Source organism: Nicotiana tabacum, chromosome 17 (assembly GCF_000715075.1).
Source record: "Nicotiana tabacum cultivar K326 chromosome 17, ASM71507v2, whole genome shotgun sequence".
NCBI lineage: Eukaryota > Viridiplantae > Streptophyta > Magnoliopsida > Solanales > Solanaceae > Nicotiana > Nicotiana tabacum.
The window spans coordinates 27,284,339-27,356,427 of record NC_134096.1 but is presented as its reverse complement, the minus strand read 5'-3'; the positions used below and the strand labels follow the sequence as shown (position 1 = coordinate 27,356,427).

Here is a 72,089-nt window from a genome sequence, read left to right as displayed (position 1 = left end):
GGGTTGGTTATTATTTGCTCAATGGTCGAAGGCAGAAAAGGCCCAGGGTCCAAACTCCTTGGACTAGAGACAACAATAGGGACTGGAAAGCGAGAATCAACATTATCTACCAGGTCCATCTCACCCAAAGTGCTTGGGTTTCTTCTACGGTCGGGTTTTGAAGCTTTCCCGGCTGTGCATTTGGTGGAGCTGATGAAGATATTTCTCTCCTTTGATGGGAATCCTCTTCATCACTGTTTCCCCATCATCAACGAGGACCACTATGGTCGGCTTGCATAGTGTTTTCTTTTTTGCTTTCTTCCCTTAAGCCCCAGTCGAGGAGGAGCATTTTCTCTTCGATTTCTTGGGTTGGGGACTCTGAGAAGGGGCACCCTTACCTGAAGCAGATCTGCGAGCTCCGCTCCGAGCAAGGGCACTTTGCAACATCCTCCTGGCCTCTTTGGGGTCAACTAAGATGTCGACCTCGGGGCAGATGACAGAGCCTTGCGTAAGTCATGTATCAAGCAAATAAGGGAGTTAACAACATTTTCATGAAATTAGCTGTGTTCGTACAAAGATAAAAAGGACTCAATTTACCATGATTTTTGGCCTTCCACCCGTATTTGGGGCCATTTCTTTCCATAAGTGAAATTCTAGTGTCGTGATTTCTAGAATATTTTAAACCCGCTGGCCCAAGCCATGAACCCGTGGTGGTTCCTAGCGAGTTGGTGGAACAAAAGAAACAAGAATATCAGCAACAACGGAAAACAATTTTTTTAACGAAGGAAGGAAATGAATAATCAAAAACTTACGAAAATGATTCCACGATTCTAGAAAAGACAGATTTGTGGCCGAGATGATGTCTCTAATAGAAATGATCACGAATTTTTACATCCACCCGCGATCGTTGTCATCATCCACGCTGGTGAAAAGTGCATGGTGGCCATGTTTGCTGAAGTTTATTACACCCCCACAGAAACATTTGGAAGAATAAAGATTCATCATGTGTGCAAGGGTTAGGGTTTCTCTGGTCTCCATGCACAGATGGCGAAGGCAAGCCACCATTTGCCATATAGATGGGCCTACTTGTGCTAAGATAACCTAGTACCGGTGGTAAAACTCCAAAATTATGGAGTCGAACCCTTAATTCGATCCGAGAGAGAATTGACCCAAGGTAAAGGGATATGTATAGACATACGTAAAACCCTCCTTGGTTAAGGTAACCCTATCTATCATATCTGGGGCAAGGATTCCAAGATTGGGAAAGTTACTGTCCTCCTTCACAGTTGGGATATTAGAAGGGAGAATGGAGGAGGGATACCTACTAACAGGCCAAGTCCGTGAAGATGCAGAAGTGTCCTTCTCTTGAAAGTCGTTAGCAGTTTTGAGATGTTATGGTATGATGGTGCTTACAGTGGGGGGTTTAGAATCGACATCGGCTTCCTTTTCCTTGTTTTTCTTTAGGTCTCCACCAAATAGAAGACCAGTGTTTCCAAAAAGTGCAGTGAAAGAAGCCATGGTAATAAAGGGTCAGTAAAACTTTTGCTAAGAGAGTTGAAGAAGATGGAAAATTTTCTAAGCAGTTGCAACGGGAAAGAAAGGCTTTTGAAAGTTGTAAAGTGAAGAAGTAAAAATGTTGAGTAGCAAGGAAGTTATAGATGGAAACAATCGTGGTCATGATTATCTCAAAAACCGGCAAAAATATTTGCTGAATCGTGGGGCAACACGTGTTTGGGGTATTCAATGCGAGAAGACGTGTGTCCTTTCAAGCATCGAGATTGTTCAGAAATTTTCACGCCAAAGAAAAAAATCTTCACCAACTTTCCGGTAACATTAAGATATGTCAGTGGAAAGCAGAAGGACTATCTGTTGGTTTATAACAAATGGTCGAATGGTAACATGACACGTGGAACCGAAGATAGGCAAAAGGCAAGTCAAGTAACGACCAATACCGGATACAACAAATGCAACCGACATTGGGTAATTCTCAAAGGGAGCATAGACAACGGGAGAAAATCAATTATTTGCCATCGGATAGCATTCAATGAGGGAATATTCTCTAACATTAAATGACTGACCGTTATAGAGAATATTTGCATTCATCGTCTGCCGTTACATTCTCATCAATGGCTCTTTTATTATCATTTAAGAGGAGCTTGATCATAAGATCTTGTTTCCCTAGGTAAAATAAATAGCAGGCTTAGCAGCCATTGTAAAGAGACGAAATGTTCTGCATACAAAAGCTTTATATTGTTACTTTTGCTCTCATATAAGTAGCTTTACTTGCACTTTGTCGTTACTTTAACTTTTGTCCTCGGAGGCATCACATTAGGAGCCAGGCTTGTCATTCTCTTTAATTTCAATTGTTAATGTTAATTTTAATCTTATTTTCTTATCATTTTTTGATCAAATCAGTTCGCTTGTCTATAAACTACGTAAAAAATTTAACTGTATTGTTTTACGGGTAAACAATAAGTACTCAATTTTCGATGGTGTTTGTTCATTTTAACATATTTTGAGTCGTAGAACTCGGATTAGGCAATTTTGGAGGGGATTTTCACGATTTGAATTGGGGTAAGAATGTTTTACTCGAATTTGTTTATATTCCATGATTCTATCCTTATTTTTAGAATTTAATTGGTGAATTGAAGTGAAGAAATTGGGAATTTTAGTAAAACCTTTTCTAAATTGTAAATTGAGGATTTGAAGGTCTATTTGAAGTCATAATTAGATGAAAATCATATGGATGGATTCGTAATCGAATGGGTTATCAAAATTTGTAAGTTTGGTCGGGTTTTGAGGTGCGATCCCGGGGTTGACTTTTTGATTTTGGTTAAAACTCTTAGATTTGTCATTTGAAATAAATCCCTATGACTTTAATTGATTATATTAATTTATTCGGCTTGATTCGGGTCATTCAGAGGTTGATTCACACTAGAATGGCTTGTTAGAGGAGTGATTTGCCTTGCTTATGGTAAGTATCTTACTTAAGCTTGGTTGAGTCATTGGTTGCCTGAGTTATTTGTGATAGTTGCATGCTATGAGTGGCGCATATGTGTGGGGCTGAGCTCATATGTATGCACTGGGGTACTACTTCATGCTCGGGATAGTGCTTAGATTATGATATTCCTAGATTTGATTGCTAAGATTCATGCTTTGATGTTCCTTATAATTTTACCCATTATGTGAACTATTTGTACCATATTTGAGGTTACGTTGATGTTATTCTCTTGATTCAACCTGATAAACTGCAATTTCATGATGAAATTGACTGATTGAGCTGTGATAGCACACACTGCACATGCCTACACCATAGCATGTCATTTATACTAGTCCAAGAGTATGAAACCTAAAATTCATTGATCAGGTACATGGATTCTTGTGTATCTACTTTTGTGTGATATTATCTGGACAGGTAGCCTATGACCACGCCGGGAAAATTGTGATTATTGGAATGTGAGTTGTTCGTGAGGATCCATATATTGATATTATTGGCATGTGAGTTGTTCGTAGAGAACGAGTTGTCTATGCAGTTGTTATTATTAGCACGTGAGTTATTCGTGTAGAACGTGAGTTGTACGTGCAGCATGTGGATATAGATCCATCCCCCTAGGGTCACTCTCTCATATATCTCTCTTGATGGTGTGCATGCAGATTGAGAAAAATTGATCAGTGGTTTGGTATTATATTGGAAAGTCGAAGGAAAATCTGGTCAATGTCGTTTGGCTATTGCATTTTATCTTTACTTGCAATTTCCATTATTATTTATCTGATTTACTTGCATATCATCTTTATATGCCGGATCATTGACTAATCAGAGTACTTGAGTAATTATGGGAACCAAGGTAGTTTTATCCGTAATTTCATGATTTGATCATATTACTATTTTGTACTTGTTAAATTTATGAACTGTATAGGTTATAGCTAGTATCATTTATAAGTCTTGCTGATTTTATCTCGCAGAGTTTAGTTATGGTACTTGCTGAGTACATGGGATTGGTTGTACTCATGCTACACTCTACACTTAATTGTGCAAATCCAGGTGTCGGGCCCAGTCACCGGTAGTGGAGTTTACTAACTGAGTTGATCATCGAGAGACGAGGTAGAGTTGTTCTCGACCGTAGTCTTAGTGTCTCTTTCCTTATTGTATTTTTGTCTTTATTTTAGACAGTATTGCTATTTAGCTTTCAAGCTTGTATTTTCCGTTTTAGAGCTCATGACTCTGTATTTACACTATGAGGAATTTATCATGTATTGGTATTATTATGATATGTTAAGGTTTTAGACTGATGTTAGTTTTGTCATTTATGCTATTTTGGTTAATTATTGTTATGTCCAGCTTGCGTAGCATGTGTGTTAGGAACCATCATGACTGGTTGGGATTTTGGGTCGTGACAAGGTCGTATCAAAGCCCTAGGTTCATAGGTTTTACGGGTCATGAGCTAGTTTAGTAGAGTCTTACGAATCAGTACGGAGATGTCTGTACTTATCTTCGAGAGGTTGCCGAACTGTTAGGAAAACATCACATTCTTGCATTCTTGTCGTGCGGATTTGTTTTTTCCAAAGTTTGAAGCTTGGCTCTTCTATTCACTTACAGATGGTGAGGAGAGGTATAGCCAAATCAGGCCAACGGGCACCAGTACCACCAGTTAGGGCCGTGAGAGGATGGGGTCATGGTAGAGGCCGAGGTGGGGCTCGCACTACAACCAGAGCAGCACCTATGGATCCACTAGTCGCTCCAGCTGAGGGACCAGCTTAGGCATCGACAATACCTATTGTTATTCCTGATCTTCAGGAGGCTTTAGCTCAGATTCTGATTGTATACACGAGCCTGGCCCAGGCGGTTTCGATTCCAGTTTCAATAGCTACCTTACAGGCTAGGGGAGGTACCCAGATTGCTGTTGCCCGTGCTCCAGAGCAGCTAGCTCACGGTCACCAAACACCAAGGGTGTTACCAATTCAGTCGGTTATTGCTGCTCGGGCCGAGGTTGGTCCACCTATGATTGATGAGGAGTAGAAGAGGTTGGCGGGGTTTGGAAAGCGTATATTTCTAGAGTTCATTGGAGGGGAGTTAGAGGATGCTTAGGATTTTCTATATCGGTGTCAGCGGATTCTTCCCACAACGGGAATTTTGGACAACAGTGGGTTTGCATTTACTACTTTTTAGCTGACAAGGGCTGCTTACAGGTGGTGACAGACTTATGAGTTAGGCAGGGCAACGACGACTCCGAAATGGAGTTTTGATGGTTCCAATAGTTTCATATGGTGATTTTGGACTTAGGAATATGTCAGAATTTGGATTTGGAGGTCTGTAGTTTAGTTTGGTGCTTTTGGCGAAAGTTGAAAAGTTGAAGGTTTGGAAGGTTGATAGGTTTGACCGAGAGTTGACTTTGTTGATATCGGGTTCTGATTTTTTTTTCTGGAGTTGGGATAGGTATGTTGTGTCATTTGTGACTTGCATTCAAAATTTGAGGTCATTCGGAGTTGATTTAATATGGCTCAACATGACTTTTGGAAGTTGAAAGTTTATTACTTCATTAGGCTTGAATAGGGGAGTGATTTGTGGTTTTAATGTTGTTTTGAGTGATTTGAGGCCTTGAGTAGGTTCGTGTTGTGTTTTGCTATTGGTTGGTGTAATTGGACGGGGTCCCAGGGGCCTCGGGTGTGTTTCAGATGGGTTTCGGACCATTTCTCTATGTGTTGGAATGATTATCTGATGTATGGTATGTTATTCATTGTCATCGCGACATAGTGGTCGCATTCGTAGAGGGCTTCTTGGTTGGCAGGTGAAATGTTCTTCGTGTTCGCGAGTTTGTGATCACATTCGCGAAGCTTTGGAGGGCAGTGGCCTTCGCAATCACGTGAAGAACGATGTGTTCGCGTAGAAGGGAGGCCGGTTGGGGGCATTAGTCCTTAAGCCTTCGCGTTCGTGTAGGCATGGGGTCGTTTGGTCACCTCATTCGCGACCAGGACGTTGATGACGTCCAAATCCACTACTAAAAAGTAAATGGACACGGCCGCATGCAATATAATATACCCAACTATGAGTTGGGGTCATATCCCACAGAGAACAAAACGTAGGCGATTAGGCGTGTAAGAGAATTATCACTTGTTATGCTAAGCCAAACACTTAAATGGTTTTGAGAATATTTATGTCTAAATGCGAAAATATAAACTAACCTAGAAAGAAAGTAAAATGATCAATGGCTACAAGCATGGATGCAATGGGAATTACACTCAAGTAACGATCTAATGTATTTCCCGATATTACAAATATAAGCTAGTTTATTTTAATTAGCCTCGGGTAACAATGCTATATTAGCTTCTTCTGAAGACTAACAAGACTTCCTAATTAAATTATCCCTAAAATAATTAAAAGATTAAACACAACCGAATATGGCTACAAGTAGTTCAATCCTATCCCTTCGTAGAATCTATAAAGTGAGGGTTAACGCCGCAAGTTCTTGTTAATTAATCTTTCCCAACCCTAAATTATCTTTCCCAAAATTAATTCAAAGTACATGGGTGAGTCCTAGGGTTAGCTAATCCCTTTGGAAACATTAAAGAACAATAATAATTAAAGAAACAATAACACACTTCATAATAAATAAAAATCGTTCAATACATAAGCACAACAAGATATTTAATCCACACTTTAAATATGAATATTTCCATACACAAGATTCAAGTGTTGCAAAAAGTACTACACACTTAGATATATAATACAAAGAAAGGAATGAACAAATGAACATAAATGGGTAAGAAATTCTCAACCAAAAGCTTCAAATCTTCAAGACGCAAGTGTGTGTGCAAGAACCCTAGATTCAAAACTTGTGTTCTCTTCTCAAGATATGTCAAAGATGTTTAGAGACTGGACAAAGATATGCCGAACGATGTGTTTCCAATAAGCTAGGTCATGTATTAAATGGTTTGGGATACTGAAAATGTAAAATTCCAAGTCTATCCAGAGCTGGAGGCCGTTGGCCGCACCTGCGGAAGGATCATCGCAGATGCAGCTCCGCAGATGCGGAATTATGCACGTAGATGCGATAATGAGTGGAAACTGGCTATTACACCGAAGCGGACCACGAGGCACAGAAGCGCACACACAGGTGGGGACCCTTTGCGCAGAAGCGCCTTCGCAGACGCGGATGACCAATCGCACATGCAATTCCAGCGAAGGATGCCTAGTTTTGCAGATGCGGCCTTCTTCTCGCAGATGCGAGGTCGCATAAGCGCACAGTGTTCCGCATATGCAAAATCACTGAAGGAATTTGTAGTTTTTAACTCTTTTTTCTCAATTCAACTTCAATTGAATTCAACTCTCTTTATGGAATAATTTACCTAAAACTCTCGCAATACACACCATAAACAACCTCATATTATAATTAACGTATACAAAAACTAAAGAAAAGAGACTAAAATAAATGGTAAAATCACCACTTATCAACACCCTCAACTTAAAGCTTTTGCCTGTCCTCAAGCAAATCAAAACCAAAAATTCAATGAGGTTCTACTATTTAAAGCACAAGTAGCATCGCTATCATTCACAAGTCACATTCTCCAATTAAGAACCATACTTATGGTTTTGGTTGGTACTAATAATTAGGCTCAAGCATGTGAAACTCAACCAAATGACTCTCTCATTTAAAAACAACTTCAAGAATGCAATGGAGTTTCAAAATAATCAAGTGACCACAACCAAGCCTCAAGAAGTGACTCAAAAGCATTAGTCTACTACATATGCTTAATTTACACAATTTGGAATCTATCAATGTCACCAATCTATCATAATCCATGTGCCCTCACAAGAAAGAAAGTCCCAAAATTACCATATTTACAATAACAACACAAGGGACAAATGTATAAAGACACTCACTGTCAACAAAGAATTTCAGGTGTTAGAAAATATCATGCCATAAGCTTGTCCTTATTTTAGTTCGTTATCTATTCAAGAACGTTTGGTTGGAGATCCCATAAGGACTTTTTAAGCTTGTAATATAGGTTTAGGGAAGGGTAGGATAAGCATTTGGGATACAAATGACTACACCCTCCTTGAACACTACTCCCATTTGTCTTTTGTTTTGCACTTTGCTTCTTTTTAAACCACATAGCCCTTATTGACCTCTAGTTACCAGCATAGAACCACCTTAAAGCACCTCTCTAATTTTCTCAAGACTACACATAATTGAATTTTTATATACAACTATTTTCTTTTGGAGCTTGAGTTTATTCATATAAACAACTTTGAGGTATATGTTTCTACACACAATGTACATCTTCACCATTTCCCAATTAATACCAACACCCCCAACTTAGGCTTTTTGCCTCATTCTTAACATTCAAGGAGGCAGGCGTTCAAAAGAGGGAATTATTTCACAAAAGGGTAAAGGTTTGTAATAAGGTAGCCAAAGAAAAGGTTAAATGCTAAAATGGGGTAAACTAGTGATAATATTTATGTAATGGTAGGCTCGAAAGGCTAAAGATACTTTTTCAAAGATCACAAAGAATGCCTAAGGTCATCCCTCCAACCAAACATAATTAACATTATCATTGAAAGACCAACCGGGCAAGTTCTGCATGATAAAAGTAAGCACAAGAATTATTTTTAACAAAAACTAATACACATAGCACATGAACTAATCAAGACGGATCAATTTCACTTCTTAATAAGAATAATTAGAGCAATATCATTCCAACTAGTGGGCAAAGAGTCACAAAATGAGCCAAAAAGTTATCACAAAATTATTCTTCCCCATGCAATTTACTTTTTCAATTTACAACCAAAATTCGGAGGGGTATTCTTAATTCACACTTCACATACAATAGACTAATTTTATTAATACCAAACAATCCAAAGGTCTCCACATAACAAAACAAGACTAATTCCCTTAAGAAAGTCATCACGGCATCCATCATAGGGAAAAGTCACCCGGTTCAACACAAAAATATTCTTCGGGAAAGAATCGTAGCATAAAGAAAACCCAAGAAAATTTATTGAAAAGTATATTACTACTAAAGAGATAAAAATAAAATAACTAAAATCTACTAAAGAAAATAAAATAAACAATAAAGGAATAAAAATAAAATAACTAAAAACTACTAAAGAAAATAAAATAACAAAAGCAACTAATACTAAAGGAATAAAAATAACATAAACTAAAAACTACTAAAGAATATAAATAAAAAAATAAAATAAAAAATAGAATAACAAAAGCGACTAATCCGCAAATATATCACCAATCACAAACTACGCACGGCAAAGGCACATGATAAACAATAGTAAGACAAGCCCGGCAAGGGCACACAATATCCATAAAAAAGCATAAGTCCTGCAAGGGCACAAGTTAAGCATCAATGTACAAATAAAGTATACTCCCTAAAGCCACCCCCAACTAAAAACATTGCAGTGTCCTCCCTACACAGTATCAGAATAAAATAAGAGTAGTTTGAGGGTCTCCCTAAGGTCTGCATCAGACTAGCTGACTGGGGGGAAAGGCTCATCACTGCAGTGTAGAGATCTCGGCATCATCATCATCGGTATCATCAGTATGAGCATCAGCAGTATCATCTTTGTCCTCGACCGGTATCTTCCTGTTCGGCTGCCCCCATTTGAAGATGGCCTTAATGCCTCTCCACATATTTATCATGAACTTGCCCTTCTTCTTATTTCTCTCTTTCTCCTTTTTGAAATCCTCCTGAAGATCTACATGTGCCTTGGCCATATTGCCATATGCTGCCTCGAGCCTGCCAACAGAAGCTACCAACTTCTTGTGAGACTCTACCTGCTTTTTCTGGACCTCCATGTAGGTCTTCATTTCTTCCCTGGTAAAATACTCGGGCATAGGCTGGGAGTGTAAGGTCCCACTAGGGAGATGTGACACTAAGTCACGAATGGAGGCAAGCTGGGAATTTAGCATCCCAAATGGTCCCTCGGACTGAGTAGCTTGTGAGGAGGACCCCTCACCAACAGTAATCTCCATTTTCCTCTTCTTGATCTTTAGCACACTGCTTTCTCCTATCACTCTCAATGGGTGAAAGGGCTTGTGCACCGGTATCAAATGATCTCCATCCCATATATCAACCTGTGCACGCCGGCACAACTCTGTAATCAATGATGAAAATATCAATGTCGATCCACCTTGAAGCACATACTCCTTCAGCTCCTGAACTATGTAGTGACCGACATTCACAGGAATGTCATCAAGGATGAAAGCAATTATCAAGGCCCTGGTATATGTGACATCAGATACGTTCCCACAATAATACACTCTGCTCGCAATGATATACAACAACATTTTTGCTTCGGCTGTGAAATCACCACATTTGATGCCTTTTTTTCTTTTTAGCCCAAGTCACTCTTTGACTTGTAGGACAAAGCTTTGAGACTAGCCAATCACCATTGTAGCATGTATCTCTTTCTTGCATTGGCTCGAGCGGATGATTTGGGAGCCCATAGACATCATTTATCTCTTCAACTCCAAATTTCACAATCTTTCCCCTTTTTGTAAGTTCATGGTTTTGGAAATGTGTACGCTTTAAGTTAAAATTCTCGTACCCATTCCTCCTTGGCCTTGCATGCAGTGGGGATGAAGTAGGTCCAACCGCTTGAAACTAGCCGGCAATGGAAATCCGGAAGAAGCATGGCCACTTTGTCATCGGCAATTCCTTTCTCAAGTTTAAGCTTCGTCATGAGGAGATTATCATAATACCGACTTTGACAGTCGGCCGATATGAATCTGTTGGTATCATAGTTCAAATCCTCAGCTACTTCTTCATTCATGATCGGGTCCATTTTAAGCTCAAAGTACCTTAAAATCAAAATAAATTTAATCGGGCATTAGATTTATCTTAAGCAATTAAAAGCACATAAACTAGGCCAAAGAACCGAGCCAAACGGGCTCCGGAAGCTCCAGTTACAAAGCTACTGGAATTGCAAATTTTTGACAGTCATTGCACCTGCAGAAGGTTTGTCGTAGGTGCAAGTACGCATCTGCGAAAGGTGTTTCGCTTCTACGAATCTCCACTTCTTAACAGAAATTGCACCTGCGAAAGAGGCATCGCAGGTGCGAGGCCGCATGTGCGGTGCTCATCAGAGGGTTCAAAAGCCTAGCAACTGTCGATTTTATTTCAATTTAAATCACCTTTTTGGCACAAAATTTATAATCACGGCTTCTAAATTTGTGCTCTACAAGTTTGCATGACTTGATTAAACATGATTTTAAGGTACTTAGCAACAAAATTTCTTTCGGACAATTTGTTGAACACATTATAATCATAGATAATGTTATGCCTTTTTGAACAAATTAGGTACTCAGATGTTACAACCCATGTTTTCGGACGTACGAGTACGTCGTAAGTCAATTGATGTAAGCTCAGAAATGAAATCATATTTTAAAAGTATATAAAGTAAGATAATCATGTTACCTCTGAGGTTACAAATATTTAAGATCATGAACAACAAGTACAAAGAGGGTTGGACGGTTCAGAAGCTAAAGCAATTGAAGAAAACAATGTTTCGTCGAAAGTCGACAAGTTGGGAATGTTATAACATGTACCTTTGGGGTGATACTGGGGTGCTTAACATGATAAGGAGATTATGTTATGATTTATATTAGTCGTATGACATCCGTGTGTTATGTTTTGAAGTCAAGCGAGTTGTGGAACAAAAGTCGATGAAAGTCATCACAAGTTACATTCATAAGTTTTACTAAAACTTTGGGTCCAATGTAATTGCAATTTTCTCCCAATATACTTAGAGTTATGGGGTGTTATACACATCAAATTAAATATCTATGAGTCTCTTTTCCAACTAATTAAACCGTTTGTCAATACGACATTGGGGTAGAGAGATATGGTCATTGTTGCGATACTGCGCAAGCTGCTAGGTGACAAGTAGGTGTGTCACCTACTTGCTTAAATGAGAGCCCAAAAATGGGACATTTCGGGTCGTCCAAAGAGGCATTTTAAAGGCCTATTTTCTTCATATATTAGACTTAAAATAGAGCATAATAACCACACATAATCTCTACAAAATTCCTCCCAAAACTTTCTCACAAACCCTAATTGATTTTCTCTCCATTTCAAGTTCTAATTGGAGGTAAAACCTAGAGTTTGAAGAACCAAGATAGGAGCTGAGTTATCCAACAAATAAGGTGAGTTTACTGCTCTCTTTCATCCATTTTGTCTGCTGTAAATTCATGGCAAGTCGTTCTATACTTGTAAGAACTCACGGGACGGTGATCGGAAGCCGTGAGTTCGAGTTATTCACTTGTAGCGGACTGTTTTGTGAACTGTTTTGTGTTGCTGTTGGGATGCATGTTTTACTACTATTTTGTGGAGTTTTGGAGGAGTAACCACGATATAAATGTAGGGTGTTAGGCTGTTCGTTCGTCATAATATTTCCGGGTCGTTTGACACTACTACGGTGGTCGTTTTGTGTATGAAGATATTGGGGTGTGTTGGGCTGTTTTGTAGTATTTGATGGCATATATAGAGATGGAAAATGATGTGTATATGTTGTTATTGTTCTGTTCTTGTATTGTTGGTGTTATCTTGAATTTGGAGGAAGTAAGGATTATAGGGGAGATGCTGCCCGTTTTAATACAAAATAAGCTTGCCTTTCGTTGTGCGATAGTTGTACCTTTCGTAACTTAACGATAGCATTAGTATCATTCTTGTAGATTAAGGTGCAAAGAGGTGAGTTCAACTTGGTGATTGGAAAGATTGTGATAAGGTATGTTAAGGCTAAACCTTTCTTCATTTTGGCATGATCTCGTAACTACATGAGTTTGATAACGAAGCATAAAGAGAAGTTTGTATTCCTGAATTTATTCACATTATCCTAGTCTCAGAAGTTATAGTATTCTCCCTTATCGGGACTTCATATTCAGTTTAGTATTGGCTTATTTCAGCCAATAGAGCATAGAGTGTATATATATACAGTGTTACAGTATTTTTACCACCATCGAGCTATAATCGGTGGGCAGGCCCCTATTGGGCAACCTCTGATCAGATGGTAAGTTATATACAGAGCCTACTGTGGCTGAGCGCCTATGAGCGAGCCCAGAATGGCCGAGATACAGAGCCTAGTATGGCCGAGCGCCTACGAGCGAGCCTACTACGGCAGGGCAGTTACACATACCGAGCCTTATAGGGCCGGACAACTATTTTACATACTATATGGAGAGAGTTGAGTCAGTATCAACAGGTAAGCATATCTTCATATTATTTTTGAGTCCCAATTACATTCAGTTATTATATCATCAGTTCAGTTTTAGCTTTCAGTTATTCTGTTGCCTTACATACTCAGTACATTATTTGTACTGACGTCCCTTTGCTGGGGACGCTGCATTTCATGCCTGCAGGTCCTGATAGACAGCTAGATAGACCTTCCTAGTAGACAGAGCTAAATGACAGCTTGGTTGGTAAGCTCCATTTCCCCGGAGTTACCAGGTCTAGACCTTGGAGTCTGTTTTATATATACAGGTTTGATGGGTAGGTCGAGGCCCTGTCCCGACCATGATACAGTTCAACTATCTCTAGAGGCTTGTAGACAAGTCCTGTATAGTTTGTATATCAGTAGATATTCATGGCGGCCTTGTCAGCCTGCACATTTATATATATTTAAATATATATGAGTTTTTGGGTATGTTTACCCCTCAGATGAGAGAGACGATATTTTCAGATGATTCAGAATATGGCATCATCGACCTAGGTTGAGGGTTACCCCTCTAGAGTTCATAGTTACAGAGTGGTACGCTCGGGTCGAGTATGGTACCGGGTGCCGGCCACGTCTCTTCAGGTTTGGGGCGTGACATCAGATTTCACCAAATATTTTTCAACAACACACATGACTACACTCAACCAATTTCCTCACCCCTAATATTAACACTAATCAAAAAATGGGGTTGTGGGAATTCTGCCATGGAGAAGAGATGAAGAAGAAGAAAAGAAAAGCAGAAGAGAGAAGTAGAAGAGAGAACTGAAAATGATATATGTTTGTCTTGTGTGAGGGCAGAAAAATCAAGCAATGGAGATGAATGTGAGAGATGAGAGTAGTTATATTTTGGGGAAGAATGGTTTGGAATTTTACCTCATGAAAGACATAGTGGGTCTTTAAAATTTACCCGATAGACCGCATCTATGGATTTTAGACCGCTTCTGTGACCACGCTTTTGCGGCGTATGAACCGCTTCTACAATGATACCGCATATGGGGTGTACCAGGCGCTTCTGTGTAGCCGCGTCTTGTTACATCTCGCGTTTTCATACGTTAAAGTTTCGTCGTAAGTTAATCGACATAAGTTCGAGAAGGAAATTATTTTAAGATTAAAAGTATTATATTATTTCAAACAAGGGATAAGTAAATTCGTGAAGGTGAGAGGGTAAGCGAATCGAAGAAAATAAGTTTCGTCAAAGTTTGTCAATTTGGGATAAAATACGGTCCGAGCTATATGCACTGTATTTATGGACTAGTACCATACAAGGTACCATATGACCATGATAGTATGATGTATAAAGCGTATTAAAAATGAGTAGTATTTTAAGTAATTTGAGACAATTATTAATTATGTGGGTAATTGGTTAATTATTGGTTTAATGGGAGATTAACCATGTAATTAAGGATTTGTGAATAATTATAGGTGGGGACAATCCCCCCTACCCCCCACACGTAGCAGCAAGTGGAGTAAGATTTAAGTGACTCTTGACTTAGACAATTTAATTAGTAGGCACATGGACAACATTCTTAAGCTATTTACACGTAAGAAGTGGAGTTATATTAGTCATCTCTAACTTATCTTGAAGGGATATCAAATTCATTTTTGGCAAGGGAATTATATAGAAAGGCAAAACAAGGAATGAAAGTGAGGAAATTGTGGAATTCATATGAGACTTCATGTTACAATAGCAACGGCAGTTCTTAGATTTGTAAAGAAATTCATACAAAATTGCACTGCATAATAACAACGGGATTTTGCAATTCTAAGGGAGTACGGTGCAATCCTTCTCAAGAATACCATATAGATGTTTTCCTACTCCAAGTATGTTAAGGCTATGCCCTTCCTTCATTTTGGCATGATCTCGTAATTATATGAGTTTGATAACGAGGCATAAAGAGAAGTTGATAACTACATTTGGTAGTACCAGATGTAAAATACCTAGCTCGATACACTGCATCGTTTTGGTGGATATTACTGAGAATTATATTCTCTATTCCCTAAACCTGAAATCTTTATTTTCTTGAAACTATCTCTTAATAAGAAAACAAAGATAAGTTAATTAATTTTAACTTAATGAAGGAATTGGGCTCACAAAATTAGAGAGTTGAAGCTTTTTTTTTAATTTACTTTTATTTAGTTGTCAGGTATCTTGAATCCTAGTATAGCGTAGTTTCCTATACAATTCTAGTCTTCTTTTTATGTTTTCATATCGGATTCATAATTGACATTTTCACTGGAAGAAGATCTTTTAATATTCTATCTAGCAATAATTGACAAACAACAGGTAAGATGACGATTAATTTGAGACAGTTAGCAATTGTCTCCATTACTTGAGCCAATGAAAACTAAACTTCACCGAATTTATATACATTATCCTAGTCTCATAAATTACAGTATTCTCTTTATCGGGACTTCATATTTAATTGAGTATTGTCTTCTTCCAGTCAAGAGAGCAGAGAGCCTATATATACAGTATTATAGTATTTTCATTACCATCGAGCTATAATCGATGGACAGGCCCCTATTGGGCAACCTCTCATCAGATGGTAAGTTATATACCGAGTCTACTATGGCCGAGCGCCTATGAGCAAGCCCAATTGGTCGACATACAGAGCCTAGTCTAGCCGAGCGCCTATGAGCAAGCCTACTACGTCAGAGTAGTTTTATATATACCGAGACTTGTAAGGCCGGACATTTATTTTACTTACTATATTGAGAAAGTTGAGTCAGTATCAGCAGGTAAGTATACCTCCAGACCATATTTGACTCCCGGTTACTTTCAGTTATTATATTATCAGTTCAGTTGTAGCTTTCAATTATTTTATCGCCTCGTATACTCGGTACATTATTTTGTACTGACGTCCCTTTTTCTGGGGACACTGCATTTCATGTGTGCAGGTTCAGACAGACAGAGGGGTAGACCTCCTCAGTAGGTGTTGCCCAAGTTTAGCTTTATTGGTAAGCTCTACGTCCTTCGAAGTTGTCGGGTCTAGATATTTTGTGTACATCTTGTGTATATATGTATATAGGCTATGGGTAGGTCGGGGCCCTATTCCGATCACAGCATATCCATCAGTAGAGACTTGTAGACATAACCTATCAGTCAGTGCAGTATCTTGGACTTGTAGGCCTTGTAGGTATATTTTGTTGGTTTGTCAGTTGTAGTAGCTATGACGACCTTGCCTGCCCAGCTTTATATTGATGTTTAGTCCACGTTGGATTCCATTTAGTTTTATATTTTGCTTCGCAAATTGTCTTGCAATGTGGCCCATGGCCAAAGTATGACATTATATGTTCAGAGCCCCTTAGTCGCAAGTTGGTACGCAAGGATAGATGAGGCACCGGGTGTCGGTCTCGCCCCCCCTCTCGCCCTCAGGTTCGGGGCGTGACAAAAGTGGTATCAGAGCAGTTCTGTCCTAGGGAGTCTACAAGCCATGTCTAGTAGGGTCTTGTTTATAGATGTGTTGTGTGCACCACATTATATAAGCAGGGGACTACAGGGCATTTAGGAGTTGATTACCCTTCTTCCAAATCTAAATCGTGTTGTAGAACTGAGTTATAGGACATCTGAGTTAAACCTACGTGTTGGCATTCGCATGCATAGATGACGGTGACTAGGAAGACTACGGCTAGCCAGAGGAGAGATACAGCAGTAGGTGAAGGGACTAGCAGGGTACCCCCAATAGATGGGGCCCAATCGGACGCCCGGGGAGAGACCCCTACCCTGCCATTACCGGTTCCTCCGCCATCTAAGGAGATTCCTAAGGAGACCGCACATCCAGTACTCCCTCCAATTCCATCATATCAAGACTTGAGGAGTGTGGTGCATTTATTGACACAGTTGGTAGCTACCCAGTAACATGCTAGGGCACCCGCTAGTGCAGGATCTTCTGAGGTGTCTGGGAGTTCAAGGGTCCGAGAGTTTATTGCTTTGAGTCCCCCAGAGTTCATGGGGACAGATCAGAGGGAGGACCCATAGGATTTCATAGATCAGCCTCACAGGATCTTTCGGGTTATGCATGCCACAGAGAAAGAGGCAGTTGAGCTAGCAGTTTTTTGACTTCGAGATATAGCTATCCTTTGGTATGAGGGATGGGAGAGGTCTAGGGGACGTGATGCACCTCCAGCTATTTGGGAGAATTTTTCGGATGCCTTCCTTGACCAGTACTTACCGCGGGAGATCCGACAAGCTAGAGTCGATCAGTTTCTATCCCTCAAATAGGGAAATATGAGTGTTCGAGAGTATAGTCTTTGTTTTGACTCATTGGCCCGATATGCACCATCCATAGTTGCTACTATGCGGGACAGGATCAACAGGTTTATAGCAGGTTGGCCCTAGAGTTGACCGAGGCATTTTCCACCGCTGCACTGCAAGATAGTATGGATATCTCTCGGATTCAGTCATTCGCCCAGAATATAGAAAAGGGGTAGGCATCGGTAGCAGGGTATGGAGAGGATTGAGTTAGGGTAGCGTAAGAGGATGAGATTTGCCAGGTCTCAGGAGCAGTCTAAAGGTATTTATAAGCCCCAGTACTTCAAACAGCCACCTAGGCCTCCGCCACCTCAGTTACAGGGTTACAAGTATGATTGTTATACTCAGTCAGGACCAGGTGAGAGCTCACAGGCATCGGGTTTGCAGCGACAGCAAGGTTCAGGGCAGACATGGTCATTTCTGTTGCGGTGTAACATTTGTGATAGAGGACACTTGCGCCAATTCCGAGCCGGTTATGATGCTTGTTATACATGTGGACGTCTGGGGCATATGATGTGAGATTGCCCAAATAGAGCTTCTGGGGGTATGGCACAATCAGCGAATTCAGCAACAGGATCATCTATGTTTGTGCATCCTTCAGGGCGCGGGTCTCAGTCTTCGTCTAGTAGAGGTTGAGGTAGAGGTAGAGGTTCCAGTTTAGGTGGTAAACAGAATCGTAGTTATGCTTTAGCAGGTCGACAGGACCAGGAGTCTTCACTAAACGTTGATCAGGTATGTTGACCATTTTCTCTCATGATGCTTATGCCTTGATAGACCCAGGATCTACTTTATCGTGTATTACCCCCTTTGTCGTGGGGAAATTTGGTATAGTGCCTGAAATACTAAGTGATCCTTTCGTGGTATCTACACCGATTAGAGAATTGATTATTGCTAGGCGGGTTTACTGAGGTTGTACAATGACAGTTTGTAGTCGTCAGACCTCAGGCAACCTAGTTGAGCTAGAGATGTTAGATTTTGATGTTATCATGGGCATGGACTGGTTGGCAGCTTGCTATGCCATAGTTCATTATCGAGCAAAGACAGCCAGATTTCATTTTCCGGGTGAGCCAGTACTTGAATGGGTAGGTAATACAACGACACCCAGAGGTAGGTTTATTTCCTATCTGAAGGCAAGGAAAATGATCGTAAAACGATGCTTTTATCATATTGTATGAGTTAAAGATGCCGATGTTGAAATAACTACACTTCAGTCTATTCCCGTAGTCAAAGAGTACGAAGATTATTTCCAGATGAGCTTTCAGATATTCCTCCAGAGCGAGAGATTGATTTTGGCATCGATTTGCTTCTAGGAACTCAACCAATATCCATCCCTCTGTATAGAATGGCACCTGCTGAATTGAAGGAGTTGAAGGAGCAATTAAAAGATTTGCTGGAGAAAGGTTTTATCAGGCCTAGTACCTCACCTTGGGGTGCACCGGTACTGTTCGTGCGAAATAAAGACGGATCTCTAAGGATGTGTATCGATTATAGGCAACTGAACAAGGTAACTATTAAGAATAAGTATCCACTTCCAAGGATAGATGACTTGTTTGATCTGTTGCAGGGAGCTAGATGCTTTTCAAAGATAGATTTGAGGTCGGGGTACCATCAGGTCAGAGTTTGGGAGATAGATATTCCCAAGACAACCTTCAGGACCCGATATGGCCACTTCAAGTTCCTTGTCATGTCTTTCAGGTTGACAAATGTACTTGTCGTACTTATGGACTTGATGAATAGCCTATTATGGTACTCTAGTTTATTCACGTTCAGAGGATGAGCATGCGGACCACCTGTAAGCGGTGCTCCAAACCCTCAGTGATAGTAAATTATATGCTAAGTTTTCTAAATGTGAGTTCTGGTTGAAGTCTGTAGCATTCTTGGGGCACATTGTATCCGATGGAGGTATAAAAGTAGACAATCAGAAGATTGAGGCTGTGAAATCCTAACCTAGACTTATCGCTCTGACAGAGGTTTGTAGCTTTCTAGGCTTAGCAGGATACTACTGATGGTTCATAGAGGGTTTTTCTTCCCTTTCGGCACCATTGACAAAGTTGACGTAGAAAGCAACTAAGTTTCAGTGGACAGAGGCTTGCGAGCAGAGTTTCCAAGAGCTTAAGAATAGGTTGACCTTAGCGCCAGTTCTAGCACTTCCAGAGGGTCCAGATGGTTATGCCATGTATTGTGATGCCTCAAGTGTCGGGTTAGGATGTGTCCTGATACAACATGGGAAAGTAATTGTGTATGCTTCAAGGCAGTTAAGGAAGCATGGGCGGAATTATCCGACCCACGACCTCGAATTAGCTGTAGTTGTCCATGCACTTAAGATATGGCAGCATTATTTATATGGCGTTCATGTTGATGTATTTACAGATCATAAAAGCCTACAATATATCTTCAAGCAAAAAGAATTGAATTTGTGATAGAGGCGATGGCTTGAGTTATTGAAAGATTACGATGTTAACATTCTCTACCATCCAGGCAAAGCTAATGTGGTAGCAGATGCCTTAAGTCGCCGATCTATGGGTAGCTTAGCACATGTAGAGGCCGAAAAAAGAAAATTAACTAGAGATATTCATCAATTGGATTGTTTGGAGGTTCGGTTAGTAGACTCTCTCGATGGTGGAGTTGTACTCCAAAATACTGCAAAATCATCTCTCATAGCTGAAGTAAAGGAGAGGCGGTACAAAGATCTAGAGTTGGTCGAGTTGAGAGAGCGAGTTCCGCAGCAGAAGAGGCCGTTGTTAGATATCAAGGGAGATGGATTTCTCAGATATAGGGGTCTTCTGTGTGTTCTAGATGTAGCAGGGCTACGAGACAAGATTATGTCAGAGGCACATTATTCGTGGTACTCCATTCATCCTGGGTCGACAAAGATGTATCATGACATTAAGGATGTGTACTGGTGGATCGTTATGAAGAAGAATATTGTTGAGTTTGTCGGTCAATGTCCTAGTTTCCAGCAGGTGAAGGTAGAGCACCAGAAGCCCAGAGGGCTAATGATGACTATAGAGATCCCGACGTGGAAATGGAAGGCGATAAACATGGACTTTATCACGGGTTTACCTCGTTCTCATCATAAGTTCGATTCCATATGGGTGATAGTCAATAGGCTCATGAAATCAGCCCATTTCTTAATGGTCAGATCTACATATACAACAGAAGACTGTGCAAAGTTATATATTAAGGAGATAGTGCGGCTACACGGGGTACCAGTATCTATTATATCTGACCATGGGGCCCACTTTACAACACATTTTTGGAGGTCATTTCAGAAAGGTCTAGGGAGTCAGGTGAATCTCAGCACAGCTTTTCATCCACATACTGATAGTCAAGCCGAGCACACAATTCAGACATTCGAGGATATGTTACGTGCATGTGTGTTGGATTTTAAAAGAAGTTGGGATGAACATCTACCTCTTATCGAGTTTGCATATAATAACAGTTACCACTCCAGTATCCAGATGGTTCCGTACGTGGCTTTGTATGGGCATAAGTGCAGATCTCCTATAGGGTGGTTTGATGTTGGAGAATCTGGGTTACATGGGCCAGACCTGGTTCAGCGGGCCATAGAAAAAGTAAAGCTTATTCGGGACCAACTGTTGACAACTCAGAGTCGTCAGAAGTCATATTCTGACGTGCGGCGATGAGACTTAGAGTTCGGGGTTAATGACTGTGCAGTCTTAAAAGTGTCGCCTATGAAGGGCGTGATGAGGTTTGTCAAGAAAGGCAAGCTTATCCCATGGTATATATGGCCTTATAGGATCATTTAAAGAGTGGGCCAAGTTGATTATGAGTTATAATTGCCATCGTAATTGGAGTTTGTCCATCCATTTTTCATGTATCTATGTTACGGAAGTGCATTGGTGATCCTACCCGGGTAGTGCCTACGGATGATGTACAGATTACAAAGTACTTGTCATACGAGGAAATTTTGGTTGCCATCCTAGACCGACAAAATCGTAAGCTATGAAATAAGGAGGTAGCCTCCGTGAAGGTTTTATGGAGAAGCAAGAATGTGGAAGAGATGGCGTGGGAAGAGGAGGAAGAAATGAAATATAAATACCCCCACCTATTTCAAACTGAAGATATGGCTTGAGGTGGGATACCTCAGCAAAGCTCTATTCATGCCAGTAGGTCATCAGGTAAGCTCTTATTGTCTATTTTCAGAATTTATAATGGACAGCTATGTGAAGCCAAGTGTTTCTATTTATAGACATTGGCCATGTATGGCATGTATAGTATGTTTTATGGTTGAATACATGTTGGTTTTAATTTAATGTTTGGTAAAGTTTTCCCAAATTCTCTAAGAATAAACATTCAAGGACGAATATTTCTAAGGGGGGAAGAATGTTACATCTCGCGTTTTCATTCGTTAAAGTTTCGTCTTAAGTTAATCGACATAAGTTCGGGAAGGAAATTATTTTGAGATTACAAGTATTATTCTATTTCAAACAAGGGATAAGTAAATTCGTGAAGGTGAGAGGGTAAGCGAATCGAAGAAAATAAGTTTCGTCAAAGTTTGGCAATTTGGGATAAAATACAGTCCGAGCTATAATACCCCGTATTTATGGACTAGTACCATACAAGGTACCATATGACCATGATAGTATGATGTATAAAGTGTATTAAAAATGAGTAGTATTTTAAGTAATTTGAGATAATTTTTAATTATATGGGTAATTGGTTAATTATTGGTTTAATGGGAGATTAACCATGTAATTAAGGATTTGTGAATAATTGTAGGTGGGGACAGAGCCAGCTCCCCACGTGACAGCAAGTGGAGTAAGATTTAAGTGACACTTGCCTTAGACAATTTAATTAGTAGGCACATGGACAACATTCTTAAGCCATTTACACGTAAGAAGTGGAGTTATATTAGTCATCTCTAACTTATCTTGAAGGGATATCAAATTCATTTTTGGCAAGGGAATTATATAGAAAGGCAAAACAAGGAATGAAAGTGAGGAAATTGTGGAATTCATATGAGACTTCATGTTACAATAGCAACGGCGGTTCTTAGATTTGTAAAGAAATTCATACAAAATTGCACTGCATAATAACAATGGGATTTTGCAATTCTAAGGGAGTACGGTACAATCCTTCTCAAGAATATTATACAAATATTTCCCTACTCCGGGTATGTTAAGGCTAAGCCCTTCCTTCATTTTGTCATGATCTTGTAACTACATGAGTTTGATAACGAGGCATAAAGAGAAGTTGATAACTACATTTGGTAGTTCCAGATGTAAAATACATAGCTCGATACACTGCATCTTTTTGGTGGATATTACTGAGAATTATATTCCCTATTCCCTAAACCTAGAATCTTTATTTTCTTGGAATTATCTCTTAATAAGAAAACAAAGATAAGTTAATTTATTTTAACTTAATACAGAAATTGGGATCACAAAATTGGAGAGTTGAAGCTTTTTTTTATAATTTACTTTTATTTAGTTGCAGGTATCTTGAATCCTAGTATAGCGTAGTTTCCTATACAATTCTAGTCTTCTTTTTATGTTTTCATATCGGATTCATAATTGACATTTTCACTGGAAGATCTTTTAATATTCTATCTATCAATAATTGACAAACAACACGTAAGATGACGACTAATTCGAGATAGTTAGCAATCTTCTCCATTACTTGAGCCAATGAAAACTAAACTTCGCCGAATTTATATACATTATCCTAGTTTCATAAATTACAGTATTCTCCTTATCGGCACTTCATATTTAATTGAGTATTGTCTTTTTCCAGTCAAGAGAGCAGAGAGCCTATATATACAGTATTACAGTATTTTCATTACCATCGAGCTATAATCGATGGACAAGCCCCCATTGGGCAACCTCTGATCAGATGCTAAGTTATATACCGAGCCTATTGTGGTCAAGCGCCTATGAGCGAGCCCAGTTGGTCGAGATACAGAGCCTTGTCTGGTCGAGCGCCTATGAGAGAGCCTACTACGTTAGAGTAGTTTTATATATACCGAGCCTTGTAAGTCCAGACATTTATTTTACTTACTATATTCAGAGAGTTGAGTCAGTATCAGTAGGTAAGTATATCTCCAGATCATCTTTGACTCCCAGTTACTTTCAGTTATTATATTATCAGTTCAGTTGCAGCTTTCAATTATTTTATCGCCTTGCATACTCGGTATATTATTTCGTACTAACGTCCCTTTTTCTGGAGACGCTGTATTTCATGCGTGCAGGTTCAGACAGACAGACGGGTAGACTTCCTCAGTAGGTGTTGCCCGAGTTCAGCTTTATCGGTAAGCTCCACGTCCTTCGGAGTTGCCGGATCTAGAAGTTTTGTGCACATCTTGTGTATATATGTATATAGGCTATGGATAGGTCGGGCCCTGTTCCGATCACAGCACAGTAGAGGCTTGTAGACATAACCTCTCAGTTAGTGCAGTATGTTGGTCTTGTAGGCCTTGTATGTATATTTTATTGGTTTGTCAGTTGTAGTAGTTATGACGGCCTTGCCGGCCCAGCTTTATATTGATGTTTAGTCCGCGTTGGTTTCCATTTAGTTTTATATTTTGCTTCACAAATTGTCTTGAAATGTGGCCCATGGCCAAAGTATGACATTATATGTTCAGAGCCCCTTAGTCGCAAGTTGGTACGCAAGGATAGATGAGGCACCGGGTGCCGGTCTTGCCCCTCAGGCTAGGGCCGTGACATATCTGCATGGATATTTCCGCATATGCGGTTGCACCAGATTTCTACTGGGCAGAACTAGGCAGCCATTTTTTTGGATTATTCTAACACCTCAAACTCCTCAATTCAACTCCTAAAAATTTGAAACTTTGTAGATTAGTCAAAAATTACACAATAAACTATTCTAAAAAAGAAAGTTTGAAAACGACTAAAAATTTGAAAACGATGGGTTGCCTCCCACCAATCACCACATTTATCGTCTTGGCACGATGCGAATCAACTTTACCACTTTTCTCTCCACTTAGAAGATATGAATTGGGCACCTAACTTGGAATCAAGTTTGTGACCACGAGCGATGGGGGTGGTAAGTAGATGATCAAACCAAACTTTAATTTCTTCATTTGACATTTCTTGGCTTTTATGTAAGGAATGTCATTTTGCCTTCTTGGGCCTTCAAATTGTAAAATGTATGGCCTTTCCCTTTCCTCTTCGCAATCCCTCATTGATTCGTGTAGTTCAATTCCCATATCACCACACAACTCCAATGTTGAGAAATGCTTGGAATGTGACATCAAGCCTCCAAATTTCAATTCTTTCCGAATTTTGACATCCTTTTGGTCCCCCGAACTAGAGTCAAATTCAACTATCTTTTCAACTACATTGGTTGACTCTAATTTCATATTTTTCTTGGCACCACTAACTAGCATGGAGTCAGTTGGCGGATGTTCAATTCTCAATTCCTCAAAATAAAGCTCACTTTCTTCCTCAAAGTTGGACTTTTCTTTAGCTCTTTCCACACTCTAAAGTTGGTGGGCATAGTGAGCCTCAACCAATATTTTCATTTGAGCTTTCAAAGTGCGGATATTCACATCATTTGGAGTCAAAACTTGTTTCAAGTCCTCGAGTGTCAAGTTGTGCTTCTCCTCATTTTCAAGCATGGCCTCCAACATGAGCATCATCCTCTCATTTTGAGCATTTGAGAGTTCTGTTAAAATTCTATATTCAAAACCAGAAAATCAGAAAACGTTAGTTTAAGAAAACACAACAGAAAAGTTCTGAGCCCACATGTTTCTTGTGTGTCCTTAAGGAATTTAATCCCCTCATAGTTGCTCAAGGTTTCAGATTAGTTCCTCCCAGGATAGAACGGAATAACTATTCTGTGATAGCGGAACTTCAAATCACAGAACTTCGGCAAACTCAAATGGCGGATAAAATCACACAAAATACTTATGTTTTTGCTTTGAATAAACAATGTAGAATGCAGAAGATAGAGGGGAGAAATTTTCAGATTTCGGTGGTGAAAAATGAGGCTGAGCCTCTCTATTTATAGCTAACAGAGTTGAGTCCCAACAGGTGCAAAGGTTCTTGTTCGTTTGAAGAGGTATTTATTCGACAGAATTTCTGTTAAACGGAATGGTTGGTCTCGAATTTGACCGTTGGAAATAATGACGGAAATTTAAAATTTTCTGCACAAAAATATTAGAAAAGGAAATATTAAATGACGGAAATGAAAAATAAATTTTATCCAAAAAATTATCAATCAATCATATCAATTGACCAAATTCAAATCCAAATCCAAATCCAAAGCCGAAGTCGAAGCCAAGCCCAGTGAGCGACGACGACGACGGCGCGAGGCTTGCTCTCTTCTCAACTCTTTAAGAGCGAGAAGAAGTTCCTCTATATATAAGCACAAAAGATTTATCCAAAAAAACATGCATGAAAAATTGTGTGATTCGCAAGTAAGGAATAATCGCATCCGGATAAGTAGGTTTCCCTTTGAACCTTCCGTAGTGAACATATGTCGGATATACTCGATCAATCGGTAGATTTGATATCTTTCAACCGTTGAAATTTGGTGTATACCTAGACATCCATACATCACACAATCAACCCTTAACCGTCTTTGGTTCTCATTGTTGTGTTCGTTTCAGCCATGAACACCACCCGATTTCATAAGTGCGTAGAGAACTGGCTTTACAACATTCTCCTTGAAGCGGCTTACACTTCACACTTACATAGGTGATTCCTAAACGTGTTATCCCGTAGATACACTATTTGATATACCCCGTATCAAACTTAGAAACCATTAAAAACCTTAACGTTTTATCCTTGGTACTGAACATTGTCTTCATCGTGAGAATGGACGAAAATTTTATTTGACAATGTTGAACCGTCACTGATGACTTTTTTTGATCTCCTTGAACCTAGATCTTGGGATTTCCAGTCTTCTAGGTAGAGTTACCGCCATAGTGACTTGTCCTCGGCTATAGTCCATTCCCTTTGATAACTTCTCAATCTCTCTCTAGGTAGGCCTTTTGTAAATAGATCTGATACATTATCTTTTGACTTTACATAGTCAATTGTGATAATTCCACTAGAGAGTAGTTGTCTTATGGTATTATGCCTTCGTCGTATGTGATGAGATTTTCCATTATACATAACGCTCCCAGCCTTTCCTATTGCCTCTTGACTGTCGCAATGTATGCATATGGGTGCCAAAGGTTTGGGCCAAAATGGAATATCTTCTAGGAAATTCCAGAGCCATTCAGCTTCTTCACCGGCCTTGTCTAAAGCTATAAACTCAGACTCCATTGTAGAGTGGGTGATGCATGTCTGTTTGGATAACTTTCAAGACACTGCTCCTCCACCAATGGTAAAAATGTATCCACTTGTGGATTTTGATTTTGTTGATCCAGTGATCCAATTTACACTATAACCCTCAATAACTATGTGATAATTATTGTAATGCAATGCATAGTCTTTGGTATATTTCAAATATCCCAAAATTCATTTCATTGCTCACCAATGAGCTTGGTCGGGATTACTTGTGTATCAACTAAGCTTACTTATCGCACAAGCTATATCAGGTCGTGTACAATTCATAATGTACATCAAACTTCCCAACACTCGAGTATATTCCAATTGAGACTTGCTTTGATCTTTATTCTTTACAAGAGTATGGTTTAAATCAATTGGCGTTCTTGCAACTTTAAAGTCCAAATATTTGAACTTTTCAAGTACCATCTTAATATAATGAGATTGAAACAAAGCTATACCTTGAGGAGTATGAAGCATCTTAATTCCCAAAATTAAGTCGGCAACTCCTAAGTCTTTCATATCAAACTTACTAGTATGCATGCACTTAGTAGTATTTATGTTAGCAATGTCGGTACTCATTATCAACATATCATCCACATATAAACAAACAATGACTATTTGATTTGGAGTATTCTTTATGTAAACACATTTGTCACACTCATTGATCTTGAAACCATTTGACAACATTGTTTGGTCAAATTTCGCATGCCATTGTTTTGGTGCTTGTTTTAGTCCGTAAAGTGACTTAACAAGACACACCTTCTTTTATTTTTCGGGAACTACAAACCCTTCAGGTTGTTCCATATAAATTTCTTCTTCCAAATCTCCATTTAAGAAGGCTGTCTTCACATCCATCTTATGGATTTGAAGGCCACACACAGCGGCTAACGCTATTAACACCTGGATAGATGTAATCCTTGTTACCGGCGAGTATGTGTCAAAGTAATCAAGACCTTCTTATTGTCTAAACCCCTTAACAACTAATCTTGCCTTATATTTGTCAATAGTACCATCAACTTTCATTTTCCTTTTGAAAATCCACTTAGAACCCAAAGGTTTATTTCCTGAAGGAAGATCAACCAATTTCCAAGTATGATTACTTAATATGGATTCAATCTCACTATTGACTACCTCTTTCCAATATTGTGCTTCTGAGGAAGATATTGCTTCTTTGAACGTTTGAGGCTTATTTTCCAACAAGAATGCCAAAAAGTATGGTACAAAGAAAGTAGTTGACCTTTGACGTTTACTACAACTTGGATTTTCCTCATTAAAAATGCTTTCCTTTGCTTCTTCCCGAGGTCACTTAGATTTTTCACTAGACGACTCACATTCCTTTTTATACGGATAAATATTCTCAAAGAATTCAGCATTATCTGATTCAATTACCGTATTAATATGAATGTCGGGATTTTCTGATTTATGAACCAGAAAACGATATGCCTTACTATTTGTTGCATATCCTATGAAAATTCAATCAACAATTTTTGGTCTAATTTTTACCCTTTTGGGTTTAGGGACTTGCACTTTAGCCAAACATCCCCACACTTTAAAATATTTTAAGTTGGGTTTCCTTCGTTTCCATTTTTCATATGGAATAGATTGTGTTTTCCTATGGGGAACTCGATTGAGTATTCGGTTAGCTGTAAGAATAGCTTCCCCCACAGGTTCTAAGGTAAACCATAACTTATTAACAAGGCATTCATCATCTCCTTTAACGTTCTATTCTTTTTTTCACAATTCCATTATATTGCAGTGAGTAAAGAGCAGTTGTTTGGTGAATAATGTCATAATCCAAACATATTTCTTCGAAAGGAGATTCATATTCACTACCCCTATCACTTCTTATCATTTTGATCTTTTTGTTTAATTGTGTTTCAACTTCATTTTTGTATTGCTTGAATGCATCAATTACTTCATATTTACTATTAAATAAGTAAATATAGCAATATCTAGCATTGTCGTCAATAAAAGTTATGAAATACTTTTTCCCACCGCAAGATGGTATTGACTTCATGTCGCAAATATCTGTGTGAATTAAGTCTAAAGGATTTGAATTCCTTTCAACTGACTGACTTATAAGGATATTTAACATACTTTGATTTCACACATAATTGACATTTCGAGTTATTGCATTCAAACTTAGGCAATGCATCCAAATTAATCATTTTCCGCAAAGTTTTGAAGTTGACGTGACCTAAATGTTCATGCCATAAATTATTTGACTCAAGAAAGTAAGAAGAAGCTGAAATTTTATTTATATGAATGGCAATTACATTGAGTTTGAAAAGGCCCTCAGTAAGGTAACCTTTTCCTACATACATTTCATTCTTACTAACTACAACCTTGTCGGAAATAAAAATACACTTAAAGCCGTTCTTGACTAGAAGTGATGTCGAGACTAAATTCTTGCGCATTTCTGGAACATGAAGGACATCCTTTAGAGTCACAATCTTGCCAAAAGTCATCGTCAAAACTATCTTGCTCGTTCCTTCAATTTTTGCAGTAACGGAGTTTGCCATAAAAACTATCTCGTCGGGTCCAGCGGGAGCATAAGAAGTAAACAACTCCTTGTTAGCACAAACATGATGAGTTGCCCCCAAATCAATCCACCATTCTCTAGGATTTTCCACTAGGTTGCATTCAGAAAGCATGGCACATAAATCGTCTATTTCATCATTCTTCTCAATCATGTTTGCTTGGCTTTTCTTCTTGTCCTTCTTTGGTTCACGGCATTCAGCAACCTTGTGTCCAACCTTTCCACAATTGTGGCAATTACCTTTGAACTTCTTTTTGCTCGAATAATTCTTTGGTCTGGACGGCTTCTTTATTTTTTGCTTGTTGAAGCTTCCTCAACAATATTTGCACCCATTATTATTGAATTTCCATGAGACTTCTTTTCTACAGCCTTGTTGTCCTCTCCAATCCTTAGGCGAACAATAAGGTCTTCCAACGTCATCTCCTTGCTCTTATGTTTCAAATAGTTTTTAAAGTCCTTCCACATTTGAGGCAACTTTTCAATAAATGCCGCAACTTGATACGCTTCATTTATGACCATACCTAAAATCATAAACTTAGAATTAATAATATAATCAATATCTTTAATAACATATTGATTTGATTTATACCTTCGAGAAGGAGGTCATGAACGATGACTTGCAGTTCTTGAACTTGAGTTATGAAAGACTTAATGTCAACCATTTTAAAGTCCAAGAACTTTGTGGCAACAAACTTCTTAAGCCCATCATCTTCCTTCTTGTACTTCTTTTCAAGAGCGTTTCACAACTCTTTCGAAGTTTCCATGACACTGTAAACATTGTACAAGCCATCTTCCAAACAACTAAATATATAATTTTTGCACAAGAAGTCAGAATGCTTCCATTCCTACATGATCACAAATCGCTCATTAGCCGAAGTCTCTTCTCCCAAGACTGGAACGTCCTCGTTGATAAAGCATTGCAGACTGAGTGTGGTCAGGTAGAAGAACATTTTCTGCTGCCAGCGTTTGAAGTCAACGCTGGAAAAAATTTCGTGCTTTTCTTCCGGTGCCATCGCAGGTGCATGCATTGTGCGACTTGAAGACGTCGTAGCCATTGCAGCAGTAGTCGTTCCAACAAAACCATTTTATTGTTCTGTACTAGTTGTCATTTTTCTGTAAAAGAAATTGATACAAACAGAATTAGTATCTTGGTGAAGTTTTTGTATCTTCAAACCGAATACAAACAACTGAGTAGATAATCACAAGGACTTTAATCTCGGATTGAGTAGAAAGCCACAAAGACTTTAATCTCAAACTAGAGTAGAAAATCCGAAGATTTTAATCTCCAAAACGGGAGTAGAAAATCACTACGATTTTAGTCTCCCAAACCATAAAGTAAGATGAATACAGAAATAAATATTAAATTCCTTAAGCTTGTTAAAATTCTATATTCAAAACCAGAAAATCAGAAAACGTTAATTTAAGAAAACAAAACAGAAGAATTCTGAGCCCACAAGTTTCTTGTGTGTCCTTAAGGAATTTAATCCCCTCACAATTACCCAAAGTTTTGGATTAATTCCTCCCAGGATAGAACGGAATAACTATTTTGTGATAGCGGCACTTCAAATCACAGAACTTCAGCGAACTCAAATGGCGGAGCAAATCACACAAAATGCTTACGCTTTTGCTTTGAGAAACGATGCAGAATGCAGAAGATAGGAAAAATATTAAATGACGGAAATGGAAAATAAATTTGGTCCAAAATATTATCAATCAATCATATCAATTGACCAAATTCAAAGTCGAGCCGAGCGAGCGAGCGACGACGAAGGCGCGAGGCTTGCTCTCTTCTCAACTCTTTAAGAGCTAGAAGAAGTTCTACTATATATAAGCACAAGAATTTTCCTCTTCCTATCCAATGAGGGACAAAGTTCCTTTGTAAAAGGGACTAATTCAAAATTTCATTTCCCTCCATTTCTTTTCCCACCATTTTCCATTCACACCTCCTTTTGTTTTTAATTAAAAAACCCAACAAGTTCTTCTTGGTTTTGATCAAGTGCAAAGAAGGATTTCCGGCTTCAACCTCTAAGGAAGGTTCTTGGCTATCATTCACTTCCGAGGCTTTTTAGACCTCTAAAGCTTCAAGCATTTCTCTCAATTGTGAGTTCAACCTTTCAAGCGCCAAATCATTTTGGAGACTATTTTCCAAAAGCTCCTCCAAGGCATTTTGCTCTTTTTTTCCTCCTTCAAGTAGGCATTCTACCATGAGCTTGAACTCTCCATTTTGACCATGCTCAATTTCTTCCACTTCCATATCCCTATACTTGTTATCACAAAAAGTAGAATCATCATAGCGGGGGTTCGGGGAAGGGAAAGACAAATAAGCACAATTATCCCAATGGCCATTTGGACTACCACACTTATCACAAATACTCTACTCATGGGTTTAAGATTGTCCGCACAATCTGCCCCCGGGGAGAATTTAAATAATTTTGCCACGAGTGTGGTCCTCCACAACAAGGACAAGGTTCATCAAAGTATGAACAACTACCATCCGACCAATTTTCATTACATGATGCCATTTTTCAACAAAATTAAGAAAATAAACAAGAAACAGATAAGAAAATAAGCCATGATAAGAAAAATAATGACACAAATATTCACAAGTTTGGACCAAAGCACGTACGCTTATTTCTCCAACAACCTAAATACGCCAAATTGTTCCCCGACAACGGCGCCAATTTTGATGACGTCCAAATCCACTACTAAAAAGTAAATGAACGCGGTCTCATGCAATATAATATACCCAACTATGAGTCGGGGTCGAATCTCACAGAGAACAATATGTAGGTGATTAGGCGTGTAAGAGAACTATCACTTGTTATGCCAAGCCAAACACTTAGAATGGTTTTGAGAATATTTATGTCTAAATGCGAAAATATAAACTAACCTATAAAGTAAGTAAAATGGTCAATGGCTACAAGCATGGATGCAATGGGAATTACACTCAAGTAACAATCCAATGTATTTCACGATTTTACAAACATGAGTGAGTTTATGTTAATTAGCCTCAGGAAATAATTCTATATTATTTTCTTTCGAAGACTAACAAGACTTCCTAATTGAATTATCCCTAAAATAATTAAAAGATTAAGCACACCCAAATATGGCTACAAGTAGTTCAATCATATCCCTAGGTAGAATCTATAAAGTGAGGGTTAACGCCTCAAGTTCTTGTTAAATCTTTCCCAACTCCAAATTATCTTTCCCAAAATTAATTCGAAGTAAATGGGCGAGTCCTAGGGTTAGCCAATCCCTTTGGAAACATTAAAGAACAAGAATAATTAAAGAAACAATAACTCACTTCATAATAAATAAAAATCGTTCAATACATAAGCACAACAAGATATTTAATCCACACTTTAAATATGAATATTTCCATAAACAAGATTCAAGTGTTGCAAAAAATACTACACACTTAGATATACAATACAAAGCAAGAAAATGAAGAAATGAACATAAATGGGAAAGAAATTCTCAACCAAAAGCTTCAAATCTTCAAGACGCAAGTGTGTGTGCAAGAACCCTAGCTTCAAAACTTGTATTCTCTTCTCAAGATATGTCAAAAATGTTCAGAGACTGGCCAAAGATATGCCGAACGATGTGTTTCCAATAAGGTAGGTCCTGTATTAAATAGTTTGGGATAATGAAAATGTGAAATGCCAAGTCTGTCCAGAGCTGGAGGCCGTTGGTCGCACCTGCAGAAGGATCATCGCAGATGCGGCTCCGCAGATGCGGAATTATGCACGCAGATGTGATAATGAGTGGAAACTGGCTATTCCGCAGAAGCGGACCACGAGGCGCAGAAGCACACACGTAGGAGCTGACCCTTTGCGCAGAAGCGCCTTCATAGACGCGGATGACCAATCGCAAATGCGATCGCAACGAAGATTGCCCAGCTCCGCAGATGCGGCCTTCTTTTCGCAGATGCGAGGTCTCATAAGCGCACAGTGTTCCGCAGATGCAGAATCACTGAAGGAATTTGCACTTTTTTTAAATTGTTTTTGCTCAATTCCACTTCAATTGAATTCAACTCTCTTCATGGCATCATTTACCTAAACATCTAGCAATACACACCATAAACAACCTCAAATTATAATTAACGTATACAAAAATTAAAGAAAAAAGACTAAAATAAATGGTAAAATCACCACTCAACAGACATCGCGTTTGCGAAGGAGGCTTTGGCAGTTGGAGAATTTTGTTCTTCGCGATCGCGAAAGCTTTTCCGCGATCGCGAAGGGTATGCCTGGGAAGACCATAAATACTCTATTTTCGAGGATTTTTGTTCATTTTAAAATATTTTGAGTTGTAGAACTCGGATTTAGGTGATTTTAGAGGGAATTTTCATGATTTAAATTGGGATAAGTATTTTTTACTCGGATTTGTTTATATTTCATGATTTCGTCCTTAGTTTTAGCATTTAATTGGTAAATTGAAGAGAAGAAATTGGGGATTTTAGGAAAAACGTTTCTAAATTGTACATTGAGGATTTAAAGGTCGATTTGAGGTCGGAATTGGATGAAATTGGTATGGTTAGATTCGTAATCGAATGGGTACTTGAAATTTGTGAGTTTGTTCGGGTTCTGAAGTGCGGGCCCAGGGTTGACTTTTTATGTTGACTTTTGATTTTGGTTAAAGATCTTAGCCTTATAATTTAGAATCAATTCCTATAACTTTTATTGATTATATTAAGTTCATTTGGTTAGATTCGGATCGTTCAGAGGTTGATTCACGCAGGAAGGGCTTGTTAGAGGAGTGATTTGGCTTGCTTGAGGTAAGTATCTTACCTAAACTTGGTTGAGGCACTAGTTGCCTGAGTTACCTAAACTTGGTTGAGGCACTAGTTGCCTGAGTGGCGCATATGTGTGGGGCGGAGCCCATATGCGTGCAACGGGGTACTATTTCATGCTTGGGATAGTTCTTAGACTATGATATACCTTGATTTGATTTCTAAGATTTATGTTGTGATGCTCTTCGTAATTGTACCCCTTCTATCAACTATTTTGTACCACATTTAAGGTTACGTTGAGGTTATTCTCTTGATTGAACCTGATAAACTGCCACTTCTTGATGAAATTGTCTGATTGAGATGTGATAGTACATATTGCATATGCCTCCACCATAGCATATCGTTTATACTAGTCCATGAGTATGAAACCGTAAATTCATTGATCATGTATATGCATTTTTGTATATCTAATTTTGTGTGATATGATCTAGACTGGTAGCATATGACCATGTCGGGCGGATTGTGATTATTGGCACGTGAGTTATCCATGTGGTTGATATTATTGGCACATGAGTTGTCCGTGCAGCGTATGGATAAGAATTCATACCTATAGAGTCACCCTCTCATGTTTCTCTCTTGATGGTGTACATACGGATTGAGGAAAAATGATCAGTAGTTTGGTACTGTATTGGAAATTTGTAGGAAAATCTGCCTAGTATCGTTTGGTTATTGTATTTCATCTTTACTTGCAATTTCCATGATTATTTATCTGATTTACTTTCATATCATCTTTATATGTTGTATTATTGACTAAGAGGAGTACTTAAATAATTGTGGGTACCAAGGTGGTTTTATCCGTGATTTCATGATTTGATCATATTACTGTTTTGTACTTGTTTAATTTATGAACTGTACAAGTTATAGCAAGTATCATTTATAATTCTTCCTGCTTTTACCTCGCTGAGAGTTATGGTACTTGTTGAGTACATGGGGTCGGTTGTACTCTTGCTACACTCTGCACTTAATTGTGCAGATTCAGGCGTTAGACCCAGTCACTGGAAGTGGAGTTTGCTAGCTGAGTTGATCATCAAGAGACGAGGTAGAGCTGCATTCTCGACCGTAGTCTTGGTGTCTCTTTCCATATCATATCGTTCTCTTTATTTCAGATAGCATTTCTCTTTAGCTTTTAGACTTGTCTTTTTCGTTTTAGAGCTCATGACTCTGTATTTACCAGTTCTGTGTAATTTATTATGTATTGGTATTATTATGCTATGTTAAGATTTTAGATAGATGTTAGTTCTGTCATTTCTGCTATTTTGGTTCATTATTGTTATGTCCGGCTTGCCTAGCAAGTGTGTTAGGAGCCATCACGACTAGTTGGAATTTTGGGTCGTGACAGATTCTAAAGTCCTGTCTCTTCTTTTAAAAATATACGAGTTTGAACACAAATTTAATTATAAAGATGTTATATCTAGATTGAAAACTAAATAATTAACACTATGTTTTTTTTATTTTGCAACATCCGATGGGTATAATTTTTTAATTAAAAACCAACAAATATATAATTCAAAAACTTTAATAAAAATATCATATGCAAGAAAAAATTGATTTATTGATGTTACATCAATTATTTCTTTGATGAACCACTAAAACTTAGTGGTGTTGAAGCTGACAATAGTGGTAGTTGACAATAATGGTTCTAAATCGTAATTAGTGAAGGAGGCTGGCAATGGCGGTTGATAATTTCAATATTTTATCACTTAATTCTTATAGAGATTACTTTCTTCATCTCAATGTACAGTAATTTTATCCCTCCTATTCACTTTAATTAATTTATAGCTTTTTTTTCTTAGTCCACAATAATTAATTTTTTAGATATAAAAAAAATTAACTTTTTTCTTCAAAATTGCACTTGCGGTAACGAGTGTCGAAGTATTTGTTATATTTTCAATGAACATATTTAAAGAGATAGTAAATGCTAATATGATCGATTTTATTGTTAATTAATATTAAAATATAAATTCGTGTAAAAATAACTAAAAATCAATTAAAGTGGATCATTCACACTGCTAAAGTGGATCATTCACACTACTAAATTTTAGTGATTAGTATTGGAAAGAGGCGTGTCTAAAATTTCAATGCTTTGGTAACAAAGGTTTAGCTCAAACGTTGATGATATCTAGTATGAGAGAAACTGGTATCATAATACAACCCTAAATTTGGAAGATTAAGCACTGCTTTGTGCTGATTTGGTAGTTTTCTTGCTGAGAAGGTGCTGCACGTCAAGCCCATTAATTTTGGCAGCAAGTATGAAATCATTTTCTGTGAGTCCACCTGCAGCAATTATCAAAAATTAAACACTTAAGCTTTCCATGAAAAATAACTTTGTCAACATTTTAAATGACAACATACCCAAACAGTTCAGTGCATATCAAACAGAAAATTTTCCAAAAATCTTATTATTTCATAGACATTCGATCGCATCTAACGTAGGAGTACACTGGTCAAGGAATCACATAAAGCCTGTAACTGATATAAAGTAGCTAGTTCAACGCTAAGTCATCCATCCTCTTTGCAGCTGAATTCTAATGAGTTCATCAAACAAAACAGAAAAGGTCTTCATGAATTGCATTAGTTTATACTTAGATCAGTAATAGTCTTATCCTAGAAAATATAGCTAACAAACTAGGGACTGAATAGAAACTTGTGCTTCCAAATAAAAAATAATAACAATAACAACCCAGTATAATACCACTAGTATAGTCTGGGGAAGGTAGTGTGTACGCAGACCTTACCCCTACCCTAGGGTAGAGAGGTTGTTTCCGATAGACCCTCGGCTCCCTCCCTCCAAGAACTCCCCACCTTCCTCTTGGGGTGACTCGAACTCACAACCTCTTGGTTGGAAGTGGAGGGTGCTCACTACTAGAGCAACTCACTCTTGTCATTTACTCACTCTTGTCATTCACTTGTACTTCCAAATGCTGATGCAAAATAAATAGAGTGAAAATTGTTCAATTGACAATTCTTACCCACAGAATGCGACCATATGTCAATTATCACATTATTCCACCCAACGAGATGAAGATCTGGATGATGACCTGCATAAATAACACAACTTCCTAACTTAAAATCACCATCCAACAATGATGAGAATAAAGTGTTTGTGAACATTTTCCAATAATAAAAAGTAGAAAAAAAACTGACTCAGGAAACGTTAATTAGAAGAACAAAAGAAACTACAAGTCAACTTGGAATGACAAGCCAGAGTCATTCATATAAGAGACTTTGAACTCCCAAAATCAAATCCGGACACATTGCGAAAGCCTCATTCCACAACTCATAATAAAGAGTGAAATCATTTTTTTTAACATCTTCCTCATGCAAACTTTCGTCTATCCCTTCAACAATATTTCCATATCCCCTTTTAGCTGATACACCATCAACAGTACTTTGATTTTTAGTAACATCTGCATGTTCTAAAGGAAGTTCAGTATGACTCAAAATTTCAGAATTTTATAGGGAAGGTAGCTTGCTGTCAAAAGCAAAAGGAAAAGAAATTAAATAAAGCAAGTAAAACAACACATTGTGCACAACAGAGAAAATGTAAAACAAGTCTAATGAAAGGTAAACTTACGGTACGAGATACATCAAATAGTAACAACTGGATAGTGCATATAAGAAAGGTTGACGAGAGTACATATACCTTCAGCTTCTGCAACATTTGCTACCTCTTGAAAGAACTCTAATCCTTTGCTGAAAGTCTTGACTTTCCAGGATCTATGCAGCTTTAGTGTGCCACCATCATTCAGCAAATCCCAACCTGTCACCTGCACAAACGAATATTAGCAAAATGTAAAGGACTATGTCGTGAAAACATGTTAAACTTCAAACCTGCCACATCAACTGGTTCGCAGCTTCGTCACTCATAGGCCTCAAATCCTTTGCGTTGCATGGCACACACTTCTTAGTTGACAAATCTGAAATACCCATTTAACAGGTAAACTAAAAGTCATTGCAGCTATCATTTCTTTTGAAAACAAACTCATCAAGCTAAGAAAACTCCTACTCCCACCACCATCCAATCGCCCCCACCCAAAAAAAGGAAAACTAAAATAAGCAATACTGCCACACATGATTTATGGAGTAATAGATCCCAGAATAGGGATGGCAATGGGGCAGGGAAGGGAATGGAAAACCCAGGGTAAGCCATGGGAACATTTAAGCAGGCGGAGCAGGGCAAAACATAATTCTTGAAAAGTTTTAATGGGGCAATGCAAGGGGCAGGTCAGCACATTAGGAAAAAAGGGCTCACACATTGACGTGGGCTCGTCGATGTTTCATTCAAACTTCATTGGGGTGAGTTCTCAAAACCTTCGTCGTCTTAACATCCCTTCTAGATTGTATTTTTTCATTTCAGCAATACTGATGCTGATGTGTTAGAATACAAGCAGATGCTTTGCTACTATGTGAGCTTCATAAGAATCTATTTGCGATGAAAGAGAAATTGGTTTCCACTTTTCTGGGTCAATTGATTCTTTTTCCATTTTTTCAAAAGCTATAATTTTCCCTCTATCTGGCCAGTGCTTAAATGAATCGTAGAAAGATAAACTTTCAGGAAGTTGGATTTGCATGGTGTTGTTTTGGAAACATCTGAGGGAAAGGGGTATTTCTGTTAGCCAAAAAACAGCCTAGATGCTTTGGTTTTTCAATACATGTTGTTGTCCATACACGTCCGAGTAAACACTGAAGTGGATTGCAGAGAGGTTATTTTCAAGATTTTTTTTTTTTTTTTTTGATAACGATGGTGTCTATAGGTCACGGGTTAGAGCCGTGGAATCAGCAATTGATGCTTGCATTAGGGTATACAGCCTATATTACACCCCATTGGGGTGCGACCCTTCCCGGACTCTGCGTAAACGCAGAATGCTTCGAACACCGGACTGCCCTTTGATAACAGTGGTGTCCGGGCAAGCTTGTGCGCACCTCAACTAGTTCTATCGGGTACCTGCTACCTCCCACCTAAGTTGCTCGGACTCGGGTGCGGATCTAGAGGTCAGATCCTTCATGATCTAAATTTAATGATTCGGGGGTACGGATCCAAGTACGGATACGGGTGCGGGGATTCGGCTAAAAATAATTCAATTATTTAAAAATAGAGTTATAAAAATATGTCTAAATTATGAGACATTATGTGAAAAACTTACAAGGTATTTCGAGAAGGAGAAAATATTGAACAAGAGTAGAATTTTAGGAGTTAAAAGGAAAAGGACTGACATAGAAATTTATATATACAAGGTATTCCATTTTCTTCCATATCACCCTAGCTTTTGATTTGTTTTCAAAAATCACTGTATCTATCCCAAATTTCTTCGTTGATTTTGGTTAAAGTACCCAAAATCGGTTGACCAGATTCGACACGGATCCCACACCCATACCCACATCCACGTCGTGTCGACACGGGTGCGTTACTGAAAGTGAAGAGTCCGAGCAACTTAGCCTCCCACCAGCACATGTATCGGGTAAATCTTGAGAATCAATATTTTAATGACATTGATTTTAACATGGCACTGTTGCACAATATTTTAGTGAAAATGAGACAGTTATCTGTAATGTGAAGAAACTTTTGTGCCTTTTATTTTGGGCTTTTCAAGAAAGTTACTATGAAGTAGTCCATGTTCCCTGCTTTTTAAGTCGCAAAATTCCAACATCACGAAAAGGAACATGGGCTATTCCACAAAGAGAGGAAGAAAGCCTACAGTCTCATTAATATCGTGTTGCAATTGAGATTAGAAAAGAACACAAAATCAGAAACTAATAAATTAGAAAATTAAAGAAATTGGAGATGATGCTAAAGGATAAAATGAAAGAAATATTTAATTTTGATAGGAAAAATTTATAAAAATAAATAAATGAAAGAGACAAGTAGCTGGAAAGTGGGGCACAGCTTAAACAAGCCAGGGCAAGCCAGGGCAAAAGTTTTCCAGGGGAAGACTTAACCCACCAGCCCCAACTCACCGGCATCCTTACCCCATAAATGCATTCTGTAGAAATAGCAGCACCAATGTTATAATCAAATATCAACGACAAGTCATTAGAACTGTTAATAACTATTAGCTCATCCAATGTAGTAGAGCAGCTTAAATTCTCGGACTTAACATAAGTAAGGTATATATTATCTGCTGACAGATCTGAAGTGTAATGCGATGAAATTAAATAGAACACAGGACCTAATAACTAAAACTAATATCCTAACCACTCGAAAGTGCGTCTAGTGTACCATAATCTAAAAATACAGAAGCATGCGCTTTTCTAGGGTTTTTAAATACTGTTCAACAAAATGGACATTACCCTCTTTTCTTTAAAGCCTGTTTAAATTGCTTTGTCACTGTTTATTTATATAAGATTATCTTCATCCTTTGACTCAAAACTTGTTCCCTCTATTATTTTGATGGCCATGATTCGTGTGTTCGACCATTGCTCATAATGCATCATCAGAATGGACCCCACAGAACTTCATAGATTTAACAATCAGATATACAAGAAATTGCTGATGAGATCCAATGACGCACCTGCAGCTGAACACACAGTCTTAATCCCGTTATGTGTGTTAGTATTTGCTGACACTGCAACCTGACTGCACACTTCCCCAGTTCCAGCCACACGTATATTTGAGCTGTACATATTTATAAAATTATGCACACGGAATAATTATCTCTTGAATTAGGTGCACAGGTGTGGATTGGGGCGAGGGAGCAGGTATAGAACTTTAATGAGGGAAACAGAAACAATAACAACAACAACAATAACGACCCAGTAAAATCCCACAAGTGGGGTCTGCGGAGGGTAGTGCGTACGCAGACCTTAACTCTACCCCGAGGGGGTAGAGAGGTTGTTTCTGATAGACCCTCGGCTCAAGAAGACGAAAAGAGACAATATATCAGTACCATCAATAAAAACCATAGAAATAATAACATCACAGGAACCAGTAAATAGATGAAAAGCAAAAACAATAACCAGTAAATAAGGCTCGTCACTATGAAAACGGAATAGGGTAAACACAACATTGACCACTAGCAGTCTAAGACAACATCCTATCAGACTAGCCTCACACTGGTACGAGTTAGAAATATGCTCAACTACCTCCTAACCTACAACCTTAATGCTCGACCTCCACAGCTTCCTATCGAGGGCCATATCCTCGGAGATCTGAAGCCTCGTCATATCCTGTCTGATCACCTGTCCCCAATATTTCTTAGGCCGCCCTCTATCTCTCCTCGTACCCACCAACGCCAACCTTCTTACCGGGGCATCTGGGTTTCTCCTCGGTACGTGCCCGAACCATCTGGGCCTCGCTTCCAGCATGTTGTCATCCATGGGAACCACGCCCATCTTCTCCCAAATATCTTCATTCCTAATCTAATCCATCCTAGTGTGCCCGCACATCCACCTCGACATCCTCATTTCTACTACTTTCATCTTCTGGATATGTGAGTTCTTAACTAGCCAACACTCAGCCTCATACAACATGGCCGGTCTAACCACTGCTCTATAAAACTTACCTTTGAGTAGCGGCGGCACTTTCTTGTCACACAGGACTCCAGATGCTAACCTCTATTTCATCCACCTCACCCATATACGGTGTGTGACATCCTCGTCGATCTTCATATCCCCCTGGATCTAAGTTGCTCTGACACGGCAGTTTAGGTGCCGCACCCGTGTCGACACGACACTAGTATGGATGTGGGTATGGGATCCGTACCGGATCTGGTCAAACAATTTTGAGTACTTCGATCGCGACGGACGAAAAAATTCGAGACGAGATACAATTTGATTCCCGAAATCATAACCAAAACTAGGGTAAATTTGAAGAAAATAGCATGCCTTATCTAGGAAATCAATCCTTTACTTATCTACAACTTGAGAATAAAAAAGAAATCTACACTTTACAAGCTATACGTAAGTATTCCACAAAATTTCTCGTAATTTAGAGATATTTTTATTTTTTTGTATTATTTTTAGCCGGATCTCCGCACCTTTATCCGTACTAGGATCCGTATCCCCGAGTCTTAGAATTTACATCTCGAAGGATCCGACCTCTAGATCTGTACCCGTGTCCGAGCAACTTAGCCCTGGATAACCGACCGAAGGTACTTGAAACTAATGAGGGAAACAGAAGTAGAGGAAAATACAAACATATCTAGAAAGAGGGAGACATGACTTAAATTTAATTTCTAGGTTGTTTTTGGGGGAGGGGGGTGGGGGGGAGTGCCACGACTAATTTTCGAAGGTAAACACTTCACACTAGAACCACAAAAAATAGGAATAATGGAAGATCTTCAAAGACATTTCACGGATTAGGGACAAAAGTAATGCAACATAATATAAGCATCATGATTAGCACGTATGACACGGGATTCAAGAGGTTGTGGGTTCGACTCCCACTATGGTCGAATTGCGGAAAGTAATCATTTTAAGCCTTATAGAAAACATAAGGATCAGTCTTCCCATAAATCGGGTAGTGTTGAGTTTGTCTCACGTCGGTTGTGGGATGGGATTTTGGTCTCCTTACATGATCTTGGATAATTCTCACCTCATAAGCTAGCTTTTGGGGTTGAGTTAGGCCCAAAGTCGATTACTTATTAGGTAGTTTGTTCCACGGGTGATGTTTCTAACCAATGTTGTCCCCTACTCTCCACTCCAAAACCTATAATGCAAACCTTCTTTTTACATGACATTACATGTTTCTCCTCCAATGGGATAAAAGTCACCATCAGACTTAACATCAGGCGATTTGCTATTAGTTAGATAGTGATAAACACCGAATATCAATTAAAAATGTGGACTGGACTGAGCTAATAAATGCATTTCATGACTCATGAGGGATTAAAAGACCCGACTGCCAAAATCACTTCGTTTTCCTTTTCAATTTTATTTTGACAAGATATTAAACCTACAAGAACAAACATATAGTACTAGTTAGTAAATCAGAACTTAATTTAACAGTGCCAATAAAGAAATAGTGAGACCATGATTAAATTAATCCATATTCTGTCAAAGTAATAGCCCATGATTAACACTTCATGCAAGTGTGATTTTAAACATGAATCTAGTTCAAATTTCTGGTTTTTTGAAAAAGTTGCTGAGAGGAGAGGAGGAGATCTTTTTTCACGAATGAGGTTGCAGATCACGCGATTAATGCGTGATGCAGGTTTTATATCTTTTGACAGGGGTATAATTGTCATATTATTACAGATTTTTTGTTAGCTGGCTACCAAATCAATAATTTTTAAAAATAGGGTACAAGTTAAAAGGTGGCACAAATATAGGGTACGACTGCAAATCCCCCCAACAAATTTAGTTAAAGGAGATAAGTTTGCAGAAAGGGCCAAAGCACCTGTTCTTATGGGGTATTCTAAGACTCAGAAAGGCTACATTCTACTTGATCCACTCACCAAACAATTTTTTCCAAGCAGAGATGTTGTATTTAGAGAATCTGAGTTCCCATTTGCTAAGATAAATGAGAACAATTCAATTACTCAGGAGTGTGGAGAAACACTGAGTCCATTACTGTTCTCTACTTTACATGCTAATGGCTTGCAGGAAACAAGCACTTCAAACTCAATGGAGGAAGAAGTGGTTATACAAAATAACGGGCAGAATGCATTACAGGAAGGTTTAGACTCAGATTCATTAACTCTGTAGGAAATGAATGCTGCAGAAGTTCCTGAGGATATGCAGAATTACATGTAGGAGGAGCCAACTGCAATTGAGGATCAGCAGGAAGGTGGATGTGCAACAAGTTCAAGACCTGACAGAAAATCTGTAAGGCAGATCAAAGAGCCAATATGGATGAAGGACTATGTGACAACCAAAAGAAACACAAGTTGTAACTATCCAATTTCAAACTACTTGGCCTATGATCAGACCAGTTCAAGTTATCAGTGTTACTTGGCAAAATTTTCTCAACTAACTGAACCACAGACATTCAAGGAAGCTGTGAAGGACAGTAGGTGGATAGAAGCAATGAAACAAGAGGTCAAGGCATTAGAAGACAACAACACATGGAAGATAGTAGACTTACCAGAAGGAACGAATGTTGGTGGATCAAAATGGGTGTACAAGATTAAGTTCAAAGCAGATGGAGATATAGAGAGATTCAAAGCTAGATTGGTTGCAAAAGGGTATAGTCAAAGAGAAGGCTTGGACTACCATAACACCTTTTCACTAGTGGCCAAAATGGTCACTGTGAGGACTATTATTTCATTGGTTGCTTCAAGAGGCTAGGGCTTGTATTAGATGGATGTTTATAATGCATTTTTGCAGGGAGATCTATATGAAGAAGTGTATATGGAGTTACCTGAAGGTTTCAGAAGGCAAGGAGAACATAAAGTGTGCAAACTATTGAAGTCTCTATACAGGCTCAAGCAGGCTTCACCGCAATGGAATATCAAACTAACTGAGGCCTTATTGAAGGCTGGTTTTGTACAAAGCCATCATAATTACTCACTATTCATACTAAGGAGTCAAGAAGGCATAGTGGTCATTCTTGTGTATGTAGATGACCTCCTTATCACAGGAAGTAGTACAAGCTTAATCAAGAAAGCCAAGAATATACTGCATCAGAACTTTAAAGTGAAGGATCTGGGAGAGTTAAAATACTTCCTGGGAATTAAAGTCCTAAGGTCTAAGAGTGGGGTGCTACTGAATCAAAGAAAGCATGTGTCGGAATTGATATCAGATATGGGATTGAGTGGAGCCAAACATGCATGCACACCATTGGAAGTTAACTCAAAGCTAACTTCAATAGAGTATGATCAAGCAAATGGAATCACAGGAGATGTGCCTTTATAGGATGTTAACACTTATCAAAGGCTAGTGGGAAAACTTTTATATGTCACCATAACAAGAGCCAGTTTATGCAAGCACCTAAAAGGTCTCACTGGGATGCTGCCTTGAGAGTTGTGAGGTACTTGAAGAATGCTCCAGGGTAAGGTGTGCTACTGAAATTTGACTATGCAAAGGAACTCACATGTTGGTGTGACTCAGACTGAGCTGCATGCATTGACACTAGAAGGTCTGTCACTGATTATGTTATCAAGTTTGGCAACTCATTGATCTCTTGGAAATCGAAGACGCAACAGACTGTCTCAAGGAGCTCAGTCGAAGCAGAGTACAGAAGTACGGCTGCAAGCATTGCAGAATTAACATGGCTGCTCGGTTTGTTTAAGGAATTAGGTGAGGACATAGCACAACCAGTCACAGTTTTCAGTGATAGCAAGTCAGTCATTCAACTTGCAGCAAATCCTGTGCTTCATGAAAGAACAAAGCACATAGAGATAGACTGCCACTTCATTCGAGACAAAATCAAGAAAGGGATGGTCAAGAGAGTGCATGTTAATACTAGGGAGCACCAGGCAGACTTATTAACCAAAGCATTAGGGACTGCTCAACACATTCATCTACTTGGCAAGCTTGGAGTGTTCAATGTTCTGCACCCTCCAGCTTGAGGGGGCATATTATGATATGGCATGTGAGATGCACGTGATTAGTTAGTTGGCTAAGAAGTTAGTTAGGTTGTTATTTGTAAGTTAAGGGCAGTTTAGTCATTAGCTCTTTCTCTTCTTTCTTCTCTTGTATATATCGACTGTTATGTTGTAGTGGAGAGCAGATTTGCTCTTCTCAATAACAGATCATACTTCTAGAACCTTCCTCCATTAACGACCTCAAGCATTTCTCACATTTGACAGGACTGGACTGAGCTAATAAGTGTATTTCATGACTCATGAGGAATCACAAGACCCCGACTGCCAAAATCACTTCGTTTTCCTTTTCAATTTTATATTGACAAGATATTAAACCTACTAGAACAAACATATAGTACTAGTTAGTAAATTAGAACTTAATTTAACAGTGTCAATAAAGAAAGAGTGAGCCCATGATTAAATTAATCTAAAGGTCCGTAACACAAATTTGCAAATTAACCCAAATGAACGTTTGAAGAAAAATGAAATAGAGTAAGTACCTTCCATGGTTTCTGGAGAAGCTTTGGGATAGTGATGCCAACGATACCTGAAGAAACTGAAAACAATCTCACCTTAATAATAACGGGTGTTGGGGCAAAGAAGAGAGGGAGAGAGATTTACTGAAGCGTTGGAGAGAATTGCCAGACGAGCCTGAAGCGTCCGAATCATCGACACGTCTGCGGAAAAAAAGGGGACGTTTGGGTTCTGGCAGATTAACCTCTATATGCGAATGCGCCGAGCCGAACTGGACATACGTACGTGTAGTGTTTATTTTGTTACTAGAAAAAGGCCAAAAAATGAGTTTCTGGTATTCGAAATGGATCAATTATACCTCATTTAAATTTGAATCCAAAAATATTCATGTCGTTATAGAATGGGTCTAACAATGCTCTTGTGTTATTTAAAATGGATCAATAATGCCCTGGATTGTTTTTAAAAAAATGCTTTTAAAAACTGAAAAATATATATTCTGTAAAAACTAGAAAAAGAAAGTAATTTGCAAAATATATATTTTTAAGTCTTTTCAGTTTTTTAAAGTATTTATTTTGTAAAAACTGAAAAAAATATTTTTTTTAAAAAAACTGGAAAAAAAACTCTCCTAAAGCAGTGGACTACATATGCATTAGTTTTTAAAAAATAAAAATATTTTGCAAAATCTTTTTTTTTTAATTTGACGGTTCAATATTTTTTCGGTTTATTTTTATAAAATAAAAAATCTACCATAATTATCGGTACAGTTATAGATTTATATAAAAACATACGGTTTTATTAAAAAAACCTAAAAATCGGTTCGGCACGGTACGATTATGTCGGTTTAGTCGGTTTTTAAATATTCATTTACACCCCTAATCATTACTGTTGCCAACCACAATATTGACTTGTATATATTTTTGAGTTCCATCTCTCTTTTTCAATTTAATTCTCATACTCCGTCCATGTAACCCCTAAAAATGCATATAAGTATTAACATGACCAATAATTATTTTCTTAATTGTCGTTGGTGCAAAATAGTGTTTCCTATATTTGTTAGCACGTTCAAAGTATTAAACTAAATTCAAATTAGTATTTTTTTTTTCCGAAGCGTTACACTATCATCGAGGTGACATGGCATGGTACGTGGACCATCAATATAGCGACACGTGACGTTCTTAATTAGACGAGTTAAAGATTCCAAAAAGGCACGGAAGGAACACCCTCGGGGTTACACTGAGAAAAGAGCCAGACCTGAAAACTGTAAAAGAAGAAACATGAGCGAAATGAATAAAGACCGTTAAGAAGGGAAGATGCACGAACCTGTCATAAATAAGGAAGGGAAATCGATACGGTTACAGGAAATCCTTAGCCATAAATACTTCCGTTACAATTGTATATGGTAATGGGTAATCAAGGTAATTAATGCCATCAATGAGCCCGAATTAAGTAAGGAACCCATTATAATTGTATCCTCCTATATAAAGACTGAAACCTCATTTGTAATGACATCAGACGATTATTCAAATTTATGCAATCATTCTTTACTTTATTCTTAAGGTTCTAAACCACAATTTTGTGAGTGATTATCAATCTATTTCATATATTCTTTGTCAATTATTTTCATTCCTTGCTTTATTCTTTAAATTATTGGGAAAGTGAAGTAAATCTTGGTTATCAGTAACCCGATTTCTTCTTGATATTGACTTTGACCGAGAAATCTATTTTTGGGTTAAACAAATTGGTTCTGTTACCGGGAATATGATAATCAGTTCACTTTCCAAACTTTATTTTTAACGACCAAGTATGTCAACCGCTAACGGAAAAAACCAGCTGAACCAACAAGGTGGAACTCCACCACACCACACACCTACGAGATCCCCTCAGCAATCCCGTGAAAGTTCACCTGAAAGGTCTGCTTCGCGCGTTGATGATCAGCATGGAGACGACCAAACTGTGGAGCAGGATTCTCTAAAGCAATTGATTGTAGAACACGTTAACAATGTACTGCAGGCTTTTATCAGAGGATTACCCAAAGCAGTGCAAACTCCTCCACCAGTTAATACAACAACCTTGGAGAACCCGCGCCCGGAGCTTGATAACTCTGGAAGTGGGAAAATTCCCAATGAATCTCGCGATGGAGGGTCAGGTACACCAAATAATTCTAGTTTACAAAGTTTAGTGCTAACTTTGCAGAAACAGCTGAAGGAGCAAAACGAGCGTATAGAGCAAATACTTGGCGTGCCTCCCGTGATCAAAGGTGTGGATATTGACAAGTATTCACAGCAACCTTGGAAGCCAAGTGCAGCACCTTTACCAATTCTAAAAAAGTTTAAAATGCCTGATATTCCCAAATATGATGGAGCAACTGACCCTCGGGATCACGTAACCGCGTTCACTACCAGCGCGAAAGGCAATGATTTAACAAAGCAGGAGATCGAATCAGTTTTGGTTAAAAAGATTGGCGAACACTCATAAAATGAGTGTTAACATGGTATTCTCTTTTATCTAAAACTTTCATTGATTCTTTTGCTGAGCTTGCAGATTTGTTTATAAAAGCATATTCGAGGGCTCAAAAAGTTAAAAAAAAGATGGAAGACATCTTCAAGGTTAAACAAGGGAGTACAAAATTGCTCAGGGAATTCGTAGATAGATTCCAGCGAGAGAGGATGATGTTGCCTCGAGTACCTAATAACTGGGCGACTCTGGCATTCGCGAGCAACTTGAACAAGAAAAGTTCAGAAGCCACGTGGAGGTTGAAAGAAAGTTTGCGAGAATGTCCTGCAACAACTTGGAACGATGTGTACTATAGATACAGTACGAAGCTGCGGATAGAAGAAGATACGGTTGCACAGCCAAGGACCGAAGAAATACCAGGTTCGAGATGCTCAAAATCAGAAAGAAGGTCCGATAAAAATAGGTACGAGCCATACATGGGACCTGCGGGGCGAGACTCTCGATCTAAACAAGAGAATGCACGATTAGATTCAAGATCAAGACAAAAAGACTCGAGTTCTTCATCCAGGTTAAAAAAAGGAGCGGGATTCCCAAAGCAGTGATCCCAATACACAAGCAAGAATATGGGATTATAGCTTTAACATTAGCACCTCCGATTTGGTAGCTGTTTTACGAGGTATGTGAGATAAGGCACGGTGAGCAAAAGAAATGAGATCAGATCCGAAGAAAAGAAACCCAGATTTTTGGTGCAAGTTTCATAATGGTCATGGCCATAGAATAGCAGATTGCAGGCTTTTGCAAGGAGAGGTCTAACATTTATTGAAACAAGGCTATCTTACTGATTTGCTCAGTGAAAAAGGGAGACAATCATACATGAAGAGCAAACAAGAACCCCCAAAACCTCCATCACCAAAGAGAATAGTCAACATCATAACCAGAGGTGATGAGGTTAATGGAGTAACATACATAGCCGCGAAAAAGACTTCAAAAGTTACTGTAACTCATGGAAAGCGAGTCTGCCAAGTTTTGGAGGGCTACAGTATAACATTCGGCGATGAAGACGCGGATGGCTTAATGATTCCTCACAATGATGCACTGGTAATATCTCTAATTGTACATAATACTAATGTAAAACGAGTTTTGATTGATCCAGGTAGCTCGGTGAACATCATTTTGCTGAGGTTGGTAAATGAAATACAAGCTAATGATAAGGTCATACCAAAAGCACAATCCTTGTCTGGGTTTGATAATTCAAGCATTGTTGCGAAAGGGGAAGTTCTACTTACCACATTTGCAGAAGGGGTCATCAGGGATACAAAGTTCTAGGTGATAGACGCGGACATGCCCTATAATATAATTTTGGGAAGACCATGGATTCATGATATGGATGTCATCCCATCCACATTGCATGAAGTTATCAAATTCCCTTCATAGTGGGGAATCTGATGAATCCGCGGAGATCAAGATTCATAAAGTATTAACTCGGTGGTTATTGCAAGCACAGTAGCCAATGATACAGATGCAAAATAGCAATTACAGAATTCAATTGAGGACACTGTTGTTCAAACCTCAACTGAAAACATGCAAGGGCAGACTAATGTCGACTCGAGACCCGATATGATTCAAGAGCCAGAGGAAAATGAGAACATTAAAACAACCACCGAGGAGCTTGAAGTTGTAATATTATTTGTCCACTGGCCAGACAGAAAAGTTTACATCGGAGCAAATTTGAGCCCAGAGATAAAAAGTAAGTTAATTGAATTTTTATGTGCTAACGCATATTGCTTTTCTTGGTCGCATTCAGATATGATAGGTATACCACCGGAGGTGATGACTCATAAGTTGAATGAGGATCCCTTACACCCATCTGTCAAGCAAAAGAAAATGAAGCAATGGTCTTTCAAAACTCAAGTGATCCAGGATGAGGTACAAAAGCTTTTGAAAATTGGTTCAATACGAGAGGTAAAGTACCCTGACTGGTTAGTTAATACCGTTGTGGTTCCAAAAAAGAATTGGAAAATGGCGAGTTTGCATAGACTATACTGATTTAAATAAGGCTTGTCCTAAAGATTCATTTCCTTTACCGCATATAGATCAGTTAATTGATTCAACTGCAGGTCATGAGCTTTTAAGTTTTTTCAATGCATATTCAGGATATAACCAGATAAAAATGGACCCTCTAGATGAAGAAAAAACATTGTTTATCACAGAGAAGGGGACTTACTGTTACAAAGTCATGCCATTTGGCTTGAAAAATGCTGGAGCCACATATAAAAGATTGGTGACTAAAATATTTCAAGAACACCTGGGAAAAACCATGGAAGTCTACATAGATGATATGTTGGTCAAGTCAACACAGGCGGGGGATCATTTTCAACACTTGTCCGAGACCATTGAGATTCTCCGCAAGTACAATATGAAGTTAAACCCGGAAAAGTGAGCTTTTGGTGTGGCTTCAGGTAAGTTTTTAGGTTTTCCTGTTTCTACCAAAGGTATTGAAGTAAATCCCGCACATATCAAAGCTATTGAGAAAATACCAGATATACTCATGGGCAAGAAAGAAGTGCAGAGAATAAAAGGCAGGATAACAACTTTGGGAAGATTTATATCAAAGTCATCAGAAAAGAGCTTTAAATTTTTTCAGTATTGAAAAAGCAAAATAAGTTTGAATGGACTAACGAGTTCCAACAAGCTCTGACGGACCTAAAGTCGTATATATCGAATCTGCCTCTATTAGCCAAACCAAAAGACGAAGAAATATTGCTCATTTATCTTGCTGTGTTAGAAGTAGCGGTAAGCGCGATATTAGTACGAGAAGATAAAGGTAAACATTACCCAATTTATTATGTTAGTAAGTCTTTACTAGATGCTGAGACACAGTATCCACACCTAGAAAAGCTTGCTTTAGCTTTAATTATGGCATAAGGAAAGTTACGACCTTACTTTCAGTGTCATCATATTTCTGTTATAACTGCTTTCCCACTAAGGAACATACTACATAAACAGGAATTATCAGGTAGATTAACTAAATGGGCAATAGAACTCAGTGAGTATGATATCATATATCAGCCTAGAACTGCAATAAAATCGTAGGTGTTAGTAGATTTTATAGTGAATTTTAGCACGAACTTAGTTTCTGAAGCATAAAAAGAACTACAAGTGTTTACCAGAGCTAATCCGGGTACTTGGACCATATTTAGTAATAGTTCCTCAAATGTTAAAGGAGCAGGTTCGGATATTATTTTAATTCCACCATCGGGTGAAGCCATAAGACATGCAATAAAATATTATTCAATCACTAACAATGAGGCAGAGTATGAAGTTGTGATTGCAGGCTTGGAACTGGCACGAGAACTTGGTATCGAACAAGTTGTGATCAAAAGTGACTTGCAACTGGTAGTTAATTAAATGCAGGGGACTTACGTGGCAAGAGAGACATGAATGCAACAATACCTCGAAAAGGTACGAGAATTGCTTAGACAATTTCAGACATGGAAAGACATACAAATACCTAAGGAGGAAAATGCAGAAGAAGACGCGTTGGCAAATCTCGCGTCTGTCGCAGATGCAACAAATGTAGAAAATGCTATTGTGGTACATTTGTTTCATTCAGCACTCGATCAAACCAATAGTGAGGTAAATTTTAATAATTTAACTTGGGATTGGAAAAACGAATTGTGAACTTTTTGTAGTATGGTATCTTGCTCGAGGATAAGAAGAAATCCCAATTGTTACGGTTGAAAGCAGCCCACTCCTACTTAATTTAAAATGTTTGGTAGACCTTTAGCAGGGTGCCTCAGACTATCGCAAAGGGAATATGTAATGAGAGAAATTCATGAGGGGCATTGTGGCAATCATGCCGGGGGAAGATCATTGGTGAAGACATTAATAAGGGCAGGATATTATTGACTAAAAATGGAAGAAGAAGCAGAAAACTTTGTAGCCAGGTGTGATAAATGTCAACGATATTCCAATAACATGCATCGACCAGCGGAACTGTTACATTCAGTTATATCACCATGGCCCTTCATAAAATGGGGCATGGACATCGTAGGGCCTTTGCCTCAAGCTAAAGGAAGGGTACGATTTCTGTTAATTTTATTGTATTATTTCTCAAATTGGGTAGAAGAAGGTGCCTTTAAACATGTGCGAGAAAAGGAAGTCACTGATTTTATTTGGAGAAATATTATATGTCGATTTGGATTTCCAAAGGAGATCTTTATAACAATGGCCCATAATTCATAGGAGCGAAAGTCACCGAATTCTTTCAAAGTTGGCAGATTAAATGAATTACTTCTGCACCTTATCATCCAGCGGCCAATAGGCAAGCTGAATCGACAAATAAGGTTGTCATTAATAACTTAAAAAGCAATTGGAAGAATTAAAAGGCAAATGGCCAGAAGTACTCCAGGGGTGTTATGGGCTTACCGAACAATGGCAAAAACTAGTACGGACGAGCCTCCATTTTCACTTGTGTATGGAACAGAAGCTTTGATTCTGGTGGAAATAGGTGAACCAAGCACGAGATACACGCATACCACTGAAGTAACAAATGAGGAAGAGTTACGGGTAAATTTGGATTTGACATAAGAAAGGAGAGAAGCAGCATTAATTCGATTGGCGGTTCAAAAGTATATGATTGAACGATATTATAACAGGAAAGCCAATTTGAGGTACTTCAAGACTTGGGACTTTGTCCTCAAAAGTTGTTCCGGTCAACAAAAACAGCAAAGGCAGGAAAGTTGAGTCCAAATTGGGAAGGCCCATAAGGATTAGAGACATTGCAATAAAAATGAGCATATGAGTTGGAAACCATGGACGACAAGGTGTTGCCATCAAATTGGAATGCAGTCCATTTGAAGAAGTATTACTTCTAAATGAGGATAATACCCATGGCCAGGTATCACGCAAGTTCGATTTTATTTTGTTCTTTTGAATTTTACTAACCATTTTAGATGATAGGTAGAAAGCTGGCCCGTACCAATTGATGATATTAGACCCGAAATACATACAGAATACTGAATTATTCCCGGTCTAGGTTATAATTTTTCTGATGGAAAAAAGGGTTATGTAGTCATTATCTTTAAAATACTACCTCCGAGTCCTGTTTTGTATTTTTTCCTTTCAGGAAAAGGACCAAAAGAAAGGAGTTGATCCAGTGTTCTAGATTTCATACTTCAATGTTCCAACACTGGGGCGACTATGCATATAGAAGGTTACACAAGGAAATAAGATGTATACCAAGGGCATAGTTCAGCCTGAATCAAAACCTTGAAGAAACCCTTGAAGATTTTCAAAACAAATTTCAAATACGTTCAAGCTCGCAAAAAGTATGCAAGATATTTCCATGAGCTTTTAGGTTAAGGACATAAGTTTACTCGCAGAAATACATACTTGAGTTTATAAACCTGCTACAATGAAAGAAGTTATGAAAATTTTGTACGAACAGTTATGAAAACGATGTACAAAACTTACTTATTTGAGAGTTCAAAAAATAAAACTTCCTCAAATTACTTTTTGTTTCATATCTACTTCATGTTTCATATCTTTACACCTATATGAAGATGAGACATCATCTTCATCAGTGTCATTAACATAAAAGGGCCCTCTTTTATGTAAACCCGTGCATATTGAACACGGTCTATTAAAGAATTTTAAGCACAAGAATAAAGCTAAAAAATTAAAGAGAAGAAATCATAATATGCGACAAGAGCAATAAAGATATTTATATCATTACCCCAAAATAGGCAGGGGCGGTAAAACCTTCCAAAAGTTGTCCAAAAAACATAAGGGAATTCCAACCAAAAACCAACAAACAAACACTTTAAAAAAAAAGTCGGGAAAGGGGAAAGCTAAGGAGCATCATCTACGGGGGAAGAAGGATCAACTGGAGGAGAAGAGGGTTGAACATCGGCTTCACTAGGAGCAAGTCCATCTCCGTCACCCTTAGAACCTTCGTCCTCGGGCGTAGAGAAGCTTTGACGCTGTTGAGTCTATTCAATTATTTCTTTAGCTTTCGCAATCTCAGCATTAAGGTCAAAACCTTCCTAGCTGGTTTTAGTTAATATCTCGAGGGTAGTGTTCAAAAAAGACCAACTAACATCAAGTGATGACTTATCTTTGAAGGCTTTATAATCCTTCTCCCACTGCTCAATTTAAGCTTTCAATTCTTCTTTTTCTGCCTCTGAGGCTTCATAAGTTATTTTCAAAGGTGCAAGAGAAATTTCAAGGAACTGAATCTTACTTTTAGAGGCACAGAGATCTTCTTGAGCTTGGGTAAGCATCTGCACTAGATTTGTTGAAAAGTTTTGATTAGCAGTTCCTTCAAACTCCTTATCTCTTTAGTAGCCTTGGAATGTTGTTCAGCAAAGGAAGATTTTAGTCTGTCCTTATCCTTCTCAACTTGACTAGAAAAAGTTTTTAAAACTGCTAACTCAGCGGAAACCATCCTCAGTTGTTGCTCCAAAGCTCATTTCTCCTATGCAAGAACGTCTTTCTCCAACTGAAGGCCTTCAAATTGTTCTTTTCAGTTTTCAGCCTCAGTGCGTAACTCAACTACCAACTAGTTAGTCCATGAAGTCCTTTTCATGAGCTCTGTACCTGTCAAATTAATCTACCAAAAAAACAAAAGGAGAAGAGTTACGAATGAGAAAAAAAGAAAGGAAAGGAAGTAAAGTAAAAATATACCTTAAGAGAAGAGTGAATGATGTCATTCATCAAAGTCAAAGAACTGTGACCCTCCAACTTCTTATTTTCCACAGGTCCTATTAACTGTTTCAGCCACACATCATCTTGTCTAGATGTTTTCAACAAATTCCCACCATCGGGGACTTCAATCATAACTTTTTTCATACCTTGCCTGCTGCTAGAAGGCTCAGCTTCTACACGAGGTACATCAGCGCGGGTAACCATTGGGGCAACTCTAGGCAAAGAAACATAGGGGGGTTAATTGTAGGTGTAACAGACAACATTGGAAAGGAAGCAACCGACAACTCCTCGAAAACAGGCTCGAGTCTTTCTTCACCCTCAAAGCCATGGGCAAATAACCTTTCAATGGGACTTGAGGGGGGGGGGACTGTCTAAGTTACCAGCATCTTCATCAGAAATTTCAAAAGGGACACTCCCCGGTTGTCACGACCCAAAACCCAACCTGTCGTAATGGCACCTATCATGGTACTAGGCAAGCCGACTACTTAGTCATTTCCAACACACTTAATCTTTGAAGTATACTAAAATAGTTTAAATAATAAAAATATCATAAAACATGATAGAATATCATAACTCAATACATAAGTTTTTCCCAAAACCGGGGTGTCACTGAGTACATGAGCATATACATAATGACATAGTCTGGTACACCGCCTAAAAAGTAGAACTGAATGATAAGGGAGGAGAGTCAAGGTCTGCGGATGCCAAGAAGCTACCTCGATGATCTCCGAATGTCTGAAGTTTGTGAATCAGCAACCGCCGTGACTGAAAACACCTAGAACTGCACACGAGATGTAGGGTGTAGCGTGAGTACAACCAACTCAATAAGTAACAAATCTAACCTTTGGACTGAAAGTAGTGATGAGTTTGAGTAATACAGTCCACATGCAGTATCAACAGTACGGAAACTTACAACAAATATGACAGTGATATCTCAGAAATTTATAATCTACAAGTAAAGGTACAGGAATTTAGACATGCTTTCAGGTTTTGCAATAAAACTCAACACAAAATAGGGCACATACAGCCCAAAATATAAATAAACCAGGGCAAATCCAGCCAAAACTTAAATAACTGCTAGTATTGCGCCTACTGTGGATGTGCAGACTACGGAGGGGCCGATCCAGCCCAAATGCTATAATAAGCCAAAACCTGGCATGGATCAATCAAGCCTACTGCAGCGTACAACCTGATCCCATGAGTATCACTTACAATAGACCCTCAATCTCACTCAATCATTAATCTTTCCAGTCTCTCGGGCTCACCATAATCATGATAATCAACCCAAACAATGATGATATGATGTTTCAAATAAAAGACAACAGAGTCTGAGACATATTATGCAAATAATAGCTATGACTAAGTAACAATTTGACAAATTAAGCAAATAATTCAACGTGTAACATGACCCATGTGGGTCCCAACAGTATCAACACTGAGCCTAAGCAGGATTTCTAACATGGTTGGCATCTCAATTGCTCTAACACATGGTGAAAATATGGGTAACAACATGATTATTCAACTATACAGTTCTGTGGAATCGACCAAGTCAAAATTCTTACGGTGCATGCCCACACGCTCGTCACCTAGCATGTGTGTCACCTCAATACAAATCACATAACACGTAATTCGAGGTTTTATACCCTCAAAGCCAAGTTTAGAAGTGTTATTTACCTCAAACTGAGAAAAACTCTACTCCAACAAGCCCTTGATCATGAAACGGCCTCTGAATGCCTCAAATCTAGCCACAAATAATTCGATACAATCAACACGAGTTAAATAAATCAATTCCATATGAAATTACTAAGTTCTTTATCAAAAGTCAAAAACGTCAACTCAAAAGTCAACCCCCGGACCCATGTCTCAGAATCTAATAAAAGTCACAAAATTCGAATACTCATTCAACCATGAGTCCACCCATATAAAAATTATTCAAATCCGATACAAAAATCTCGATCAAATCCCCAAAATTCGGCATAAGAACTTTCCTCCATTTCTCCGCAATTTTCCAACCCAAATCACTAATTAAATGAAAATATCAAAGACATAAACATGGAATTTAACCAAAACTAACTAAGAATCACTTACCCTAATCACTCCCTTGAAAATCTCTCCAAGAATCGCCTCCAACCGAGCTGCCAAAATCAAATTTGTGATATGAACTCAAACTCTCGTTTTTGAAATATTTAAGTCTGCCCAGATATCCTTAATCGTGATCGCGGAAATTTCCTCGCGATCGCGAAGCATAACTCAGCTGCCCAGAATTTTAACCCTACCCGAACGCATCAATCACCACGCAAATGTGAAGAATTGATTCCTCAACCTACGCGATCGCGACCCACTTCACACGATCGCGAAGAATAAATGTGTGACCCCAGCTGCCGCCTCATATACTCTTCGCGAACGCGGCTTAGCCCACGCGTTCGTGATGCACTGATTCCCTAGCCTACACGATCGCATACAAGAACTGGAGATCATATTGAACAAAATACCATAACTGCTCCAATTAGCCTACGCGATCGCGGACCTTCCCAGGGGATGCTGTATTAGGAAACCAGATCAGTGCACCAGAAAACTTCAGCAATTCTCCAAGTCCAAAAATTGATCCATTAACCATCCGAAACTCACTCGAGGCCCCCGAAACCTCAACCAAATATACCAATAAGTCCTAAAACATGATACGAACTTAGTCGATCCCTCAAATCACATCAAAGCAACGCTAAAATCATGAATCACGCATCAATTCAAGCCTAATGGACTTATGAACTTTCAACTTCTACATTCGACACCGAAACCTATCAAATCAAGTCCAATTGACCTCAAACTTTGCACACAAGTCACAAATGACACAACAGACCTACTCCAACTCCCGGAACCCCAATCCAAGCTCGGTAACCACAAAGTCAACTCTCGGTCAAACTTCTAAATTTCCAAAGCTTCTAATTTTCCAACTTTTGCCATTTCAAGCCTAATTCAATTACGGACCTCCAAATCACTATCCGGATGCGCTCCTAAGTCCAAAATCACCCAATAGAGCTAACGAAACCATCAAAACTCCATTCCAGAGACATTTACACATAATTCACATCCGGTCAAATGTTTTAACTTAATTGTCCAACCTTGAGACTAAGTGTCTCAACTCATTCTGAAACTTCCCCGGAATCGAACCAACTACCCTAGCAAGTCACATAGCAGCTAATAAACATAAAATGAGCATTAGATAGGGTAATGGGGCTACAATACTCAAATCGACCGATCAGGTCGTTACATCCTCCCCATCTTAAACAAACGTTCGTCTTCAAACGAGTCTAGAAACGTACCTAGAGTCTCAAACAAGTGTGGATATTTGCTCCGCATCTCCTGCTCGGTTTCCCTAGTAGCCTCCTTAACTGGCTGACCTCTACACTGCACCTTTACTGAAGCTATGTCCTTTTGACCTCAACTTTCGAACCTGCCTATCCAAAATGGCCACCGGCTCCACATCATAAGTCAAATCACCATCCAACTGAACTGTGCTGAAATCCAAAACATGAGATGGACCGCTGATTGTAGGATATAATTACATGTTTTAGTTTCTTATTACACTCTAAATTACTGCACTTTAATTGAGTTTGAGCTTTAATCGCTAGTGGTTTGCAATAATTATGTATTTTATGCCTTGTAGGAGAATTTCGAGCTATGTAAATGTTATCGAGATAATTCGAGTGATTTCGAGCTTTGAAGTCTAAGTAAAAGCCCAAGGGAGAAGGTCGGGATCACGTTCGGAGGTCAAAAATCACGTCTGGATATCACAAAGTCAAGAAAAATCTGAACTTTGAGAAAACAACACACCTGTGCCGCGCCGCGCCTGTACATTTTCTGGCTGCGTGACAAATTTTAACTCTCTAAACTTTCCCACAACCACCCCACGTGGCGCGTCGCCCCATGCGGCGTGCCTGTGCAATTTGTACATAGTTATTATCCCAGTTCGCGCAGGAAAATATGTTTTCGTCTGGGTCCGACCTTACTTAGTATAAATACATGTAAAAACATTATTTTAAGGACTTTTCACACTTCTTAGACCTAAGTAAGCCAAGGAGGAGGCGGAGAAGCAAAAGCTCAAGGATTTCATCATTCAATCCTCACTCAAGACAAGGGTTAGGATTATTTTATGTTTTTCTTTAACTTAAACATTGTTATGATGAATTACTCCATATCCATGGATTAGTTCTCTTTAGAGTTTGATGGATTAGATGTATTGATACTTGTTTGTGGATAATTAACTCTAGTTTTTATGTATTGACTAGTTTTGGATGTTTTAACTGTTAAATCTATATTCACTTGCTCGTGTAATCGAGAGAGGCATAACTTGTGATATTGTTGCATTATCCTTTGTTGGTTGAAGTCATTAATTCTTCTTAGCAATCGGAAGAGGCTAGTTGAATTGTAGATTAAACTTAGTTAGGAGGATAATCGAGAGAGGTTCTCCTAAAGACCGATCCACTGTGAATTCTTGCATATCTTCACATGTTTAAAATTGGTTCATCTTGCGAGGTTGAGACTTAATCGAGAGAGGAGTTTATGCTAATCAAGTGAACAAATAACCAAGTGAATTCGAGAGACTCACTTGAATATTAGAAGTGAATTATCCAGAGTTAAATCCCAAACATTTGTCTTGCACCTATCCTATCAACCCTATCTTCTCTCAATTGATAACTTCCTTTTCCCAATACTTGCGTTGATTGTCATTAGTCGATAGTTTAGACTCTTAGTTAATTTTATTTTACATCACATAAATCTCCATTGTTGATCATCCTGGATAGCAATATAGCTACAAACTACGATAATATTGTTTAACCCCAATCCTTGTGGATACGATATTTTAATTTACTATATTCGACTAGCGAGCATATTTTAGTGTGTGTTTTGCACTTGTCAAATTTTGGCATTTTTGCCGAGGATTGGCAATTAATAGTGTTTGAAATAGTTTGTAGTGCTAATTCAGGAATTATTCTTTTTATTTTATTTTATTTTTCCCTTTTTACGTTTGGTGTTCTTTAACTATGCGCATGCTACAGGTTAGATTGGTACATGACTCGATCTTTTGGTAAGGAATTGCAACCATATGAACCAGAAATCGAGAAACAACTGCGATAGTTGAGGAAGGAAAGAAATCTCGTCGAGAAATTAGAGAAGTTTGGGCAATCCTCAACCAAGGAAAACATGGTTGGAGATGATGATAATGTTGATTTGGCTGCGTGAGAGGTAGCCCAACTCAGAGAGAAAGTTGCAAGGAATGCTGAAGAAGCAGCACTTAGATATGCACTAATTTCTTATGAGAAGGAAAGGGCTCGAAGAATGGCTCAGAATCAGCCTGTGGGTGCAGACCAATTCGGAAACATAGCTCCCGGTCAAGGGAGACCACTTGGTGATTATGCTAGACCGGTCTACAACCAAGGCTTATCAAGTGTGAGACCACCTCCAGTTGCAGCGAACAATTACGAATTGAAGCAAGGGTTGCTCCAAACTCTTCAAAATAGCTGCATTTTCAGAGAAAAGATGAACGAAGATCCAAACAATCATCTAATGGACTTCGAAGAGATTATGAACACCTTTTAATACAATGGTGTGTCACAAGATGTAGTTTACCTAAGGGCATTCCCCTTCATACTCAAAAATGATGCAAAGCACTAGCTTCGAAGCTTGCCTAATGGATCAATTAGAACATGGGATGAGACGACCAGAAAATTTCTTGACAAATATTTCTCATCAGCTAAGATAGACAAGTTTAGAAGAGAAATCCATAACTTTTTGCCAAAACGAGACTGAAACTGTGTTTGAAGCCTGTGAGAGGTTTAAGGAGATAGTGCGAAAGTGTCAACATAGCGGAATTGTACTCTGGATGCAACTCCAGGGCTTTTGGGATGGATTGACACCGACCTCACAGAGAACATTGAGTAATGCAGCTGGAGGTCCGTTGATGAAAAAGACTACACAGGAGATAGTCACTATTCTTGATGAGTTGTTTGAAGATGCAAATCAGTGGCCCTCTGAAATTTCTGAAAGAGGAAGATCAACTGGTGTTCACCAGGTTGATGCTAACATATCTTTGCATGTACAACTTGATGCCATGGAGAAAGAGATAAGGAATCTGACCTTAGCTTCAATACATAATGAGCCTCATACAACATGTGATATATGTGAAAGAGGACACCCTACTCATGAGTGTCAGGCCTCAACCGAGGAAGTAAATATTGTGGGAAATTATAACTTCAATGCAATGGGTCAGAAGCACTCTAGTTTTTCAAGGAGTTCACCTGGGGTTACTGTAAATGCATGGCAACAAAATAACTCCAGATTTCAAAGAGCTCCTGGTTTTGTGAATCAGCTGAGGCAACAGTTTCAACCTCAACAATCCAATCAGCCTGGGCTAGAAGATCTGATGAAGTTCTTTATTGTCAAGACAAATGAGAGGTTAGATGCTCATGGTGCAGCTATTAAAGAACTTGGCACAGGGCTGCGAAACTTGGAGAAGCAAGTGGGACAAATTGCCACCATATTATCTGAAAGGATCCCAGGTACTTTGCCAGCTGATACTGAAAGAAACCCCAAGGAGACGGTAATGATGTAACCTTGAGAAGTGGGCAAGTAGTGAAGAGCCCACCCCTATCCAAAAAGATGTGGTGCCTGAAAAAGAAAGTGGGGAGCAACTGAAAATTGAAGTTGATAAGAAAAAGAAAGGCAAGAAGGGAGCCGAGAAAAAGAAGAAAGAGGAAACTTCAAGAAGGGATGAATCTGAAGAGAGAAAGCACAAACCTGCTTTACCTTTTCCCCAAAAGCTTTATAGAGAGAAGCTGGACAAACAATTTGAGAGATCTGTGGATATGCTGAAACAAGTTAATGTAAATTTGCCATTCATAGAAGTGCTCTCCCAAATGCCAGCTTATGTAAAATTCTTGAAGGAAATCCTAACAAAGAAGATAAAGATAGAAGAAACATCAGTAGTCAAGCTCATAGAGCATTGCAACGCAATCTTGCAAAACAAACTCCCACAAAAGTGTGGAAATCCAGAGAGTTTTACTATACCTTTCTTGTTAGGTACTCTTAACTTTGATAAATCTTTATGTGATTCTGGTGCATCAATTAATTTAATACCTTTGTCTATTTACAAGAAAATGTAGAATGAGCTTGGAGAGATAAGGTCTGTACTAATATCTTTGTAGCTGGCAGACCAAACAACTATAATACACAAGGGGATAATGGAAGATGTCTTAGTTCGGTTAGATAAATTCGTATTTCCAGTTGACTTTATAGTGGTGAAGATGGAGGAGAACAAAGAGGTTCCCCTTATTTTAGTAAGACCATTCTTAGCGACAGGAAGAGCAACATTAGACATACATGATAGAAAGCTCATACTTAGAGTGGGTGATGAGACAGTGACTTTCGAGTTAAATGTGGAGATGGGTTGGAAAAGGAGAATCAAGATGCAAGTGTTGAGTGAAAACTGAAGAGCTCGAAAGAAAAGGCTTCAACGAGTGAAAAAGATATGTGTGGGGTATACCCCAAGAAGGCTGAGAAGAAGCTGTCCGCATGGATGTGTGCATTGGTTCGGGCGCGGGGAATGGAGCCCGACTTCAACTCAGACCCCGACTGAAAATTCAGAAAAGTTTCCTTCACTTTATGCTTTTTAATTGTGTCTCATGGGGACATGCCACAACTTAAATTATGGGGTTGGGGAAAAGTGTATGTTGTATGTATTTGTGTTAGTAATTTAGTTCTGTTGTTTTAGTAGTTAGAGATAAGAAAAATGAGAAAAACAATAAAAAATTAAAATTTTCAATTTTTTCCGACGATGGATATCACTCGATGGGTTTCTTGAGGGATTAAAGTCGAAAGAAAAAGACAAAAAAAATTTATTTTGTTAGGTAGTGTAGTGATTCCCTCTTGGTTTTTCTTTGGGTTGCGGTTCATTTTCAAGGGTTTTGTTTGAATCGGGTGTAGTTAGTTTTTATTTTTGTTAGGTGTATTAAACCTTGTGCTATGATTTGAATTGGAAGTATTATTTCTTGACTTGGTTATGCCTTGAGAATAGTGAGTGCTTTAGTTGTGACGCTTATGCTCAGTTTTTGACTCTTGCATAAGTACCTTAAATTGTGTGATCTTAACTTTGCTTAACTGCTTTGACTAGAGTGTCTTGATGATCCAATCTTGAGTGAGTTATGTGCCATGTGTGTGTGAGGTTTTGTGTATTATGTGCATTGCATTAGATGTCTAGAACTTGCCTCGTGTGTTTGCAACGCGAAATGGTAGTTTTGTTTAGTCTTGGAAGTGATATAGACGTTTCTTTGTTGATCCAATTATATATTATTACCCACCTAATTGTTATGTATCTTAGTTAACCCTGTTGAGATTGCAATCTTGTTTCTTTGGCAACCACATTGCAAGCCCTACCCATTGGTTTGAATTGACCATCTATTTGAACCTTGTACCTCTCGTGAGCACTTAAATGTGTTATGAACTTTGTAAAAGTTGAAGTATGGGGTGATTGGTTTGTCTTTTGAGTGGAACTAATGAAATAAGGAGACAGGTGCACTGTTTTGAAAAAAATAAGAGCCACTTGAATTGAAAGAGAAAGAAGAAAAAATAATTGTATTGTTGTGCAAAATATTCCATGATAGTGGTAAGTCTTGATGTAATTGTGCTTAAAGAAGTTGGGAGTTAATGTATAATGATGTTAAGGTGGAGTATGGTTTGACATATTGAATGCTAAATTGTATGTATTAGAGTTCTTAGGGAGGTGTAGTCACTCTTATATCTAAATGTATCCTACCTGTCCCGCAGCCTACATTACAACTAGTTAATGTCTTACTTGATCCTTGACTGAATGAGCTCGATTAGTTGAGTAGTACACTACGGTCAAGCCTATGGTTCATCTTTTGTGGCATATGAATGTTATTTCTGAGAGTGAGTGAATTCTTTCTATATTGAGTTCCTGATTGTTGTTAAATTTGATGGTGTGTGGAACTACTCTCTATTGTAGTGAGGGCACTTGATTCATGAAGGAAAGGTAATATTATTGACCTCTGTGTTAAAGTGAGTGAGCAGGTTATAAATAATGCATGGTGCTTTCGAGTCAAATCATAAGGCTAGGATGTTACAGTGTTGTGCTTAAGCTATTTTAATTATTCTTGGTGTGATGAGTTATGAGAGTTGCTAAATAAGGTTGTGTCTATATAAAGTGTGGGTTGATTGCTCGAGGATGAGCAATGGTTTAAGTGTGGGGTGTTGATGGTAGGCTATAATTACATGTTTTAGTCGCTTATTACACTCCAAATTACTGCACTTTAATTGAGTTTGAGCTTTAATCGCTAGTGGTTTGCACTAATTGTGTATTTTATGCCTTGTAGGAGAATTTCAAGCTATGTAATGTTATGGATATAATTCGAGTGATTTGGAGCTTTGAAGTTGGAGTAAAATCCCAAGGGAGAAAGCCGGGATCGCGTTCGGAGGTCGAAAACTACGTTTAGATTTCAAAAAGTCAAGAAAAATCCGGACTCTGAGAAAACAATACACCCGTGGTGCATGGCGCACCGTTCCTGACAGATTTTAACTCTATGAATTTTCCCACAACCGCCCCGCATGGCGCGTCTCCCCATGCGGCGCGCCTGTGCAATTTTTACAGAGTTATTATCCCAGTTCGCATAGGAAAAGATGCTTTCGTTTGGGCCCGACCCTACTCAGTATAAATACATGTAAAAACGTTATTTTAAGGACTTTTGACACATCTTAGACCTAAGTAAGCCAAGGAGAAGGTGGAAAAGCAAAAGCTGTAGGATTTCATCATTCAATCCTCACTCAAGACAAGGGTTTGGATTGTTTTATGTTTTCCTTTAACTTAAACATTGTAATGATGAATTACTCCATATCCATGGAGTAGTTCTCTTTAGGATTTGATGGATTTGGTGTCTTGATACTTGTTTGTGGATAATTAACTCTAGTTTTTATGTGTTGACTCGTTTTGGATGTTTTAACTGTTGCATCTATATTCACTTGTTCGTATAATCGAGAGAGGCATAACTTGTGATATTGTTGCATTATCTTTTGTTGGTTGAAGTCATTAATTCTTCTTAGTAATCGGAAGAGGCTAGTTGAATTGTTGATTAAACTTATTTAGGAGGATAATCGAAAGAGGTTCTCCTAAAGACCTATCCACTACGAATTCTTGTATATCTTCACATGCTTAAAATTGGTTCATCTTGCGAGGTTGAGACTTAATCGAGAGAGGAGTTTATGCTAATCAAGTGAACAAATAACCAAGTGAATTCGAGATACTCACTTGAACATTAGAAGTGAATTATCCAGAGTTAAATCCCAAACATTTGTCTTCCACCTATCCTATCAACCCTATCTTCTCTCAATTGATAACTTCCTTTCCTCAATACTTGCGTTGATTGTCATTAGTCGATAGTTTAGACTATTAGTTAATTTTAGTTTAAATCACATAAATCTCCATTGTTGATCATCCTGGATAGCAAAATATATCTACAAACTATGATAGGACTGTTTAACTCCAATTCTTGTGGATACAATATTTTAATTTACTATATTCGACTAGCGAGTATATGTTAGTGTGTTTTGCGCTCGTCAATCGCCGACAAACTTTCGGAGCATAGAAACATGAAACACTGGATGAACACTTGACAGACTAGGTGGCAAGGCAAGCTTGTAAGCCACCTCTCCAATCCTCTGAAGCACCTCAAACGACCCAATATACCAAGGGCTCAACTTTTCCTTCTTTCCAAACATCATAACACCCTTCATGGGTGAAACCTTGAGCAGTACCTTCTCCCCAACTATAAAAGCAACATCACGAACCTTCCGATCAGCATAACTCATTTGTCTAGACTGCACCTGCGAAGCTGATCCTTGATCAATTTAACCTTGTCCAAAGCATCCTGAACTAAGTCAGTACCCAATAGCCTAGCCTCACCCGGCTCAATCCACCCCACCGGAGACCGACATCGTCTCCCATACAAAGCCTCATACAGAGCCATTTGAATGCTCGATTGGTAGTTGTTGTTGTAGGCAAACTCTGCGAGCGGCAGAAACGGATCCCAAGAACCCCCCAAATCTATGACACAAGCGCGTATCATATCCTCCAATGTCTGAATAGCGCGCTTGGATTGCCCGTCCGTCTGAGGGTGGAATGTTGTACTCAACTCAACCTGTGTGCCTAAATCTCGCTGCACGACTCTCCAAAACTACGATATAAACTGCGTTCCCCGATCTAAAATGATGGACACTAGCACACCGTGAAGGCGAACAAACTCGCGAATGTAGATCTCAGCCAACCGCTCCGAAGAATAAGTAGTCCAGCTGGAATGAAGTGCGCGGACATGGTCAACTGATCCACAATCACCCAAATAGCATCAAACTTCCTCGAAGTCCATGGGAGTCCAACTACAAAATCAATGGTGATATTCTCCCATTTCAACTCCGGAATCTCAAGCCTCTGAAGCAATCCGCCCGATCTCTGATGCTCATATTTTACTTGCTGACAATTTAGGCACCGAGCTATGAACCCCACTATATCCTTCTTCACCCTCCTCCACCAGTAGTGTTGCCTCAAGTCCTGGTACATCTTTGCTTCACCCGGATGAATGGAATATCGCGAACTATGGGCCTCCTCAAGAATCAACTCACGTAGCCTATCTACATTTGACACACAAATCTGACCCTGCATCCTCAACACCCCATCATCCCCAATAGTAACATCCTTGGCATCACCGTGCTAAACTGTGTCCTTAAGGACAAGCTAATGGGGATCATCATATTGGAGCTCTCTGATGCGATCATATAAGGAAGGCCAAGAAACCACACAAGCTAGAACCCGACTGGGCTCCGAAACATCTAATCTCACGAAGTGGTTGGCCAAGGCCTGGACATCAACTGCAAGCGGTCTCTCACCAACAGGAATGAATGCAAGGCTACCCATACTCACCACCTTTCTACTCAAGGCATCGACCACCACATTGGCCTTCCCGGGAATATAGAATGGTGATATCATAGTCCTTTAGCAGCTCCAACCATCTCTGCTGTCTCAAATTTAGATCCTTTTGTTTGAACAAGTGCTGGAGACTTCGATGATCTGTAAATACCTCACAAGAGACGCCATAGAGATAATGCCTCCAAATCTTCAATGCATGAACGATGAGAGCCAACTCCAAATCACAGAGGGGGTAGTTCTTATTAAGATGCTTCAATTGACGTGAAGCATAAGTAATCACTCTACCCCCTGCATCAAGACATACCCAATACCGATCCGGGAAGCATCACAATACACTGTATAAGAGCCAGAAGCCGAAGGCAAAACTAAAACTGGAGTTGTGGTCAAGGAAGTCTTGAGCTTCTAAAAGCTCTCCTCACACTCATCTGACCACCTGAATGGAGCACCCTTCTGGGTCAATTTGGTCAAAGGCGATGCAATAGACAAGAAACCCTCCACAAAGCGACGATAATAACCGGCCAAGCCGAGAAGCTTCGAATCTCTGTAGTTGAGGACGGTCTGGGCCAACTCTGAACTGCCTATATCTTCTTTGGATCCACCTTACTCCCCCCACTGGACACCACGTGTCCTAATAACGTCACCGAACTAAGACAAAACTCACACTTGGAGAACTTGGCATAAAGATTCTCCTCCCTCAGCCACTGTAGTACAATCCTCAAGTGTTGGGCATGCTCCACCTGGCTATGTGAGTACACCAGGATTTCATCAATGAATACTATGACAAATGAGTCGAGATAAGGCTGAAATACACTGTTCATCAGATGAATGAATGTTGCTGGGGCATTGGTCATCCCAAAAGACATCACAAGGAACTCATAGTGACCATAACGGGTCCTGAAAGCCGTCTTTAGAATATCCGAGTCCCGATTCTTCAATTTGTGATATCCAAACCTCAAATCAATCTTAGAGAACACCCTTACTCTCTAAAGCTGGTCAAATAAATCATCAATACGCGGCAAAGGATACTTGTTCTTGATTGTAACTTTGTTTAACTGCCTATAGTCGATGTACATCCGCATAATACCATCATTCTTCTTCAGAAACAGAACTGGTGCACCCCAAGGTGACACACTGGGCCTAATAAACCCCTTATCAAGAAGTTCCTGAAGCTGTTCTTTAAATTTCTTCAACTCACCTAGTGCCATTCGATACGGAGGAATAGAAATGGGCTGAGTGACTGGCACCAACTCAATACCAAAGTCAATATCCCTGTCAGGCGGCATGCCTGACAGATCTGCAGGAAACACATCCGAAAAGTCTCGCACCACCGGAACGGAATCATTTGTAGGGGTATCAGCACCAACATCCCTCACAAAGGCCAAATAAGAAAGACACCCCTTCCCAACCATCAATTGGCCTACAAATAATAAATCACCCTACTGGGAACATAATATAGAGAACCTCTCCACTCGATCCTTGGAAACCCTGGCATCGCCAATGTCACAGTATTAGCATGACAATCCAGAATAGCATGACATGAAGACAACCAATCCATACCCAAGAACACGTCGAAATCAACCATACTAAGCAATAAGAGATCAAATCTAGTCTCCAATCCCTCAACAGTCACTACACACGACCGATATACACGGTCCACAACAATAGTATCGCCCACTGGCATATATACATGAATAGATAAAACTAAGGACTCACAGGGCATATACATATAATGAGAAAAATACGATGATACATACGAATAAGTGGAACCAGGGTCAAATAATACAGAAACATCCTTGTGGCATACTAAGACAATACATATGATCACTGTGTCTGAAGCAGCAGAATCTAGCCTGGCAGGAATGGCATAGAATCGAGCCTGACCGCCAACTGATCGGCTTCCCCCTCTTGGGCGGCCTCTAGCTGCCTGAGCCCCACCCCGAGTTGGCTGGACGTGTGGTGAAGTGACTGGTGCTGAAGTCGTGGCCTGACTCCTCTGTTGAACTGGACCTCCCGTAAGGTGGGGACAGAACTTTGTCATATAACCCAACTCTCCACACTCGAAACATCCCCTCTCAGAAAAAGGTGGCAAATACTGAGGCGGACCCCGTGAACCAGAATAACTAGCAAAGAAACCTGGTGCATATGAACCTTGAACTGAATGTGCATGAGATAAACTCTAAGCTGGGAGAGCACTGAGAGATAACTGACCTGGTCTAGCACCGTATGATCCATGGCTGGGTGATGCAACCCGATGAACTGGACGAGCCATATGAGCGGGCCTATAAGGATGACCCCTGCTAGGGTAGGACTTTCCCCTAGAAGGAACACCACTGAATCCACCCAAATGATGAGGCCTCTTGGCCTCCCTCTCCTCACGCTCCTGACTATGAACCATCTTCAACCGTCAAGCAATATTAACCACCTCGTCGAACGTAGCATCTGATACACTCTCTTGAGTCATAACAAAATGGTACTGTTAGTAGAGGCCATCAATGAACCTCCTAATGCTATCCCTCTTAGTGGGAACCAACCAAACTGCATGACGAGCCAACTCTGAAAACCTAATCTCATACTGGGTCACAGACATGCCATCCTGACGTAGCTACTCGAACTGCCTGCGCAGCTCCTCCCTGTGGGTCTGTGGCACAAACTTCTACATGTTAGTGATGCTGCACCAACTGGCCTGCGCCTCTCATAGGCCTCCCACCATTTGAAGGCAGCCCTAGTAAATTGAAAAGTAGTGAAAGAGACGCTACTAGTCTCCAGAATACCCATCGTGCTAAGAATACTCTGGCACATATCCAAGAAGTCCTGGGTATCCTCAGACTCAGCCCCACTGAATGATGGAGGTCAGAGACTTACAAATCTCTCTAGTCTCCTCTTCTCATCATAAGTCATAACGGGACCTACTTGGGCGGCGGGAGTCTGAGTACCTCCCCCGGCCTGAGAAGTTGTTGGTGTGGTCTGAACAGATATCGCCTGAGCAAGGCTAGTGCATACCGTCAAAATCTAAGCCAAAGCCTTATGAAGGCCTGAAATCACAATGGGCACAACTGGTGCCTCAATTGGCCCTACTGGCTTAATCACATCTGGAACCTGCTCCTAAGCTGGAGTAACTGGGGGATTTGTAGGTGCTGCTCTAGCTGCTGTATGAGCTGCACCTCTGCCCCTACCGCGACCCCGACCTCTCGTGGCCCTAGCCGGTGGTACTGGTGGCTGTCCGTCCTGTCCGGTAGCATGTGTCTTCACCATCTATGAGAGAATAGAATAATAGAAGTTTAGTTCCCAAAATCAATAATTATGCACGAGAAGAATACAAGAATGTGAAGTTTCCTAGGGGTTCAACAGTCTCTCGAATATAAGTACATACATCTCTGTAGTGATCCACAAGACTCTACTAAACCTGCTCATAAACTTGTGAGACCTATGTAACCTAGGATCTGATACTCTCCGATTGTCACGACCCAAAACCCAACATGTCGTGATGGCGCCTATCGTGGTACTAGGCAAGCCAACTACTCAGACATTTCCAACACTCTTAATCTTTGAAATATACTAAAATAGTTTAAATAATAAAAATATCATAACACATGATAGAATATCATAACTCAATACATAAGTGTTTTCCAAAACCGGGGTGTCACTGAGCACATGAGCATCTACATAATGACATAGTCTGATACACAAAAGTAGAACTGAATGAATAACTGAAAGATAAGGAAGGAGAGTCAAGGTCTGCGAACGCCAAGCAGCTACCTCGATAATCTCCGAATGTCTGAACTCTGTGAATCAACAACGGCCGTGACCGGAAACACCTGGATCTGCATACGAGGTGCATGGTGTAGCGTGAGTATAACCAACTCAATAAGTAACAAATCTAACCTTTGGACTGAAAGTAGTGATGAGTTTGAGTAATACAGTCCACATGCAGTATCAACAGTACGGAAACTTACAACAAATATGACAGTGATATCTCAGAAATTTATAATCTACAAGTAAAGGTACAGGAATTTAGACATGCTTTCAGGTTTTGCAATAAAACTCAACACAAAATAGGGCACATACAGCCCAAAATATAAATAAACCAGGGCAGATCCAGCCCAAATGTAAATAACTGCTAGTATTACGCCCACTGTGGATGTGCAGACTCCGGAGGGGCCGATCCATCCCAAGCGCTACGACGTGCAGCCCGATCCCATGAATATCACTCACAATAGACCCTCAATATCACTCAGTCATTAATCTCTCCAGTCTCTCAGGCTTACCAGAATCATGATAATTAGCCCAAACATTGATGATATGATGTATCAAATAAAAGACAACAAAGACTGAGACATCTTATGCAAATAATAGCTGTGACTGAGTAACAATTTGATAAATTAAGCAAATAATTCAACATGCAACATGACCTCTGTGGGTCCCAATAGTACAAACACGGAGCCTAAGTAGGATTTATAACATGACTGGCAACTCAATTGCTCTAATGCATGGTGAAAATACGGGTAACAACAAGATTATTCAACTATACAGCTCCATGGAACCGACCAAGTCACAATTTTTACGGTGCACGCCCACACGCTCGTCACCTAGAATGTGCGTCATCTCAATACAAATCACATAACACGTAATTTGGGGTTTCGTACCCTCAGAGCCAAATTTAGAAGTGCTACTTACCTCAAACTGAGCTAAACTCTACTCCAACAAGCCCTTGCCTTACGAAACGGCCTCTGAATGCCTCGAATCTAGCCACAAACAATTCGATACAATCAACACGAGCTATAGGAATAAATTCCATATGAAATTACTAAGTTCTTACCAAAAGTCAAAAAGTCAACTGAAAAGTCAACCCCGGACCCACGTCTCGGAATCTGATAAAAGTCATATAATCCGAACACTGATTTAACCACGAGTCCACCCATACCAAATTACTCAAATCCGATATCAAAATCTCGATCAAATCC

The 72,089-nt window shown here is 39.1% G+C and overlaps 1 protein-coding gene across 2 annotated transcripts; it reads right to left on the bottom strand.

Moving 5' to 3' along the window:
- Positions 1-35,975: 35,975 nt before the first annotated feature.
- LOC107819996 (pterin-4-alpha-carbinolamine dehydratase 2, mitochondrial-like) lies at positions 35,976-46,271 on the bottom strand. Of its 2 annotated transcripts, none has more exons than XM_016646201.2 (7): positions 46,128-46,271; positions 46,007-46,053; positions 40,554-40,657; positions 37,876-37,961; positions 37,688-37,811; positions 37,014-37,082; positions 35,976-36,318 (listed from the first exon to the last, which is right to left on the bottom strand). In XM_016646201.2, exons 1-7 carry the CDS (start codon positions 46,173-46,175, stop codon positions 36,212-36,214), a joined length of 585 nt encoding a protein of 194 aa, XP_016501687.2. In that variant the 5' UTR covers positions 46,176-46,271; the 3' UTR covers positions 35,976-36,211. The 2 variants fall into 2 exon arrangements, with proteins under 2 accessions (XP_016501687.2, XP_016501686.2); XM_016646200.2 differs by having other exon boundaries at positions 46,007-46,062; positions 46,128-46,267.
- Positions 46,272-72,089: the final 25,818 nt, after the last annotated feature.

Coding starts and splice junctions, on each gene's coding strand:
- LOC107819996 (XM_016646200.2), bottom strand. CDS start 46,175: ATGATTCGGACGCTTCAGGCTCGTCTGGCAATTCTCTCCAACGCTTCA. Junction 37,812..37,875: donor CGAACCAGTTGATGTGGCAG/GTTTGAAGTTTA, acceptor TCGTTTGTGCAG/GTGACAGGTTGGGATTTGCT. Junction 37,083..37,687: donor AAATGTTGCAGAAGCTGAAG/GTATATGTACTC, acceptor TTATTTATGCAG/GTCATCATCCAGATCTTCAT.